The sequence below is a fragment of the Octopus sinensis genome, linkage group LG3 (genome assembly GCF_006345805.1).
Source record: "Octopus sinensis linkage group LG3, ASM634580v1, whole genome shotgun sequence".
Lineage (NCBI taxonomy): Eukaryota > Metazoa > Mollusca > Cephalopoda > Octopoda > Octopodidae > Octopus > Octopus sinensis.
In genome coordinates, this window is record NC_042999.1 from 139,853,335 (window position 1) to 139,925,423 (window position 72,089).

General features: G+C 36.1%; 1 protein-coding gene and 1 long non-coding RNA gene across 5 annotated transcripts; one reads left to right on the forward strand and one right to left on the reverse strand.

The window, feature by feature from the left end:
- Positions 1-13,990: 13,990 nt before the first annotated feature.
- On the reverse strand, positions 13,991-30,017 carry LOC118762599. 4 transcript variants are annotated; one of them, XM_036501417.1, is made up of 2 exons: positions 29,472-30,017; positions 13,991-14,294 (listed from the first exon to the last, which is right to left on the reverse strand). In XM_036501417.1, the coding sequence occupies exons 1-2, from the start codon at positions 29,710-29,712 to the stop codon at positions 14,203-14,205; spliced, it is 333 nt and encodes a 110-aa protein (XP_036357310.1). In that variant the 5' UTR covers positions 29,713-30,017; the 3' UTR covers positions 13,991-14,202. The 4 variants fall into 4 exon arrangements, 3 of the variants coding, with proteins under 3 accessions (XP_036357310.1, XP_036357309.1, XP_036357311.1); XM_036501416.1 differs by lacking the exon at positions 29,472-30,017 and adding an exon at positions 26,867-27,284; XM_036501418.1 differs by lacking the exon at positions 29,472-30,017 and adding an exon at positions 17,973-18,746.
- A 980-nt stretch (positions 30,018-30,997) lies between these two features.
- Positions 30,998-50,724, forward strand: LOC118762600. The gene is made up of 4 exons (XR_004998355.1): positions 30,998-31,119; positions 34,779-34,793; positions 38,049-38,058; positions 50,714-50,724. It is a non-coding gene; the product is annotated as an uncharacterized LOC118762600 (long non-coding RNA).
- Positions 50,725-72,089: the final 21,365 nt, after the last annotated feature.

Sequence of the window (72,089 nt, forward strand, 5' to 3'; positions counted from 1 at the left end):
ACTCTGTATTTGTAACAACTGAATTATAAAACTATTCAACAACAAAAAAGACTTGAAATCAATAACTAATCTCTTACACCATTTTACTTATGAGATACTTTAGAACCACTTGAAAAGATAACATTATGCACTCAAATAGATACATTTATTCTTACCTTGAGCTTTTCTAACTCGCTTGTCACTAATGCCATGAACAAATCGGAAAGCCTTTGAACAAACTCTAATAAACCTCCCATCAATATTTAAAAAATATTCCCATGTACAAGTTCGACGTGAAAAGTTAGGATCTTTTCTCTTATGCAAACACTGTCCTTTGCAAGCTTTCTTCTTCATTAAATTAGACAAATATAAATTTTGCAAGTTCCAACTAGCCAAGTTATGAAAGTTAGTAAATAATGTGTACTTCACATGATCTTCAATATCTTTATAAGAACAAAATATTTGAGGGCACTGACACTGGGTTACAATATCATAAACAGTGGTTTGTGTTCCAATATGTTTTTCCATCATCAATTCTTTTGTTTTTGTACAGCACAATTGAGAGGTAGAACAAAGGCAATTAAATTTTCTTTTAAATTATAAGAAAAAGAAATGCATGCTATTCAGTAGTCCATTTTGTCTATCATGACAAACCATGTGATATTTTAAAGGATTCTGATTGGCTATATTTGTCATATGCCTTAAAAAGTAACATGAAAAAGTGGTAAGTAAAAGGGAGATAACTAATAAGGACGACATAAGCCATACAAAGGAAAAAATTGATTTCTTGCACAAAGAAAAAAAAAACGCAATCAATTCCCTCATTTATAGAGTACAAAATAATGTATTGAAAATATATTATAGGGTAGAAAATAATAGAAAACTGGTAGAAGGAAGCAAAATGCAAAAGATCAAATCCCAAATCTTTTTCACCACATATATATATATATTTTTTTATTATTAATACTTGGCAGAGGTTACAGTGACTCAAAGCTGCAAGCTTTGCGCATCAGCCCTTGAGATACTCTAACTTTTGCTGATAATTAAGACACACACACACACATCTCTCTCTCTCTCTCTATATATATATATATATATACACACACACACATTTATATTTTGAGTTCTATTTTTCTGTTTGCACCACTAAGCCTATACAACGGGGACACACATGCCAAAACTCAAGATCTTTAGTGAGACACCACTTTATGTATGAATGTACCTGATGTAACCCAGACTGCAAGATTGATGCAACATAATATGATGTCCAGCATCCCATCCATAAAGGACAGTCGTAGAATGGGTCAAAACGGTTGTTATACAAAATAGTTATACCAATTCCATGTGTCGTTTCCATCAATTATTATACACACACACACTCACGCGTGTATGCTACATTAAATGAGCATGTAGTTAAGATCCTGTTACATTTAATTTTTGTAGGTGGTATAAATAGGAAGAGGTTTCCTTAGCTCAAATATACAACAATAACCTACTAATAAGTAATAATTTTTAAACTAGAAAGAACAAAAGATTTGAATGCATCAAAACAACGTGAATAATTTGATAAATGGGGTGGTATGACAGAAACTAATAAAATTTACTAAAATGAGTTCAAAACTTAGTTACATAATACAAATGAGGGCCACTTAACTACAAAGATGATAAACCACTACACAACCAAGATCAGGGCAGCTCATGGGCTTCAATAATCATCTGCAAAAATAGGCCTTTGAAATCCTTGCCTATCAGTACTTTCAAATTGGGAGAACAGTTAATTTTCCAATGTCCTGTGGAGAATAGATTATTAGCTGTATGGAGACTAGCTTACATTTTTGTACTTTGATATAAACTTATATAATCTCCTCCACAATTAACACATTATTCTCTTTGATCTCCTTTGGCTCACTCTGAATTTCGACCAATCTCACCACTAATTTGAACAACCATGAAGCACAGCCACTTCAGCTAGATAGGCATTTCTAGAGGAATTACTAACCTCCTACACCCTCTTAGTTCAGGCTCATTTTCTTCCTTCTTCCTTTTTATTATCCATCATGGTTTCTCATGTTTAAACTCCTCTCTAGGGTCATAAGATGAAAGGGTAGAACTGTGTTGTTCTTCACCCATAGATCCCTTAGATTGTGACCTAGCATGTTGGTGGTACTGAGAATGAGGCAACAAAGTTATTCTACTCTGGCTATCCTAACAGATTGTTGTCGTTGTCGTCATCATCATCCTCATATTTAATGCCTGCTTTTCATAATAGCATGGGTTGGACAGTTTGACAGGATCTAACAAGCTACAGGGCTTCATCAGTCTCCAATGTTGGTTTCTCAGCAGTGAGTTCTTTGGAAAACCCCTTCCAAAATGGCTAATGTTGCTTTAATATAGAAAATCCCCATATCACATGATAATTTTACTCTGACATGATGATGCCTCCTACAACCGCAGAGTGATATAATCTTGAGAAAGGTATTATCACAGGATGTAACATGTTAGTGATCCTTTACAGACTTTCTATTGGCATGATGGTAATGTCAGCTGAAGTTCAGCAGCAAGAGCTGTTCACCAATTCTGTTCTGGTGCTTGGTAGTCAGAAGAGCTTAGGGAAGTTAATGATTTGGGCTCACATGAATTTCAATACAGTCAAGAAATACCATCTATCAGCAAAAAATCAGAGTCTGCAAAAGGTGTTTGACAGCAGCTTGAAAAGCACATCCATTTGTGAGATCAGCTAAGAATTGGAAGCACAATTAGTCACAATGGACCAAATAACTGGAAAGATCAAGGCTTGGGTAAGGCACCCTCGCATGGGTTCTTTAGCCCCTTTTTGTATACAAGTTCTCAACAACCACAGTTGATGACTTTGAAAGTAGGGTCAGTATTCCCCTGCAGAAGTGGTTGAGACTACTGTAGAGCCTGAGCTGCAATACTTTGCAGGGACAAAATAATAAGTTCAGAATATGATATGTTAAACAATATTCAGAAATTTAAAGGCAAGTTGAAGATAAATCTTGCTATAAGTGAAAAGATGCTTTGAGTTCAACCTATATTAGATATTTTTTTGGAGGAAGCCATCATCTGTTTGTGTTCTTTCTCAAGAGTTCTTAAAGTCTGGTTCTAACATGCCTTTGACATGTTTTGCTGCTTTACACAACCATGATGGTCTGCCGTAACCCTATTCTTCCAAACTTTGTGTATGCGCATAGATACACACACTGACATCTATATCTATAGCTTACTTTACTATCAGTTATAACTGAATAAGATCTGGTAGTTTGTACTATGCATTTATTTATATTAGGTGCTTATGTCATCAAGAGCAGACATGACACTCACCTGGCCTGGCAGAACACTGTGGAAGAAGAGGATGCACCATCAGCCAACCAGTATTCGATTTCAGTTAAGAAAACATACATCATCATCACTTAACATTCACTTTCCTATGCTAGCATGTATCAGACAGAATTTGTGAGACAGATTTTCTATACCCAGATAACCTTCCTCCTGCCAACCATCACTTGTTTCCAAACAAGCCAACATTTCCTCATGGCCAGACATGTTTTTCACAGAAGACTGGAAATGAATATTGTTTGCATGAAGGCAATGTTTGTTTAGAACCATGATGCTTAGACAAAGGCACACACAAACACATATGTATGACGAGTTTCTTTCAATTTCATTCTACCAAATCTACTCACAAGATTTTGGTTGAGCTGGGGCTATAGCAGAAAACACAAGTTGAGAACACATGGTTGAGAAGCAAGGTTCTTCAACATGCAGCTATGCTACACCTTATGTACATATTGTCATTGCTTAATGTCATTTTTCCATGCTGGCATGAAGCATGAATTGGACTGTTTGACAGGAGCCAATAAGCCAGAGGACTGTAATAATCTCCAATACCTACTTAGGCCAGGTTTGTATGACTGCATGCCCTTCTTAATGCCAACTACTTCAAAGAATGTACAGGGTACATGGAGCTGGTACAAAGTGAGGTCACCAAGTAACTTGTAAGGCAAGATCTCTCAATTGAGGTGGGCATAGTACTGAAGGAGGTGGTTATATGATGATGAGATGTTAAAATATGATAGAGGGACAGAAACAGGTGTCTTGCAGTACAGGAGACACTAGACTATTTCAGTTAAAAAGGAGAGCAAATGGTGAAGAGGTGTCAGGATGTGCCTTCAATTTACAAAAAGGTGAACATAAGTGGTCCAGAGGATTGGACAGGATGAATGGGTAGGTAAGTTTGCAAGAGTGTTAAAAGAGAGTAGCAGATGGATAGAGATGGAGATAGAGGTGGATGCAGTGAATTATGATCAATGGTGAATATAAGTAGTAAGGAGGAGAAGGTGAAAACAATAGGAGGTGCACAGGTGATGTGAAGTGTAAGCAGTGTGCAAGAGATGTACAGTGTTAGGTACAAGGTCAGGAGCACATAAGAGTGGAAATAATAGGAAGCAAATATAAGTGAGTAGTGGGGAGGCTGTAAAGGAGAAAACAGTGTTCAGTGGAAAATAAGGTGGTCTGGAATGATACAGAGAATGCAAGAAACAAAAGTGGCTCCAGGGAGGGTGAGAGGAAGTGTAAAAAGGTGGGGGATGAAATATGTGCATGCGGTGCTGCACTCATATAATTACAGCAGTTAAATGAAAAGTGCCACTATAAAATGAGCCCAGAGGGTGAGGAATGTTAGGAAGATGAATTGTGGGGAAGACATAGGGACAGATTTGCTGTAGGGGCACAGTCATAATATGCTTTTAAGGTCTCCCTTTTGCTGAGATGCATGAGTCTTCTCAAGCATAGCAGATTGCCAATCAGTTTAGTACATTGTTATCACCAATGAGAATTCTAACAAGTCAATGAGAGCCATTGCCATGTGTCAAAATCAACAATTAGCTGTGCATGACGATATCAAGTACAAAATCTGTAATGAGAAGAGAACAGTTCATGCCCAAAAAGTGAACAGGAGGAATCACAAATGGCTCTGTGATAGATCTATTGAAATCCCCATCTTGGAAGTTATGAGCATGTCATGCCTCCTCACATATCCCCACAAGTCTTAAGGTCAATAGAGGTAGCCTCATCAAGACAATGGAAACAGTTGTCAAGTCCAAGATTGAGAGGGTAGTTTGGAAGAGGCAGTACATATACCACCAAGACTGATTCTCCTTACACAACCAGCATGAACCAGGAGTGGATGGCCAAAAATTTTCATAATCAAGTTATCTCTAACATTTGGTGTCCGAGCTCTCCTGATTTAAAACCCCTGGATTACAACATCTGGAGTGTCAATGAGCAGGAGACCAACAAGCATGCCCTTAATACTAAGGACTTGTGGAGGTTTGCTGTTAGGGACATAATGGCCAACATGAATAAGGATCACCTGTTCAACACAGTCATTTCAGAAGCAGTATTGAGGCACTAATCAAGGTTGGTGGCAGTTTTATCAATTAGCCTTTTGCTGTGTATGTCATTGTCATCATTTAGCATCCATGTTCCATGCTGGCATGGCTTGGATGGTTTGACAGAAACCAATGTGTCCAAGGACTGCATAAAGCGCCAATGTCTGCTTTGGCATGGTTTTTACAGCTGGCTGCTATTCCTAATGCCAACTACTTTACAGTGTGAACCAGGTGCTTTTTTTTGTGCCATCTGCACTAATGAAATAGATACCAGCAGGACTATGAGCCCTTGGGTAAGGGATCAGCTTCATGTTAGTGGACAAGGGGATTACAAATATGCATACCAAAAACTATATAAATACATTGTTTTTTTTTTTAATATTTTTGTCTTCTTTATATTAAAATTTTGTTCTCAAATAGTTAAGAAACCCTGTAGATACTTAAATATATAAACATACATGCACACAGACATATACAAATAGACACATGCACACACATGCATCTTTGCCATCATTTCTCTCATTCTTTTTCTCCTTGTATTACTCTCTAACATACTCTCCTTTCCTTTCCAACTGGGGTATCCATGTATGAACAACATGACACCTATCTCAGTCCTTCAATACCTTAAATCTCTCAATTGGCACAATACTATCAATACTCATCGATACTATTCCCTGATCCCAGTTGAGGGATTTTTCCTTTTTAGTCTCCTTTTTCTTGCAAGGTACTTGGTGACTCTGTTTGTATTGGTACCACATAAAATGCACCCAGTACACCCTGTAATGTGGTTGGTGTTAGGAAAGGCATCCATCTATAGAAACCATGCCAAAACAAAGGGGACTGGTATGGCTGAGCCTTGCCAGCTCCTGTCAAACAATCTAACCAATGCCAGCATGGAAAATGGATGTTAACTGATGATGATACATATTTTATACATATATACACACAGTTTTATATATCATCATCGTTTAGCGTCCGCTTTCCATGCTAGCGTGGGTTGGACGGTTCAACTGGGGTCTGGGAAGCCAGAAGGCTGCACCAGGCCCAGTTTGATCTGGCAATGTTTCTACAGCTGGATGCCCTCCCTAATGCCAACCACTCCATAAGTGTAGTGGGTGCTTTTTACGTGCCATACGAGTCTGGCAAATGGCCACGATCGGATGGTGCTTTTTATGTGCCACCAGTACGGGGGCCAGGCGAGGCTGGCAACGACCACGAACGGATGGTGCTTTTTTTTATATATATATCATCATCATCGTTTAATGCCCGTTTTCCATGCTAGCATGGATTTTATATATATATATATATATATATATATATATGCAGACAGACACACACACATACACATCATGGGCTTTCCTGTCATAGGTAACAGATGAGTTCTGCAATTTCTTGCTGAACAACCTGCACGGATGATTTGTTCATATTGATCAAATGTTTGTATTGTGCATTAGCTTACTTCCTCCATCAAACTGACACTGTCTGCACAGGTGTACAGTGTGTCACATTTCAGATGTCAATGTGATCAAAAAGGAATCTGAGATGAATTGTTTTGTTTACGAACACAATGTATTGTCGGGTCTGGGTTTTGATCCTGAGTGCAAGACCTTAACCACTAGGCCACATGCCCTCTCTGATAATGATTTCCAAAGTTAGCTTAAAAGTCAAATCATTTACAAAAATGTTAACTTCGTCAATTAACAATAAACGGTTTGGTGCCCAGGTTTGTATATACACATATATACCTATCTCAAACTACACACATGAAGCCATAAAGCAGTTACCTATTATTTATAGTTTTAGGATGCTCCAAGATATTCAGTTATCAGATGACATTCTCAAGAAAACTTATACAATTGTTATGAAGTCAATAACATACATATGTATGGTGATTGCGACATCTTCACAGATGACTTTTGTCTCCTTGTGCTTCCTCATTGTCAATGACATTTCTGACTTTCTGTCTATGACCTCTCAGATAACTATTCAGTTATGTTGCAGATCTCCATGGTTTGAAGCATCGGTGAAAAAGTTGTAACCTTCAGTACCTTTCCAACTGGTTAGCTCTGCACATGTCTCCACTCTTCCATAACCTTAGGGCTTTCAAAAGATGGAATGACAAAGGAAGTCACCATAAACGGACATCTGTACATCATTACATTATAGTGATAAATGCTTGTATATCATGAGTACCACTCTCTAAGTCTCCATGACCAGTGCCTAGTGACAGGCTGAAGCAAGATGTGCAGTAATCACATGAAACTGCAGGTTTTACATCAGTGTCCTTCTTTTAGAATAATGCTGTGGCAATACATAGGGATCCCTCATTCCTGATGGTTTTACTGTGTACCTTGATATCAACCAATGGTATTTCTGTGTCCTGCACTTAGAGCGATTGTCATCATATTTGCTAGTTAACGTACAGATGGGATCCTGACAAGTACTACTACTTCAGGTCAGAGTAGACCAGGAAATAATAGAGGTTAAGAAGTGGTTCCACACTCCTAGGAACCCTGAAACTCCCGAACCAGAGCCCCACTACTGGATGCAGTTTAAAGTCATACCCATACATACATACATACACAGATATATTGAACTCCTGTCAGCAGTCCAACACAAACCAGCATACAAAATGGGACATTAAAAGACAGAGATGATGATGAGACATACATGTATATATACACAATATATCTATATCAATTAATCATTATATGCACACGGCTTGCCCAATAGAAATTTTTTTGATTTTGTAACAAAATTCCAATGTTTAGATTGCTTAGATTTGTGCTTTGTTCATGCTAATAAAATATGCATAGTTGTGGTGTTTTCTTTTGCATTTTTCTGAGATGTACAATGTATATTGGACATAGAATTTCAATACAAAATTACAAAAATAGTTGCCAAATAGCACAGCAAAGAAATACAATTTTGTAAAATCACAATATCATATGAGCATACAAAATGAAATAATTTCAGGCACAAAATATATGTGACCTTTAGGACAAATACACTATAAATAATATCTATTTCTGGAGTGAGGTAAGAAGCAGTAGTAAAAGAAGCTATTATTGCAAGGGAAGAATAATAATCTCTTACTTTTGAAGATGTTTCTTCAGAAGGTAAGAATGTATAGTATATGAATGGAACTTCATATTTAAACATGACTCAAAAGCAAGTTAGCTATGAAGGGTTTCTTGCTCATGAACCACTTCATAAAAGATATTTATGAAAAATGAAGAAAAAGAGGCACTCACAAGAGTTTCTCTCATACGAATTAGTTGCAAGCAGCAATGGATTTTCAGGTTTAATATCATGACTTTGAGGTGCTTTGGGTACATTGTTGAATATTGTAGGAACAGCATATCTCTGAAGTAAAGCCCGCCCCCCTGGCTTGATCATTTGGAAGCAAGATTTTTCAAAATGTTGACTGCATATGTAGGTGTAATGGCTAGGAGTCCAGTTCTGACGGGCAAGAGCACGGACCCATTTTTTCCACAGACCTGGCTTTTTACGCACATCAGGAAATCTAAATGAAAAGGAAAGGAAAAAATAAAAGAGTTATTAAAACAGTGAAATCTACAAAGAAAAAGTAAAAGAAAAACGTTTATTATAGTAATATTTGAGGCAACCAGCTATTTAAAATGAACAATTTGAAATCACACCACTGGAACATGCTAAGTTTATTCAGCTGCAAAAGTCAAGTTAACTTTATATTTTGGGAATGACTAACTATTCATGTTAGAAATAAAATCTCATCTATATGAATTCAAGGTAGAATGACTGGATCAATGTTCTCTTTAAATTTTCTCTACCACTGAGCAAAATTATTTTCTATTCAAAGCCAGTGTGCAGCATACAAACTTTAATGTATCATATTAACTCTCTTGTAATATAAAGTTTTAAAGTGATCGAAATTAAAACCTTATATCAAAATTTCACATTAACCGAATTTCCAAATACCAGATTAATAATTACAAAGTTATTTGACTAAACTCCAAATTAATTGAAATAAAGGTAGTGTATTTCAACTGAAATATAGTAAGAAGAGAACTAAATGCACATTGATAAGTTAAAATGAACTGCAAGATTTTGATGTGTACAGGTGTACATTAGTGCAGTTGTAATATTGTTAAAGAGCAACTATGCAGCTGCACACTTAAGCAAATTAGCAGCAACATAGTTGGGATCACTTGAATGCTTACCTCTTGTTGTGGACAGAATCTTTTTATTAACGGATTGCACAAGAATTTTAAAGTTTAGTGAGTAATGCATATGAAAAGACTGTACACAACAGAGTAAATAGCATTTTGACATAGCTGTGTGATCATATTAAAAATGATAGAAGGGCAACATTTGGTTAGTATGAATTAATGCAGTAAAATCTAGTTACTATCAAACTTTCTCATAACAAAGGCCAGTTTCTGTAAACAAAATCTGAGCTAACAGTGTATACATATAATTCCTATAAATGACAATCCACCAGCAACTCAAAAGCTTTTTGATATCATAAAACAGGATATCCAGTGTGTGTACAATTGTCAAGCAACAGAACTTTTAAAATTATTCTGATATAAGTCAAATAGCTTTTGACAGAAATTTATTGAATATTTCATATAACTTATGTTAAGAGACAAAAATGTTGTTCTTTTAGAGATGTTAATGTTGATAAAATAACCAATGAACCATCCTATATCTTCTATCACATAGAAAAATCTGCAGAGCAATTAAATTTTATCAGAAACAAACACATCTAAATTTTCTTGAGTATGAGATACCTTATAAAAAAGCTATCAAACCTCAATAAATTACAAAAATTATTGAATGTTCAAAGTATATTGATAGCAGTGCTGTTATTGAATCTGCATAGATCACAGGAAATAATAGCGGTGTTGTGGCATCAAAGCGCTAATGAGTTTTGAAGAAAAAAACTAGAAATAATTTACATTGAATTCACCTCATCCACTTGAAACACTTTTCAAGAAAAAATTGTACATAGGTATATGGTAGAGAAGTAATATTTTAAAATACTAAATTGCATTAATGTTTACTTTGCCTTTCAGTTAGACTCCTCTTCTTCCAAAAAGGGTTTTATTAAACACTATAAGATATTAGATCTAGAAAAATAGAAAAATCTTTGCTCTGTTGTGCATGAAGAAAAGATGTACAATGAATTGAAGATTAAGCTGAATTTTGATAAGCTTAAGAAATATGAAGAGATTGAAGATGACAAATAATAATGAAAAGAAAATGAGTAAAGTATTTATAAGCTATTGGTCATTAAAACTGGAGATGATGTAAATCAAATAGGAAATACAGGTGCTAAGCATAAAAAACTAGATCTGATAAACAGATTGGCTAAGTCAAGGCAATGTAGAGAGATCACCCAGAACAATGAAGAGTTAGAACTACAATTAATATATTAACTCCAGTATTTCACACATGTCAGTAATCCAAATGCACACTATACATACAAATGTAGGCTTTATGATGCATGTCTTTTTAGAGGAAGTTACTTGTAGAAACATAAAATTAACCCTTTAGCATTTAAACTGGCCATATCCTGTCAAAATATTCTACTTGTTCTAGCCTTTCACACCTACCCTATAATGTCATTCCAAAAATAAATATTCACATCATCAAAAGTTACAAGATAATGCATGATTAATTCAAAACAATGTGAATAAATAAGCAAAACAAAAAGGTTAATTTGCTGTCAAGAGGTGAAAGAACTTCTGGATACACCATATCAAACCATACTATTACTTTTGTGTTGCCTCAGCTACCTATTAGACACATAGTGCTGTAGGGTTAATCAAACAGAGTGACTTATCAAGTCCAGCACAAAACATTCCAGTATTCAACCAGGTTGTCTGCTTTAATATCACACACAGTATGCTATTTCGCAGATGGTTTATATTTATGGTGCAGTAATCTAAAGTAGGTACATTTTGTTGGCATTCTGTCCTGCCTGTATCCATGTATCTAGAGGGTTAAACAGAATTTGAATAGTTTATAGTTTCATTTTAAGAAGTTTCTAACCACTGTTTTTGGATGTACAATCATATGCACATTGCTCTGATATGTTAATACAGATATAGACATGAGAAGTGGTCCACATAAAATATGACTCATAAGGATGGCTGCACTACTACAAAATTTCGAATTAATCTTTCATTAGATGTACCATTCAGAAAGTCTTCTTGGCTGCAAGTTACACATGACTGTGCTAATACATTCAGTCTGTAAGCTGAATCACTATAGTACATTTTGTCTAACTGACAACACCCATCTCTCTTTATGGTTGAATGATTAGCGAAATATTCCATCCATGCTAGTTTAGTAATGTAAAATGAATAACAAGGACTGATAAACAGAGTTTAAGAAGTGGATTTTATAGTATCAAGAAAATAAAAGATATATCTTTTCTTGGAGAATGTCAAACTTAGATAGCATTCATAGATGATCTGCTACCTATACTAAAGTGTGTAGAATTAAGTGAACACAATAAAATGCCTGCAGTTGATTTAAACTCAAGATACATGCAGTCATATGCCAACATCATATGCACTCACCCATTTTACTACTATAAAGGAGAAAGATTTTGCTTAAATTCAATGCTCTATTAGAGACCTCTTTCTAAATCATAAATACCTGTGGAACTTATCTCCAGTTTCCACAGGTTTGATCTATATTCTTGGTTACAATGCTTACAAACTAGTTTTTCCTAGAAGAGAATTAAACTATATCACAAGCCAATGAATCAGTCATCTGTTTCAAAGAATTGTTGTCTACAGTTGTGAATATACCAAATGATATCGGGTGCCCACTGAGAGCTAGGAACATAAGAACAAGTGAGAAAGGAAAACTGGACATGGCCAGTCAACATGCTACTAATAGCAGTCAGATCGTCTTCAAAGTATATTCAACTGTTTTAGAAAAATACACAATATTTAAGAGGAAGATGAATAGTTAGTCATGCCTAAAATTATCTTTGATCTGCTCAGTCAGGACTGATCTGTAGCCAAACAACGATTCAGTGGACCTAGCCGCTGAAAACCAAGTACCTTGACCATGAATGGTTTACATAGTGCTGGCTGTCTGGTATCATGTTGTGAGAGATATCCAGTGAACACTCATTATTTTGTTGCAAAGACAATAATTCTCAGGCAAACAAAGTGTATACAGTCGTCCCCTTAAAATGATGCACAAATATAGTATTCACTAGAGGGATACAGATAAGTAAACAATCTCTTAGCTTTAACTATCATTGATCAATGTTCAGAAAGGCAACATAAAATAATCATATATACGATCCATCGCCTACCAAGTACATACACCAACAATACAGATATATTCTATAACTCAGTACTGAACATTTTCACATTCTATTTATCACACGGTATTGTAAACACACAGGAAAAGAACATGTGCCTGTTAATCAAAGACTACAAAAGTTCAAGCCAGTAGTTCCTTTGCTAAAATCCACATCGTCAACATTTGACGCTGTCTGTCATCAATTATCACTCAGCGACTTCATTTCTCTAATTTTTCGAAAGAAAAGTGTCACTAACCATCATCCTGGCCAAAGACAAAAGAGTTTGTACACACGGAAAGGAGTTATAATGTTAGAATGTTGTATTAGACAATTTCTATTGAATAGCTCAACAGAAGTTCTATATTATAGCGAAAATTCTGCAAAAATGTTAATCTCGGTGGCTAAATCTATAAAATCCATGTGATAAAAAGTATAAAAACGTGGAAGGAGAGCTGACCGAATATCAAAGGAAAAGAGAATAATAGTGTGTATGTAATGAATGAGAGAGAAAAATAAAAACTCAGAGATAGTTATACTTGTAAAAGAGTAACGGAAACAGAATGGCAACAGATCGAGTGGACAGAGTGAGATAAGATCAAAGAGGAGGGGTAAATAGCAGAGCGATCGTATTTGAAAGATATTTAGTCTCCGCTACTTCACTAACTTAGCTAACTAGAGTCTGATCCCGTGTACTAGGTACTTAGTGACTTCTGGAATTGTCATACGGAAATGAGTTAAATTGAAACAAACATTAATGGGTATAAGAAAACGGGAAAAAATCAAACAACAATAACAGCACAGAAAATTTATCTTACCTGTGGAAGGAAATGCCGCTTCCAGTCTTGTGTTTACTGCTACAACCAAACACAGCACAGAAGTTCACCATCTTTCTACAGTGTTTTCATTCAAAGCAATATGGCTGCCCACATATACATCCAAGCATGTCGGCCGCTCACTCAGTTGGTCGGTGGGTTGGTCGGCTTAGTTCACTGCTGCTGCTGATCCTTAGGATTTTATTCTTCCTTTCATTTTTTTTGTTGTTCTTTCATTCCATCATTTCATTCTTTATTGGTTGGTTTATCTTCCATTCGTTTGGGTGTGTTCTTCAAATTCCATCGCTATTTAATTCAGATTGGTTTGCTTGCTTTCTTATGAGAAAATTCCAAAACGGAAGTGTAATCGATTAATGAATTATCTTGTATTTTAACCACTGGAATCGACAACTATCAATGAACCAGCGTAACATATTTATTGAATGGACCTGCTCGAGTTTATAAACTTTATAAATTGCTTCAAAAATTGCTGCAGAAAACATTTTGGTGAGATTCTTTCTCTCTTTTTTTTTTTTTTTAGGGGTTTTCAGAGAGACTAATAAAAAATGAAAACGTTCACATTATATACAGAAAAAGCAATTCTTGTCAATCATCAGAACCACGAACACCACATTAATTATATGTGTTCACATGAGAGCATCAGTTCATTTGCTGGCATAGTTTTTCATTTCTCGCAGTCAAAATACAAGATAACGAAATACACTTCCATTCGATCTTTGACTACGGATCGATTTTTTAATTTTTCAGGGTCATTTCCTTTACAACGAAGAAAATTAACTTTTATTAATTATGAATACACCTCATAACAAACACGTGTGGAGCAAAACATTAAAAAAATCTAAGCATCGAATAAGATCATACATAGTGATTCCAACGATCTTAAAATGCTGGAAGATAAAATTCAGCAAACATTTTCCAAGCACTGACATAAAAACGCAGATAGGTGGGTATTAAGCCAAAAACATCATTACACTTTAAATCAAATAAAAAAAACATTTCTTTCTCTAGAATGTCATATTTTAGAAAAAAATATCAACAATAAATATATGATATCTATATTTTCAATCTGATTCATGCTATCATCATCCAAAAGCAAACAATGTTCATATCCTCATGTTCTATTGAACAGAAATGTCTTAAACCTACATAAGTAGAGCTTTATAGAGGTTGTAAAAACAACTAGGATCCTTCGCAATTCTAACAGAACAGTTACGCAACTGCGACGACCTTTATACACAAGTGGAGGTGAGGTGAGGATGATTTTTATTAATTTCGAACAGATAAAACGAAAGTAAAGCGGTCAAGGATTTGTTGCAATTACGTCGCCATCCTGTTTATTCATTTCACAACACAATAACTACCTAAGAACATTACACGATTGTATAAACAAACAGTTGATTTTACATCAACAATAATTGTTGGATTTTATTTTGCTTTTCATAAATCAAAATTCATCCAAAAATCCAATACTTAAAAAAAAACAAAAAAAACATCTAGACTGCAACTACTCGTTATTGCCGAATCAATCGATTATATTCTCAACTTCAGCAATGTTAGAAATTATCATTATTAATTCGGAAGTGTAAACTCACCTGTAAAAAAATGAACACATGGCATATCGATTCTGTCAGTACTTTTCTTACCGCGATTAGAACATTTTGTCGGTGGCATATTCCGGAGTTCAGCTTCCTTTTTTCTCCAGTCCCGAACAAGTTTTTCATTAACACTAAATTGTCTCCCGGCTTCAGAATTATTGGTTTTCAGAGCCAGCATCACAACTTGTAGTTTAAATTTTGAAGTATATTTCATTCGTTTAAAACCCATTTTTATTCAGATTTGTTTCCGTTTTCGAAGTAGCGCAAATATTTCCCTAACCTGAGTTAATTGATTTCAGTTTGTTGAAAGTTCTATTTAGAAAAAAAGCTAACGATTTTTCATCCGTGCAAGGAGAAATCACTTCCTCCTTTCACTGCATCTTTCCGAATGATTTCTAACTTAAAAAAAAAACAATAACAAAAAAAAAAACACGAAGCTTGTTTTAACCGGAAGTTCGGATTGCGTCTTACATTCCTAAGTCTTTTATAATGTTTGAAAATATCGAAAAGAATGAGAAGATGAATGGTTATTATAAAAATGGCTGCGAAGTTCTCATAAACTATTTATCGATCACTTTCTGTCTATTACAATTGGTGTTTGAGATTAAGAGGAAATGTTTATTCATTGGATGAACAATGCCTAATATGAAATGGAAATTTGAATCTTGTAAGTCGATTGTTTAGAAGGGAATTTCGAGTTTTAATCTCTATTTCATGCAATACAATCAATTCTGAACATTATACATACAAACATATATATATATATATATATATATATATACAACAAGAGAGAGAGAGAGAGAGAGAGCGAAATGATCCCTCCCTTCCAATATACTGATAATAAATTTTCCTTTATTTCTACTCGAAGCTTGCAAAGAAATACATTTTCTCATTAAATAGTGTCTGCATTCCTTTTTTATTTGGGTTCCTTAGCCCGTATTTCCCCCTGTACCAGTTCACTATTCCGATCACATCTCCACCCCTATACACACAATAAGAAAAAAGAAGTCCAATACAATACAATTTATTGCATAGGATTGACAACCTTATATTAATTTAACATTAATGTCCTTTAAAAAAAAAATCAACATTAAGGAAAATAAACAGCAAAAAAGGTGTGAATAATGCTGAAGAATAAAAAAAAATCCACACTGGGAAAGAGAGATAGAAAGAGGGAAAGAGAAAGAGAGAGAGTTGTGAGGTTTTCAGCAAACCCAGGATCCGAACTAGATTCCCGATGGAAATAGCTGCACAATGTTATTAACACTTGGAAGGGGATAGTCGTAATATCTTTTTCTCATTTCACATAAAACAATTTTTCTAATCTCACCTCTACAGGACTACATTTCTCTGAAATTCAATTGCATTCTCTTTACCTATTTTATCGAATCTCCATTTAGAAATACTAAAAACTGTTCATTGTTCTCCAATAAGAAATGTATAATTTGAAAACAGAACCTCCTCAATTAAAAACCAATTAATAAAAGTATCTTCCACCTTATATAGAACATTTAATAACGTGTTAACTCAGCTCCACATTACTTAGTTTTGTAGGAGCAGGTAAGTGCCTACATCCCATTCTTTTGTTGAGGGTGAGTGTGGATATTGAAATCTTTCTACTTTGCGATATTCTGTATATTTTATTGTAATGTCTTCGTCAAAGAAGAACTGGGCCCAGAACACTTTTCAGAGCCTCAATAACTGCTTTCAGGAATTTTATCCTCAGATCGGGGTCCTGGTGAATATTCTCGCAATAGAATGGGCTCCGCTCACTCAAGGTGGGAGTTAAACCGTACAAGAGATTAAGTTTTCCACCCAAGAACAGGAACGGTCCTTCCAATGAACTTTCACTCAGTTTCTCTCTAACTTCATTCACAACACATTGAAACTGTCAGAAAACCTTTGCCGAAGGTATTGTGTAGAGGAACCTGAAACAACGCAGCCACGAAGCGATGCTTCCATTTGCACAGCTATACTCACGCCCACTATATGCTTTGATTGTGCGTCTGCATCGATCAAGAGCTAGACAACTGTTATTAATCATTCCAGTCCAGTAGATGAGTTAATGATTTTGTTTGGGCGGTATTAAAGAATTAAGTACTCAGAATGAAAGCTGCATCGGAAATGTATGCTCCTAACGCAAAGTTCCTAAGTCACCCTTTCAGTTCGTTTCTAAGTTTTCTGGGAAAAGACATAACGAATTTCTCCCACCCTCTTTAAGCAAAGTCTATGCAAAGATGAACAGTTATAAATCCGTATTTTGCGCGAACTAACCTGAAGTTTGTTTATAAATCCATATTATTGGAGAAAAAAGAAAACCGGAGGCAATTGTTTACTATTAACGGGCTTGTTTACATTTGAACATGCGTTGCCAAAATCATTAAGACGGGATTTTATGATCCAAAGTAGTCACCATTCTACATTTACTTTCAAGGAAATGTACTTAGGAATACAGTATCCAATGAGTTCTTCCTTTATTTAAGACCGTGCCGTGTTCATTTGAAGGAAATAAGGATATCTTTAGCAGGTTGGGGCCCTGCATCGGGTTGCGTCATTCCTTGAAGTAAGACATACTGCTATAACTTCTGTGACGTCATGATAACTCGAATCTTAATCTGACCAATCAGAATGAGGTAGAAGGTTCGAAAAATTAAGCATCATTATAGAGATGGTGTTGGCGACACAGTGCTGAGTGAGAGAAGAAAACAGCACGAATTGGATAACTATGAACAAACGAAACAAAGCAGAAAGGAAGAAACAATATAGATGGACTACGAATTATGCTCATGAACTGAAGAAAAAAAAAACATAAAGCAGGTTTCATAGATAGTTTCTTTACCAAGGTAAATCGTTGGGAGATCATAAGGACTTTCCTTACGGTTGTTCCAGAAATGCCTGCTGCACACCCGATGGTCACGACTTATGTGCTTTACTTCTTCGTAATTATTTGGGTCATAGCCAGCTCGTCGCATCCACTCATTTCTTAAATGGATATTTTTCCATGGCAGACGGTAGAAGCTAATCGGTCCACCTTTCTTCTGAAGGGACCGACAGCCTTTCACTATACATTTGGTTGGCATTTGTAGCAAACCGCAGAATAAAACCAGTTATGCAAATCAGTGAACCTACATGAATTTTTCTAAATTTCGAGATGACATCTGCAACAGCAAAAGGAAAAATACCCTAAAGATATGTCGTGTAAACCACCAATCTACCTGCTTCTGATTGGTTGGTTGATAGAACTATTTAAACAGCATAGAAACTCACTAACACCCGCATCTTTTCAAAATTCCACCTTAATTTAGAATATATTAAGAATAGCAATCACAAAAAATAATTCTTAAAATAGAGCGTATATTTTAATCTACAAGTAGAATTGATAAATTTCCGTTTGTCGCGATTAAATTTATAATGTTCAAATCACAAATTCTTACAGAGAGAAACAATGGAAGATATAACAAGTACTTAATGTAATTCTTTTCTTAAGATCACAGAAGGATTGATACATTATTCAGTCGTTAATACACACTAAACACCTTACGTAATAATTATGTAATTAAACTGACTGAAACAGATATACCTCACTGAAACTATATTTTTAGGATTGATAAAATTAATAACAAAAGTGCCGATGTTCATGCAAAATAATAATAAAAAAAACAATTTTTACAATCACTTCAGTAATCCACTTTTTCAATGCGGTCGTCGTCGGCATTAAATCATATCCAAGTAGTTAATCTGTAGCGAGTGATTAGGCCTCTTTATCCTGATGGCTAGGAAGGGTGCCGATGCCCGAGTACCTGTTCAGGTATAGAAGGGCAATTATCGCAGAGGATTGGTCGTCGGTGGGTGGGTGGGAGTCACTGTTTGCGTCTTCGACGTCTGATCTCTACCTCTTGATGCCTGTTATTTTCCATCTGGTTCGTTCCCTCGACGATGACATGCTGCCACTTGGGCGGTCCTTGGCGATTCTCTCCCAGGTATTTGGGTCAATGGAGCAGCGGAGGAGAGTAGCTTTAAGCTGGTTTCGGAAATGGTCTGGTGCTTGAGGCCAACTCCACAAAGAGGAATTGGCGGGTGAGGGGAATTTGAGGTATACGTATGAAGCGGAGGAGCAAATGTTTTTGTTTTGAAACGTATTGCATCATAGACTCTATAAAAGTCAGAACTACAATTTTAACTTCGGGCTCATATTTTTAAAAATTAACTCTAAGGACACCAAACCTATACAGAATACAAATATATGAGACCAAAACCTACAAATTACTTAATGGTATATATACAACAAAGATATATTCTCTCAGTCACCCACGTTTATAATTGTAGAAGATATCACTCAAATCCTGCCATTTCTAAACATCAGCTCCAACCACTTAGTTGTTTCCAAACAATTAAATGAAAAGAAGCACATACCAGTTCCACTGCTTCCCTTACCAGCAAAATCAAATAAAAATATCCATCATACTCAATATCATAGATACACAGAAACAAAAATATCAGTAATTGTATGTAATGCCTCGAAGATATTTATAGTACAAATAGTAGACAGTCAAGAAAGCAAAATGCTGTGCAAACATTACTCAGAAGTTCTCTGCAGTCAAAGACCAGTAGATGTTCAACATTAACATCAACTGCATTCATCTCACCAGTCTATGAGCACCTGCAAACCTTATGACCACTACCTATTTGATTAGCCCTTAAAAAATTGTTCAACACTAATCCTGCAAGTAATACATTAGATTAATCACAGATTTATAAAAATAGCAACATCAATAGCCTTATTATTGCGGAAGAGCATGCTGAGATGCACATCATGAATGGCAATGCAAAGGAACAGCAACTGTCATGAGTCAATTGAGTTTACCTTGACTGTAGTTACTAGAACAGCTCGATTATGTCCATAAACCAATAAATGTCAGAGTGCACAGTATAGACCTCAACTAGAGGCAGTAGAATGCACTTAGTGGCTTCAAAACAAAGAATATTTGTTATACACCGTTCTTAAGAGCCACAGACTGGTCATATAGTCTGTTTGAAATAACAAGAAAATCCCCCCAAATCACACAATATTATCTTACAAAATACTCAATAAATAATGCTGTTCTGAGCCTTCAGTTTAAAGGAAAACAACAGGTAGGTCATGTTTGGAATAACTCTGGTCATAGATCTGTCTTGATCAGGACTGACTTCGAGTTAAACAACAACAGTTACAGATATAAATCAAGTCCTCAATCTAATCTGACATTTAGTCATTATTATATTGATTTCTAATATGGCTACAAAATCACTAATTTTATGAGAGAATATAGTTAATTGTTATAACACTGAAAAGATAAAGTGCAAAGTTGATACTGGGGCGATTTGAACCTAGAATATAAGGAAACATAGCTTACATAACTCAAAGCATTTTGTCATAGGCTCTATTGATGAAACCATCAACTGTCCTTTAATAATGATGTTTTCTTAACTCATGTACATTAAAAATGTATACTCTGTAGTTCTGGGTTAAAAGGAAAGCTTACTCCTTCAGCACAGTACTGCATACTAAATAATTTACTCCATCAATAATATATTCAAAAGATCAATATTGATTGTAAAGTGTGACACATATATGATATACGATGGCTGCCTTTGGGACCTAGTAAACATCTGAATATACAGAACAAAATGTCAAGTTGGTCGCACAGGTTGATTTTTGCATGAAATTATTGACCATTGGTTCAAACACAACCATAGTTATATTTTGTGACATGTAGAGCATGACTTTTAATACAGGTAGCATCATAGCAACTATTTGACAAGACATGTGATAACAAGCACTTCAAACATGACTGCACATCAGTGAAAAGCAAGGCATGCTCAGGCAGGCCATCCACAAACTGAAATGAGGAGCTGATTCAGAAGGTCTGGCAAATAGTCTGAAAGACCATTGTGTAACAAGCCAGGAAATTGCTCACAAAGTGAGGAACAAGCACAAGTTCGAGGCATTCCATTTTAACAAGATTTGTACAAGCACACAGTGTCAGCGAAATTCATCCCCAAAATGCAGAAGCATGGAAATCATTCAGGACATGCTGGAGTGTGCAAACCATGAAAACCATCATCACTGGTGATGAGACATGGGTTTATGGCCTCTGCTCGATGTATATAGTCATCTTTTGTGAAAACGAAAATCTGATGAGAGGATACTACATGGCAGTATTCTAAGCGCAACAGCTGGGAAATGACATGGTCTGACAGTGTGAAAATTTTCATGTATGCACAGAAAATGTGGTGTTACCTCCCATCCAGATGATTTTGCCCACATGACATTAGTTTTGGCAGGAAAAAATAAAGTTGGATACTTTTGGAATACACTTCATATATATATATAAATATATATAGGCCTGCATTATCCACTGTGTAACTTTTTAATTATAAATTACTTGTTTATAAGACTGATCTGTATATTTTGAGTAGGGTTAAAGGATATGGCTGCTTTTTCAGACAGGTAGAGATCCCACCATTAATCTGTACTATGTCTCATGACAATAAATGAGATCAAGTAAATTATAATGAAAGAATCTATTCAGAATAGTTTGCAGCTAATTAATTGCTGCTGTCCTGTATGACAAAGGGTATCATATTCTACTCTTGTATAAATAATAATCTTCTATTGCAAGAGATGATTTTATATAGATCAATTAGATGACAATTTTGTTCAGGTTAGTTTTGATTCATTCAGAAGTGTAAAATAATGAAATGTGATGAAATGAGATAACATCTAAAATAGATTTAAGAGACACAATTTACATTCTATATAAGAAAGGTATAAAGGGAAAACAATTCATTTGTATAAAAAGAAGAAACAAACTTGTACTTATATAATTAAATCTGCACTTAGTAAGTATGTAGTTTTGAACAAATATTATAGATATGTCAGAGTTAAGATGCACTAAGCAAACTGTGTCAATAAGAATCGTTTCATTAATATTAATAATGCAATGGGGAAAACGTTAACCCTTTAGCATTCAGATTTCTCTGACAAATATAATGCTTATCTATGCATTGCCATACAGCTTTGAGATTTTAATGACATGATTATTTATGATTAGAATAATATTGTAGGTTACGTGTGAGACGACAGATCTGGCTAATTTGAAGATAAAGCAGGTAAATTATTTTAGCCAGATATGGCCAGTTTAAATACTAAAAGGTTAAACATACTTCCCACCAAACTCATAATGCTCCATGTATTTGGAAACATCATTTTTAATTCTACTGACAAAATCAACATAGGAAAAACATTAAAAGAATCACTACTATCACTGTAACACAATAGTGTAGTTTGTAGTCACCTTTATCAGTATGCTACAATTAAAGTCTTCATGTAACTATACCCTACGAAATATTCTCAAGTTCATTGAACACACTACTCTAACCAACTTTCAGAAGCTTTTCCTATACACACATCATCCACATATGTCATTAAATGTCTATGTGGTGAAATTTCTCTAAGGTAAAATTTATAGCCAAATTCACAACCCACTTATGATTCTATACTGGAACGGTTTTCTGGTGCCACTAATACTTTTGTAAAAGTCATGACCATTCCAACGCTACACACTCTTTGTTTTAGAGTGAATCGAAATTATATGTACATGTAAATGGACAGAGATTTAGGGACATATTACTTGAAGCCTCTGACGAAGTAGAAGGGGATAGAGCATCACAGGGGGTAGAAGACAGCTGGACGTTTCTAAGGGACAACCTGCTGAGAGCCACTGACCAGATCTGTGGCTGGTGCAAAGTCCCCTCTCGACCTAGAATAACGTGGTGGTGGAACAATATTGTAGACAGGGCTATTAGAGAAAAGAGACAGGCTTGGAAGGTCTGGAAAAATGGGGGTAGCAGGGAATTGTATCAGACTGCCAAAAGAGAAGCTAGGAGACAGGTTTATTTAGCCAGAGGGGAAGCAGATAAGAAAAAATTTGCCAATGTTCTGCGCCGTGAGGACCAAAGACTGGAGGTGTTTCGTGTTGCAAGACAGTGTTTGAGAGAGAATCGTGATGTGGTAGGAGAGAAGTGTGTTCGCATGGAAGATGGTTCACTTGCGCTAAATGAGGATGCGAAGAGAGAGGTTTGGAGATGCCACTATGAAAGGTTGCTGAATGAAGAAAATGAATGGGATAAAGAGAGTCTGCCGAATGTTGACCCAACAGAGGGACCAGCTATCCGAGTTGATAGTTCTGTGGTAGCTAAGGCAATTAGAAGCATGAAGACAGGGAAAGCCCCAGGCCCATCAGGAATCACTGCAGAGATGCTCAAAATGTCTGGTAGTGTCGGCTATAGCCTAGTCACCCATATAGTTAATCAGGTGATACACAAAGGGGTCATACCCAATGACTGGTGTAGCAGTATAATAGTCAACTGCTACAAAGGTAAAGGTGATGCCCTAGATACAAATAACTACAGAGGTATCAAGCTGTTGGACCAGGTGATGAAGGTTACGGAGAGGGTCATAGCCCAACTAATTAGAGAGAGAGTTAGTTTAGATGAGATGCAGTTTGGGTTTGTGCCAGGGAAAAGTACTACTGATGCTATATTCCTGGTAAGGCAGCTGCAGGAGAAATACCTAGCCAAAGATAAGCCCCTGTACCTGGCTTTTGTTGACATGGAGAAAGCCTTCGACAGGGTCCCCCGATCCCTTATCTGGTGGGCAATGAGAAAACTAGGGATAGATGAATGGTTAGTGAGAGCTGTGCGGGCCATGTATAGGGACGCCGCTAGTAGGGTGAGGGTTGGAAATGAGTACAGTGAAGAATTCCGGGTAGAGGTAGGGGTCCACCAAGGCTCAGTACTCAGCCCCCTCCTATTTATCATAGTCCTCCAGGCAATAACGGAGGAATTCAAGACAGGATGCCCTTGGGAGCTCCTCTATGCTGAGTCGCTATCAGAACTGGAGGAGAAGTTTCAGGTGTGGAAACAAGGATTAGAATCGAAGGGCCTCAGAGTCAATCTAGCTAAAACCAAAGTCGTAATCAGTAGGAAGGTAGACAAATCACAAACACCTTCAGGTAGATGGCCCTGCTCGATCTGTAGAAAAAGGTGTAGGTAGAAACTCTATAAGATGCACCAAGTGTAAGCTATGGACACATAAGAGATGCAGCAATGTCAAAGGAAGGCTAACTAGGAAGATGGTTTTTGTATGTGGCAGATGCTCAGGAACAATAAACACTGAAAATGCTCTGAGACCAACTTCCGTCACTTTCCAGGGAGAAAAACTAGAAATAGTTGATAGTTTCCGTTACCTAGGTGACCAAGTCAGCAGCGGGGGTGGGTGTGCTGAAAGTGTAACTGCTAGAGTAAGAATAGCTTGGGCAAAGTTCAGAGAGCTCTTACCTCTGCTGGTGACAAAAGGCCTCTCGCACAGAGTGAAAGGCAGACTGTATGATGCGTGTGTACGAACAGCCATGCTACATGGCAGTGAAACATGGGCCGTGACTGCTGAGGATATGCGTAAGCTCGCTAGAAATGAAGCCAGTATGCTCCGATGGATGTGTAATGCCGGTACTCACACTCGGCAGAGTGTAAGTACCTTGAGAGAAAAGCTGGACCTAAGAAGCATCAGTTGTGGTGTGCAAGAGAGACGTTTGCGCTGGTATGGTCATGTGGCGAGAATGGATGAAGATAGTTGTGTGAAAAAGTGCCACACCCTAGCGGTTGAGGGAACCTGTGGAAGAGGCAGACCCAGGAAAACCTGGGACGAGGTGGTGAAGCACGACCTTCGAACTTTAGGTCTCACTGAGGAAATGACTAGAGACCGAGACCTCTGGAAGTGTGCTGTGCGCGAGAAGACCCGGCAGGACAAGTGAGTCCACAACCCGTGGCCTTCTACATGGGATGGAGCCAGCCTACGTATGCATACCTTCCCTTCTTGGGACACAAAACTCTACTTGTGAAGACGTGTTGAGGCAAGTGAGGATCAGAATCGAAATCGATCAATGGAAATTGCGGATGTGCTACCAGTGCCGGTGGCATGTCGAAACTCTGCTTGTGAAGACCCATTGAGGCAAGTGAGGATCAGAATCGAAATCGATCAATGGAAATTGCAGATGTGTTACCAGTGCCGGTGGCATGTAAGAGAACTTTCCGTTTCGCGACCGTTGCCAGCACCGCCCCGTTTCGTGTCCGTTGCCAGCCTCGCCTGGCCCTCGTGCCGGTGGCACATAAAAAGCACCATCCGTTCGTGGCCGTTTGCCAGCTCTGTCTGGCACCAGTGCGGGTGGCACGTAAAAAGCACCCACTACACTCACGGAGTGGTTGGCGTTACGAAGGGCATCCAGCCGTAGAAACACTGCCAGATTTGACTGGGCCTGATGAAGCCTTCTGGCTTCACAGACCCCAGTAGAACCGTCCAACCCATGCTAGCATGGAAAACGGACGCTAAATGATGATGATGATGATGTAAAGTGCACATAAAACTGAGTGGTTCGCTATGCAGTTAAATGGAACAAGGGAGGTAAGTACGGATTTTAGTAAAATCCAGAAAAGGCTAATTTTAGGAATAACTAAAGAAAGTGGTAATAGCGAGATATTTTTTTATGCCAACGAAAATCATCGATGTGTTTTTTGTTTATTTATATAATTTTACACAGATATAAAGCTTCAGATTTAATAACGTTCAATAGTAGTCATTTGGCATTGCAAGCTTAGTTTCAAAGATTCCATGCCAGAAACACCTTCAACCAAGAACATATACTTTCAACTATTCAATGGCACTGATCTGTACAAAAAACATTTGGATGCAATTACCAATCTTCTGTGGGTTGTTTTTTTTTTTTGTGTTTAAGAAATCCCACCACTAACAAAGAATTTTGAAAGCTCGTTTAACGACTTTTTCAGTAAAACAAGCAAAACCCACAGGGACGTTGGAGAAAAACAATAAAACGTAGAATGTCAAATACAAACGTACTGATCGGGAAAGTAAAAACAAAAGGTCGATATTTCTAAGCAATCATCAGAACCTTAATTCACCAGCTTGTTCTCAAAATCTCTCTCGGAACAACTACTTTACTACAGTAGATCTAAATTTGTCGAATACAATCCCTAGCATCATACAGTAAAAAGGAAACAACTATAACAATACTAACATCAAGCAATTAATTTTAAAATATATTTTCTCAAGTGTAGATGTTAACTCCATACAAGATTGAAAATCTCCATTAAGATTTTTGGGAAGATACTAAGAAGCGCAAGTTTATTGGCCAACCTACTAGAAATGTGAATAATCATCTCGTTTTTCACTCAAAATTTGCGTTTAATCTCGGGAATATTCCCTTTATTTTTTCAATCTCATTTAGAATATTGTTGTTTAGCCTCTGTAGTCATACATGATATAATAAAGCTGATTGGGATGTTTAACTTTTATTTTTAATTCTCAATGCAACCCAAGAAGAGACTAACATTAATATATTATGATAAAACGAAATTCAGTAGCAGTGGAATATAAAGAACGAATATAGAACAATATAGTGAACAGCAAATAAACCTAATATATTCTTAAATTTCCCAGCTTACGCAAATCTGTAGGGCATGATCGGTAAAATTTTACTATAGAATAATTCTTACCAATTCTGGCACATAGTGAAAGAAGGGGGAAAAACAACAACCAATATACAAATAGATACATATACACTCATGCATATATGTGTACATAGAAGTTATGAAGTGAGAAGCAGAACTTATCAGTACCGTATTTCGGTATGTATAAACAGCATTTCTGCATAGCACTCAGCCATTCTTTCGCTTGCTTGTTATCATCAGCTGTATTTACTTTCGGCAGTTTCTCGAGCTTATCTTTCTGCTTTCGCCATTCTCTGACCGATTTCTCATCGACAGTGAATTGTCGACCAGCAGCTCGGTTCCCATGTATTTCGGCATAAGCTATCACTTTTAACTTCTGTTTAGCAGAGAACGATTTTCGCGCACGACCCATGATAAACACTAAAGTCTGCCTTTGTTGCTTACACAGTTATCCAAACAGTTTGCAGCGCCACCTTATGATGCTAAATGAATTAACGATAACTCTCGACTTCAGTTCACTTTTCCCCCCTAATGTAGCTGAACTTGCAATTATAACTTGATACATTTTTTTTTACGAACTCGAATGATATAAAATGTTCCTTTACATGGAAAGTACTTTCGAGGCCAATACTTAAATTTTGCCTTAAGTAGGTAAATTTTTTTGCACACAATCATGAAAACGAAAATTATTTCAACCAAATGTAAAATTCGTAAGGAAGTTGATTTACCGAAAATGTAAGAATTGTTCGTGCAACAGCGTGATGTTTTGGAAGGCAATTCAGTGAGAAAATAATAAGAGTTAGTTTCTCAATAAAATATAAAACATGAGAATTTCTTGAATATGTATGAGAAGTTGGGAATAATTGTCTCTATTCAACATTGTGTTCATTTCAAATGAGGCGTAAAACTCAGCTGAGAAAAGTTCTAAGGTTAAACCGAACAGAATAAACTTTTAAATATCTCATGTTATCCTCGTTATTACAAGCCTTTAATTCTTAATTTGGGGACATCTTGTGATTTATTTTCTAATGATGTAAGAGGAAATAATATCTATTTGGGACATGTTTATCAAGAAGCGATCAATAAGATAAGCCTTTAATTTAGAGACAGAAATACATATACAAACATTAAGAGTCCGGGATAAGAACAAGAAATGACAGGAGGAAAAAAATATCCGTGATGCAAAAAGCATCAGAAAATTTTTGCCAATGTATCAACTACGTGTTTAGGATGGGATCCCTTCAAAAGAGTGACATAACATGTTTTTAAGTTAATATTACATCCCGCAATTTCTTTTTGCTTTTATGTTTGTGTCAATCTTTACTTTTCAGTTCAAGAGCTTGTATTACTTTCTCCCTGCAAGCGGTGCATGATTATGTGCTTTTTTCTCTCGGATATCCAACCACCAAGTGCGTTAAAAAGTGGAACTCCACGAAGAGTTACAGAACCATTACAGCTTTTGTACTCGCACCTGAAGTAATGATTCTGGTCCCGAGATCGTTGGTGTCGGTAGGTGTGTTCCCTAAAGGATAGTTTGCCCTTACCTTTCTAGGATTTGACAAATTTGTATTCATCCATTATAGGCAAGACGATAATAAAAAACAAAACTTCGCTATTAACAAAAAAAAATAAACGGCCAAATCCTCCAGAGTCAACTAAAAACACTCTAACCCTTTATTTTAACGGTTACAGTTAAGTCAATAATTGTCAGCCGAATATCATTACAGGATTATGAAGTCAATTACCAATGAAAAAGTTCCAAGTTTGAACCCTTTCCGAACAGTTTTGTCACTTTTTCAATCCCTAAACTATTTCCTTCTGAACATCATGTATGATGAAAAGTACTGGTGCATCAAATTCTATCGCACATATTAGAGGTTTAAATTAAACATAATAGTTAACATATCTAAATTCGAAGCTGAGCTATGAATAAGATTATAGTTTTTCGGACTATTATCCTCATCTTAAGAAATTAAATATTTTAAAAATCTTAATGCAGGAGAGTTATTATATTTAAAATTCTCTGACAGAAAGGGGTGTATAGATGCTTAAAAGACAAAACGAGGGGAAATATCTGAGGTATGCATCAGTTTACTCTTTATCTCTATAAGACCGATATGAAAGGTAAACAATAAATTAGTTGACAGTCTCTCGGCGGTAAAGCCTCCAGCATGACATCGGTGTTATAGAGTTAAACTATAAACTAACCGAAACGTTCCATTGATCAATTACATTGCTATCATTAGAACACAACACATCTCTCGTTGAAATCAGTGTTGTTATTTGGGAACAATTACCTTCAACATCAACTCATACCGATAAATATGTATGTACTGAGTGCTTTCTCAATGTTTTAAACTCATAACGCATACATATATATGTGTGTGAATGTGCATTATAGTATGAGGTTAATCGCTGTTTACTGATGTTAGCTTATTAATATTTTATATTTGTAAACAAATGAAAGCGATCATACACAGTATAACTCTCATTTATTTCCACCACGTTTGAAATATAAACACTCTCTCCCCCACTCAAACTCGTGTGACGTCACGATAACTTAGCTTCATCGACCAATGAAATTGAGGTAGAAATTTCAGGACGCCGACGACATATACACAACATTCGTTTTTGTATGTGTGTTAAGCTACTTAGTCGTTTTCATTATCACAAAATAGATAGAGGAAAAGAGAAGAGAAACGAGAGGGGTAAAGAGTGAAAATTATATTAAAAAGAGGAAAAAAAACCAAGTTTTAATAGATAGTTTCTTTACCCAAATAAAACGTCGGTAGATCATAAGGACTTTCCTTGCGGTTGTTCCAAAAGTGCCTGCTGCATACTCGATGGTCACGACTAATGTGCTTCACTTCATCGTAATTATTCGGATCATAACCAGCGCGTCGTATCCACTCATTTCTTAAACGGACATTTTTCCATGGTAGTCGGTAGAAGCTAATCGGCCCGCCTTTCTTCTGAATGGAGCGACAGCCTTTCACTATACAGTTAGCCGGCATTGTGGCGAACAATAAAGAAAAGAACTAGCGAGCCTCAGAATTGAAAATGAAGGCCAATTTGGCGATCTAGCACGGATTATTGTCACGTATCAGACGCTATCAAATACTAGCAAAAAACATATAATAAAGACACAATCTCATGTAGACCACCGCCTTCTACCGTCTACCCGCTTCTCATTGGTCTGTTGATAAAAGCTATTTGAATGGTTTAAAAACTCGATAACTCTCGTACTTTCACATTGATGTTTTGCTGTCACGTTGTTTTATTCTAAAATTACTATTTGGAATAATTAATCCTAATCCAACTAATAGTTGGTATTACCAAAATGTTTTAGTACAATAAACGTCTGCATAAATTTTAACTGTTCAATCTAATGGACGGCACTTTTGTCTGAACACAATCTTAAAGGGAGTGGAATAAAATAAGAAACATTAAGCTTTATTTTTTTTTTACTGTTTTATTTGGATGCCCTTCCTATTGCCAATCTCTCAACAGTGAATAAGAAAGGAACAATAATAGTAAAATTTAAATAATTTCGTCAAAACTTGTGTTAGGTTATAAATTTGGATTTCTTATAAAAAGGAATGGCATAGTATGTGCAGTCTTAAAAATATATTTGTCTATTTCATATATTTATATTACTTTTGTTTTTCTTTTTTATATCTGCTTACTATGAAACAGAGATGTTGTAAGAGAATGAGAGCCTGCCCCCTCTTCCTGGATGCAAAATTTCCTCTGGCCTATCATACTTGTTAATTAAAAATTCCTCTGGTCTACCATACTTGTAAATTAAAAAATTTTCTGGCCTATCATACTTGTTAATTCAAGTGCTCTCCTGAACACTGAAAACCCTTGCTAAGCTACTACTATGAAAGCATTGAAGGGTTTTGCCTGAAATGTGAGACTTCTTCCTCAGAGCATAAAATTATTTCATTGTTTGACTTATTGATTTATAATTAGATATACCATTTAAATGATTTATTCTGGTGAGATCTAATCATATCAGGAGTTAAAACTTCTAATTTATCAGGGTTGATATGTATCCAATATATAACAATGATGATGCAATCAACTAATCAGCAAAAAATCAACATACACTATCATATATTACTGCAGCTAAAGATCTCATTTGAAGTGAATATGCTGACATAAAACAATTAGTCTTAGCTGACTCAGTCTGCCTCCACAATAATAACTACAACCATCACTACTGTCACTGTTAAATACAAACAGTTGTCTAACTCATTTACACACACACAAAGGACTGGATTTAAACCATGGGAGGCCTGAAGCACTGCATGTTTGGTGGCCCCTTATACACAAGAATTAAAATCTTAGGAAATTACCAAATTTAAATCTTAAAATCCATCTATTTCAAATAATTGAATTTGATGAATTAGCAGAGAGTTTAAACAAATGACTGAAAATGTCACTTTATATATACACTTTTTCAAATTTCATTTTTCACACATCCATTTGCAGTGTTTCACTTTTCTTTCATTATGAATGACAGAAAATTACGAAAAAGAAACAAATAATTATTGTGGTTGTTGCTGTTCTAACGACATAATGAGTGTGTGAAAGAGAAAGAGTGGGGAAATACCAACATTTAAAAGACATGGATTTTAAAATTTCTTTTTTTAAATGGCTTCCCTTCATTCTTTTGCTATGCATGAAAAAAACAGGGGTCACCCCAACAAAGATGGAAAAATTCAAACAGCTATTCCCAAATACCTGCTTTTCCAGTAACATTTACTGCATTTTTGACTTTCAAGAAAATATATTTTTAACAAATGTTCACTAATGTGTCAAAATTATATCAGCGAAGTAAAGACCTTCTCTAAACTCAGTAAAACTTATATTCAGAACACTATTTCAGAAAATGATCACTGTTCTCTTTGAGCATCATCATCATTTAATGCCTGTTTTCCATACTGGCATGGGTTGGATGGTTTGACTAGGCATTGGCAAGCCAGGAGGCTGCACCAGACTCCAGTCTGATCTGGCAATGTTTCTACAGCTGGATATCCTTCCTAACGCCAACCACTCTGAAAGTGTAGTGGGTGCTGTTTACAGGCCACCAGCTATGTTTGGATGGTGTTTTATACGTACTACTGGCACAGGAGCCAGTCCAGGTGGGGGGAGGGGTTGACATCGACCACATTTGGATGGTGCTTTTCATGTGCCATTGGCACAGGGAGCCAGTTGGGCGGCACTGACAATGACCCCGTATGAATGGTGCTTATTGCATGCCACCAGTATGGGAGCCAGTCAGGCGGCATGAGCATGGGCTAGAACTACAATTACCATTTTTGATATCGATTTGATTGAGATTCTGATAGTAATTTTACTTGACTCAATAGGTCTCCTCAAGCATGGCATGTCACCCAACAATTCAAAGGTACTTTTTAAATGGGCTGGTTATGCGACACTGGAAATAGGCTATGGCTGTGATCTCACTTTACTTGCCGGGTCTTCTCAATCACAGCATACCTCCAGAGGTCTCAGGCTCTTGTTGTTGCCTCTGTGAGGCCCAATGTTCGAAAGCCGTGCTTCACCACCTCATCCCATGTCTTCCTGGGTCTCCCTCTTCCACTGTTAAGGAGTGACACTTCTTCACACAGCTTTCCTCGTCCATACACAGCACAGCTGTCTCTCTTGCACACATCTGAGGCTTCTTATGTCCAACATTTCTCTCAGGGTGCTTACATTCTGTTGTGTGCACACACTGACATTACACATCCAGTGGATCATACTAGCTTTCTGCCGTGTAGTATGGGAATATACACACATGCATCATACAGTTTACCTTTTACTTTGAGTGAGAGGCCCTTTGTCACCAGTAGAGGTAGGAGCCTTCTGAACTTTGTCCAGGCTATTCTTATTCTAATGGCAACACTCTCTGAGCATCCCCCACCTTCCGCACAACAGACTAGGTCACCTAGGTAGCGGAAGCTATCAACTACTTCTAGTTTCTCCCCCTGGCATGTGATGGAATTTGTTTTCTTTGCATCTTCTGTGATTATTGCCCCTGTGCATCTGCTGCACACAAAAAGCTATCATCCCGGTTAACCTTCCTTTGATGTCGCTGCATCTCTTATGCATCCATAGCTTACACTGGGTACATCTTATGGGGTTTCTACCTACACTTTTTCTACAGTTCAAGCAGGGCCATCTACCTAAAGGGGTTTGTGATTTGTTTGCCTTCCTACTTACTAGGACCTTGGTTTTTGCAACATTGATTCTAAGGCCCCCACTCTTCCTGGCCTGTTTCTTTACTCTAATGGCCTTGTCAACTGTATTATTTCAGTACCACATTACTCTAAGTCTGGAAGGGACTTTGCACCAGCCATAGATTTGGTCTGTGGTGCTCAGTAAGCTGTCCCATAGGAATTTCCAGTTACCCTCTATATTCCAAGTCTCTAGCTCCTCCTCCCTCTTGTCAAATTTCTCAATGAGGATGTCCCTAAGTCTCTGACCATGCAAAAGGTTCTTTAGCTTCCAAATTCTTCTTTTCTGGATTGGTCTGCTTCTTTGTATCCGTCTGGCCTCGAGTGTAACGTCATTAATGACTAATCTATGCTGGGGGGGGGGTACATTCTTCATGAGGGAGGGTCTTTGTATTTAAGAGCAACTTTGCATGTAAAACACGAATTTAGGCAGGGCAAAATGGATAAGACAAGACAAGGTAAATTTGCCCTTCCAGTTCTCCAGAATTAAATTTGAAAAACAAAGAGTCATACACATAAACATTCATCCTTAGACATCAGAAATTTTAAATATCTTGGTCAATTGAAAGAGGATAAGGGGAAAATAACACATAATATGAAATTAATGAAACTCAGCTAAGTCTAAAAATTCAATATAAGATATTCTTTATAGCTTCTTGGGCAAAAATTATCCAGATATCTTATTAGCTACCTCAATTACAATTGAGTCAAATTTGAGGAAATATTTCTTGAAAATAATACCTGTCACCTATGTTTCAAACTCCCAACTTCAACAACTATGTAAACCAGGGATTCTCAACCATTTTTTTACCCTGATTCCTATTTCACTCCTGTGGACCCCCCACCACCACCACACCCATTCAGTGTTTAAAAAAATCATATTGTATTTTTATAATTAAATATTATTAGGACTTATATAAAAATTGTTAAAATATTTTGTGTGCACCAGTGCGGGTGGCACGTAAAAAGCACCCACTACACTCACGGAGTGGTTGGCGTTAGGAAGGGCATCCAGCCGTAGAAACACTGCCAGATTTGACTGGGCCTGATGAAGCCTTCTGGCTTCAAAGACCCCAGTAGAACCGTCCAACCCATGCTAGCATGGAAAACGGACGCTAAACGATGATGATGATGATGATGATGATAGACCTATAACAAATTTCTTAACTGAATTCTATGAAAAATGAACGTTCACAAGTAAAATGAGTTATAAATATACAAGTATATATTTATTAAAATAAGATAGTACTTTAGTGTTAATTTCTTTAATGCAAATCAGACAGTTGGTGCTGCTCTGCTAGTTTTAAAATATTCTACTCCAATGTTATCAATGATAATCAAAGATCACCTTTTTCTACAATGTAGATTTGAATGATGATGATGATGTAAATTCAATTACAAGCTTTTGACAGTAAGTTTGTAGCAGTGTTATTTCTTTTCCATACATTGTTCTCCATCTTTAAATGAGATTCTCCTGCAAACAAATATCTACATCAGCAACATCAAAAAGAAATGTCACCTAACATAGTATATTTAACTGCAGCAGGTCGTTAAACTGAGCTTGCATATCATTATGCAAGTTATTCAAATGTTATCATCATGCAAATTACTGTTACTTGATTCCAAACTAGGAAATTGTAATAATACACAACATACAAAATTTATTTTCTAGAGCTATACTTTCCTTAAAAATGCAGTAATAGCTCCTTTGGAGGATAGATAGCTTCTCCTTGAAGCTGTTTATTAATCAAATTAATTTTATCAAATATATCTGATAAATAAAATATATCACACTTAGCTGCAACCATTCGTTGGCTGAGATTGATGTTAGCCAGAAATGAGACAATAGTGTACCAAGGTGCAAAAAAAAAAAAATGACACAAACAATTACCTTTTGATAACCATTTCATTTCTGTGTGAATTCCAAAGCGGCAATGTGCACTTAATTGTTTTGCAAGTAAGTATTGCTGGTGTTATCACACGGTGTATACAAAATACAGAATTTATTAAATAAGCAATAAAACCTCTGTATCTGCCTATCATGGATGCACAGTCATTAGCACAAGCTATTATATTTCTGAGGGAATATTATGTTCCTTGAAATAAGTTATGGTTTTGAAAACTGCTTTGCCTTTAGTGTGTGTTATAAAATGTCTGAAAATAGCTTTACTATCTCTCAGGGTAGATTCATCAGGTTGAAAAGGAAATTTCTGTACTTGTAATTCGGCTACTAGCTGCTTTTCTACATCTTAACCATTTCATCAATGGCACCGTGACACTGATGAGTTACTTAAAGGAATCTTACAAGTAATTTCATTCACCTTGTTTCATAAGTGATGAAACTATGACAGATGCCACAGGCAAAATTAGTTTCATCGATATTATGGGGTTTCCCAACCTCTGCTATAATTTTAGAAATTTCATAAGACACCAGTCAACCATTATTATTTTTTCATAATTCATTACTAAATATCTGATTCACCATTTTCCTTGCTTGAAATTCATTGCGCAGCTTTTTAAAATATTTTACTAGATTGTTTTACTTGTCTTTGAACTTGGTCTCTAAATAGATTTTTAGCTTAGCTGGCTTCATACTATCATTTGACAGCATATCCATACATATGAGAGACATTAGTTTCACTTCATTCTGTGGCAAGAGAATACAGCCATAAGACAGATATTTAATGGAATACTGTCAGCATTTCTTAGTTAAAGGAGCAGAATTTTGGTTTAAGCACACCGTATAACCCCTCATAACTTTTCTATTTTTTGGAATTTTCAGAAAATTTCTGCAAATTTGTCTTCTACACATGAGAATTCAAATGATTATGCAAATAAAGTTTTTATGTGTGATTTAGGCAATTTAGCCATTGTTTTTAGCACATCAAAACCTTCCTTGTTTCTTTGTCACTATGATGTAGTGATATTGTTCAAGAGTGGTCCATTGCTGGAATCTAAGCAAAAAGTTCTGAGTGTCTGTATTTTAAACTCCAATTTTTTTTAAAAATTGAAAGAAGTAGGAAATTTTAGAATTGATGGGGTTTTAAATAAAAAATTTTTGGTTTTTTTTTTGCAATAAACACATGAATTCTAGTGCATAGAACACAAATTCACAAAAATTTTCTGAAAATTCCAAAAAATAAAAGCCACGACCACCTGCCACCTTTGTTTCTACTCTTTGTATTTCTTTTTTTAAATCACAGTTTGAAATATGGATAGTCCGAATTTTTGGCTCAAATCCCACCCTTGGGTGCATTAACATTCCATTAAATGTGTTTTGGGGAGAAAAACATTGAAAAATATTAATACATGCCGGTGGCAAAGAAATGAAGATGGGGTCAGGTAGTTGTGAGATGTTCTAAAAATAATGGGTCTGTTCAGTTTCGGTCACAGATTTTAAAAATTATTCTATTTTTTAACTGAACAGTTTGAAATTTCGTATACTGGTCTACTTTCAACATTTTTTACAAAATTTTGTATCTTAGAAGTTATCTCATGTTAAAGTTGTCGTATTTGGGTAATTTCAACCAATCAAGAAAGTTACTGCTGTTTGTGATAGTAATCAAAGAAGAACAACTTCCAGGTCATCTCTACTAAATGTCACCACTCTGTTCTATTTTGTTTGTTTATTGCCTGTGTTGCATAGTAGACACTTTTTTTCTTTTCGGTTCTCAGGTCAGAATAACCAGTAAACATTGAAAAATCAGCACCAAGAAGGAAGAAATATCATTTACATATATTTATTTGTTTGCCTGACATGTAGTTAGAGATACAGCAATAATTTTAGTGGCAGTGACAAGTTCACTCGTTGGTTTTTAGTGGACAGTGTAGAAGTGGCTGTCTGCCAGTAGAGAGAGAAGAGTAAGGAATGCATGGTGCTGACTAGAAAGGAATAAAGGATAAAGGTGGCATTGTCTTTCTTTCGGTGAAAAGCTTCTCTTTTGTGTCAGCTATGACCAAGGAGCAACACTTCCTTTTTGCCCTTCACTTGACATATGAACAGAACAGAGTAGTGACATTTAGTAGAGATGAATTGGAAATTGTTCCCTTTCGATATCTATCACAAACAGCAGTAGCTTTTTTAAACTAATACTTATCGTTGATTGGTTAAAATTACACAAATATGACTAACATGAAATGACTTCTAAAATAGGAAATTTCATCAAAAATGTTCAAAGTAAACCATGTTCTGCGTGAGAAATTACACCAGTATACAAAATTTTAAACTGTTTAGTTAAAAAAAAAAAAAATCTATGAGTGAAATTGAACAGATCCAAAATAACAGCTAAATCAACCTTAAATCACACACGATTTTTTTTCCATAATGAGTTGAATTGTCATGTGTAGAAGACAAATTCACAAAAATTTTCTGAAAATTCCAAAACATATAAAAAAAGTTCTATGTAATATTATATTTATCAGTAATGGATTAAAATAATTGTAAATTTTTTCTTGGAATACATGTTAAAATACCAGTATAGAAGATATGAAAACTTTCTTATCTTTATCCTAACAAAACTAACTTGGAGAAGTCTTTCAAAAATATGTTGAAATCAACTTGTTGATAAGAACTTTGGTATTTCTCCTGTGAATTTTCTGTCCTCCTCCTTTCTCTCTATACACACACACATATATACACACGCATGTATACTTATATATACATATAGCCACACTTATATACATACACACACGTGTATATGTATATACATGTGTGTGCACAGACAGCCAGACAATGCAAAGGTACATACAAAAGCACACACACATACATACATATATATATATATATATATATATATATATATATATATATATATATATACACACACACTTGTATATGTGTTTGTAGTACAAATAAACATTCTCTGGGGAGCAGTGAACTGGGTGGGGGGATTACTTTGAGTACCACTAACCTGCTATGCCAACCCTGTTCTTTGATACCAAAACTAAGAATGTATATATTCTTATAAATTTGTTGCTGCTGTTGTTGACATAGCCTTTTCTTGGTATTATTTCTTTCATCTTTCTAGGGAATTCCCAAAAGAATTTTATGACCAGCTTCATAGATATGTTTTCTTTTTATATTATATTTTTTCTTTATTCTTGAGTTGAAAAGTAGTAAAGAAATTAGTAAAGAAAGGATTTCTAGCAATGTATTTTAGGGTGTTTTAAAAACAAGTTTCTTAGTCTCAGTGCACCATTGTACAGGGTCCACATTAAAAACTACTGGTCTAAAGCACAATTTTTCATGACCCTGGACAACCAATTTACTGCATTCTATCTGTAGACCTCCAGAAATTTTGTATGGACCCCAGTTGAGAACCCCTGATATAAAGTATACTGACCAATTTTTATTCCCAACTACAAAACCTATATTGACCAAATTCTACTCCCAAAGATGATGGAATGGTACAAAATGAGAGGAAATCAGAAATTATTCATTTTGACAGAATGACAAAAAATATATGAAAAAAATAAGAAAGAAAAAGGTTCTATTTAATGAAACATTCAAATATATATGCAATAATTCTAAAGCTGAAAAACAATGCTTTTAGCTGTTGAGAGATTAATTTTATCATTAAAACTAAATTCAACATTTTTTTTTAGAAGTAGAAATGTATGTGTGTGTGTGCTTCTAACCACTATTGGTCAAGCCACGGTCAAGCTCAGTCATGTGTTGGAAGAATTTCTTGCCTAGAGACAATAACATTTTTCTATCAATCTCTTTATACATTAATACTTACATACACAAACAAACACACACAGGGATATACATAGTCAGGGTTGTTCTGTTGTTTCTCTTTTCTCTGTTGTCCCAAAAGCAGCTACAATTCCCTTGCAAATTGTAAGTGCTTTGGAACAAGGTATAAATTGTTTTTTAATTTGATTTGGTGTCTCAAGTGGCAAAGTCTTTATTTATCATAAAAAGAGGATCCATTACAGTTTTTAAGAAGTCAAGATACCTCTTGGAGGTGGTGGACAGCTCACTGTACTGAGTGCTACATACCCTTCTTAGCAGGGGTACCCAATATCTAGATGCCTAGGGCAATTACTCCCCTCCCCTCCCTGCAACCCTTTAAATCTGTCCCTGTACACATACACACACTATACATCTAACATCATAAAATTTTGCAAGAAATTGTAACTGATTTTAGTGATTAACTTCTTTCAAATCTATTGAAGAAAACCTTATTTCTTGGCATCACAAATGATCAAACATCCATGAGTGGCCAATACAATCCAAAATATCATTAGCTCATTGTTCTCTTTCCTAATTGATATATGTGATTTTACTTCAATTTTCTAATTTAAATTGGATTCAGTTTCTTATATTTTAACCAACATAACTATTATTATCATGCAATTCCCACTCCCACCCTATTTCTGCTAATAAATATACATCTTATAGTGATTCACTCTACTAACACTTCAACAGTGAAAATCCTAAACAAGAGTATAATATCTGGAGTTGTCTTTCATACTTACCAATTACAAAATTATAATAGTCACCAACTAATGTTATTTCTCTCTTTCATTAGGTTTTTTTATATTACTTTCTGGAATTTTGCTCCCACCCATGTAGTTTTTTCTGTTGTCAATGTAATTAATATCCTCAAAAAATGATAATGTTAACATCAACTACAGAGAACAAAACAGTAATTATTACAATAGAAGAAAATCTATGAATGTTGAAAGAAATATTCTGGAGGAAGTAGCTGTCTTTTAAAAAAAAAATCTTGACTCAGATAGCAGACAGCAAAGAATGAAAACAGAAATTGGAGGATGAGACTGTAATATAATTACTGTTTCTAACATAAATGCAAGGCCTGAAATTTTGGAGTATAGGCGGTTTAACTGATTAAATCAATACCAGTCAGTACCTGACTGGCACATTATTTTAATTACACCAAAAGGATGAAAGGCAAAATTGGGCTTGGTGGGATTTAAAATTAGAATGAAAAAAGTACTAGAAAAATATTGCAAGGCATTTATTCCAACACACATGATTAATGCATACTTCATAAACTCTAAAACGAGGGAATGCAAAATTGACACCATAAGTACTTCAACTAAGAATAAAAGTAAATATGCTAATTCTGTTGAGGTCAACTTTGCCTTTCAACCTTTGGTGGTAGTGGGGGTGGGTTGGTCAATAAAATAAGTACTAGTTGAACCCTAGGGTTGTTGTAATCAATTTATTCTCTCCTTTGAAATTGCTGGCCTTGTGCCAAAATTTAAAGCCAGTATAAGTCAATGTCACAAAGCACTATTTCTATAACCACCTACTTCCCTTAATAATAATATTAAGGCGAATGATCAGGGTTGTAGGGGTTTTCAGTACCCTTGAACACTTAAAACCATCACAAAAACACTTATTTGGGCCTCCACCTTAATAATTTTGTTTTTTCTTATTACAATAAAAAAAAACTGAAAAAGTCTCAGCCAACTGCCTGGAGTAGTTAAACAGCCAGCTGAAAACAAGAATCAACAACATTCCAGTTGACAATTTTCATAGATCTGTAACTGTCAGAATTATATATATATAAACACACACACACACATATATATATAAGAACTTCAAACTTACCAACATCATATTCTTCATTTATCTGATTTTGAGATTTCAACTGGAGAAAAAATAAACATATTCTATATTAGATAATATATAATGCATTTTAATTTCGTTAGACACTAAAATAAACAAGCAAGCAAAATAGACAGTATGATGGGACTCCTGAAAGTTGTGTGAGGAGCGAGTGTATATAGCTGCCATTTCAAACTATTAAAATAAGTAGCTAAGTCACTACAAACCACACATAAAATGGGCATGAATATTATAATCCTAAATATAACATTTGAAGTGATGGTCATGTTTGTCAAATTTCTACTCAATGTTGCTACTAGGATAGATGGAAGGGAAGATGAATTTCACATCATTGCTTTGAACAAGATACTATATAAATACATCAAAGAATAGCGAGATGTGGTATCATATTTCATAATATTTGTTCGATTCTTTTCTACATTATATGATACTCATAATTTCACTCTGATATGATTCATATGAACAAGAGCATTATCAGGGAAGGGATTTAGTGACTCTGCAAAAGCTCTAAGTAAATTAATTCTTCTATCTTAGCAGAACAGCTCAAGGGAGATTACTAGTTATGGTCTCTATAACCTTTCAGTGTGATACAATAGTTAAATGTGGCTAACCTTTAAGGGTGGATGCTACTGTAGCATCCACCCTTAAGGGTTAGCCACATTTAAGTGGCAAATGCTTCACGATGTCGTGCAGCTACTGTTTATAACTCGCTCAGAGATTTATTATTGCGTCTTAATAGAGTTTTCGGTTATAAAACTTTTACTCAATGGTGGGTTATTTAACAGTTAACGATAACAAAAGATATTGCTGTATTTAAAATAATTCGTAGTGTTGACTTTGCAGCAACACTTCTATAAATCTGTATGTGGACACACTCATATAAATTTGTTTATAGTTTTATATTTGATAATGTTCAACAGACACACGCAAGGATTCACAGTGTGATCTATCTATCCTTCTCTCTCTCTCTCTATATATATATATGTATATATACAGTATCTCACAAAAATATGTACACCCCTAAACAAATTTCAGTAAAATTGCCATTACTCTGATAATATCGAAGGAAATCAAACGAAATTTATACAGAATAAAGTATATTATACATGCAAATATACAAATTTGGAATACAAAACAATAAGCATTTTCAAACGATACAAAAATATGTACACCCCAAAGAATTATTTGCCATATTCAATATTTGGTGTGACCGTCCTTGCTTTCAATGACAGTTTTCTGGGCATAGAGTCAACTAAATTTCAGCAGTTAACCGATTAAATCAACCTCCATTCATCCTGAATGATGGCTTTCAACTGTGTTACACTGCGGGGCTTTTTTCTCCTCAACCTTACTTTTCAAAACACCCCACAGATGTTCTATTGGGTTGAAATCAGGGGACATGGTAGGTCAAGGCAATGCCTTTTCCTTTTTATATGTTAAAAACTAAGTCGTCATCTTCCTAGTTCTTTGAGGCTTTTCAACATTGCTTTCTGCAATAAGTCACAATAAAGCCTCGAACCCATTGTTCTCTCAATAAATGTGAGTCCTCCCACACCAGCCGCACGCATGCATCCCCAAAGCCTAACACTTCCACCGCCATGTTTCAGGGCAGGCACGGTGCATTTGTCACTATCTTCACCTGGTGGTCGCAATACTCATTTAATACCATCTGACACAAACAGGTTGATTTTAGGCTCGTCAGAAAAAAAAAAAACCATTCAAAAACTCCTTCCCCTTACTTACGTAGGCTTCGGCAAAAGAAAGACGACTTGATTTATGCCTGGTAGTGAGGAGAGGCTTCCTACGAGGAATACGTCCATGAAGACCACACTGGTTCAAACTTCGGCGAACTGTTTGAGCGGATACACTCTTTTCACTTACAGAAGACACTTCTTGGGCCAAAGATGAAGCGGTACGACGCCTGTCGTCCATCACGCAACGTTGGATGTGTCGAATATCACGCGCAGTTAAAATAGAAGGGCGACCTGGACGATGTTTATTGCTTAGCCGTCCAGTAGCTTTGTACTTCTGAATTACTTTGGCAATTGTGTTTACGCTAATATCTGTTCGTTCGCTAATTAACTTGTATCCTAAACCATTCTTGTGCAAATTAAAAATAATTTTCTTCAAATCTTCAGACAATTCTTTTCCTTTTGGTGCCATTTTAATCACAATGAAGATTTTCACCACGGTACACAAATAAGAATTCCTGTAGATGCAATAACAGTAACCGGTGCAAAAATGCCAGGAGAAATAATTTATTAGAATTGAAATTATCAGCAATATTTTGATTTAGTGAAAAAAGTGGATAAAATATTGAATGTAGCAAATTTCCTCTATTGTGTACATATTTTTGTAACGTTTGAAAATTAATATTTCGTTCCTATCTTTGAAAATGTTTATTATTTCATTCAGTATAAATTTCGTTTGATTTTCTTCGATATTATTAGTGTAATGGCAATTTTACTGAAATTTGTTTAGGGGTGTACATACTTCTGTGAGATGCCCTCTCTCTATATATAGATATATAGGTTATGTTTAAAATTAAAGTTTAGATAATATACTTTAAATTGTAGTATCGAAAACTTGTTTTGGGCTAATGTCCTTAATAGTGTGCCTTGAGAGCATGTTTACCACATTCGGTTGCCAGGCGTCATCTGCGGTGCTACACTTTAGTCGCAGGATCTACATAAGGAATTCCTCAGTGGACATTTAGTATATTTTTTAATAATTGATAGGGAAGACAATGTGTACTACAAGCTTTAATTAGCATGACAATCATTTCGGCTTACGTTTGAACTACTCCCTAGTGGGTGGAGGACGATATAATGGAAACTTCTAAATCACTATGCCGTGCTTGCACTTATATTAAACATATATATACACACATGTACATATATATATATATGTATGTATACACACATATATTTACATATATATATACATACATATATATACACACATATATACACATATATATATATGCATACATATACACGCACACACACGTATGCACACATATAGAAATACATATGTGTACATATCTCTTTTACTCGTTTCAGCCATGCAGCTGTGATCATGCTGGAGCACCACCATGATCATTCTGACTTCCTCAGTCTGGGTGTTTCACATTACCACTCCTGTATGTGCCTTTGTCCCAGCTGTTGGTACATTTGGTGTATAAGGGAGTTTGATTCTGCTGCCCTCATGTCGGGCTGTTAGTTCATCCGGTATTGTGGAGAGGAGGATGTCTAGTTCCTTTTTGAAGACATCTATTTCTACCTTATGCAAATTTCTTAATTTTTGTGGCAGTGCATTGAAGAGCTGTGGGCCTTTGAGCCCTAGACTACTGCAGTACCTGGTCCTGAATTTAGATGGAGTGGATGGCACTTTTGGTACAATACAATGGTGGCCAGTTCTGGCATTTGTATAACACTCAATGCCAAAGTTAGGTACTAGCCCTTCTAGGATTTTCAATATGTATATTATTGCACATCTCTCATGCCTTTGCTCCAGGGAGTAAAGCAGTAGTTTTCTCAGCTTATCCCTGTAGTTCATCTGCTGCACTGTTTCAATCTTTTTAGTGTAGTGGCGTTGAACTGCTTCAAACTACTTAACATCTGTTTTTAAGGAAGTCATGCAGCCACTCTCCAAGATTATCAGCAATGCCCTCTGCGAAGTCAAAGTGTATCACACTGACACCTGAATGGTCAAACAGCTGCTTCAAAGCCCAGTCATAGTGCTGTAAAAGCTGTGAGAAGCAGCTTCTTCCTGGACAGAGGCTATGCTGTGTATTGTTCAGTAGATCATTTTCTTCCAGGAACATTATCAACTTTCTGATGATTTGCTCCATAACTTTACTGATATGCGAAGTCAGAGAGATTGGTCTATATATATATATATATATATATATATATACACGTACATCTATATACATGCAACAGGCAACAACAAAATATCCAGACAAATGATACAAAAAGGTAAAAGAAAAAACTAGGATGGGTCATTTCGAGTTTGCTTTGCCCAGTCTTGAGTTAAACCAGCCAAAACTGCAAGCTTTGGCTGGTTTTACTCAAGACTGCTCCAATCTGGCCAGCAGATGTATGTATATATATATATATATATATATATACATATATGTGCATATATATATATATATACATATATATACACACACACATATATATATACACATACATATACATACATATATACACACACACACATATATATATATATATACATATATATATATATACACACACACATACACGTATTTTTACATCTATCTATATATATATATATGTATGTATATATACATATACATTTTATTTTTTAATCTTTTATTTTTTAACTCCTATCTTACTTTAAGGATCTCAATATCATTTAATACTACATATATGGATATGCAAGTGGATACATGTGTGTGGATATGATTGTGTATGTATATGCATATGGGTATATGTATATATGTATACTTATGTACCTGTATGCGTGTGCGTGACTGTAAGCGTGTGTGCGTCTGTCCATATCTGCGTGTGCATGCATGTATATAGATATATGTGTATGTATATGTGTATATATATATGTGTTGTGTGTATATGTATGTATGTCATTATACTTAATTCCTTCCTCTCTGATTACTACCTATTACACTAACCTATGCAATCATATATGTCTATTTATAGAAATTTGACATCCTTGTATTCTTCCCTCCACTTTAAAATTACTTCACACTTTGATAACACCCCACCCATCCCTTAATGCAGTTCTATCATATCACCCCTACTCATCTCTTCATATCCTTCCCCCATTCCTCCCCTCACATTATATTAACCACCAATTACCACTCCTTTTCTCACTTCTTTCACCCTTCACTTTTTTCTTTTTCACTCTTTTTCTTACTGTCATTTTCTCTTCTTGTTTTCATTTTGACCTATCTCCTCATTCTAAACATACACATACCCCCCATCTATCCACAAATACTGCCAATACATTCTGAAATTTTCATTCATACCACAAGACCCTTTTGAATGAGCAAGACAGAATCCACTGCTCCATACTTTGAAATGAACTACTATCGGAACTCACATACCATGTATAGGAAACTTTTTTTTACCACTTCTATACACCACTTTCTTCAAATAATGGAACTGCAACTACAATATCTTTATATTTTGTATTTTTATTTATACTTTCATTCTCTTATTTCCCTCTATATTCCCTATCTCCTCCTTTTCCACAATAATTCCTTATTTCGAACTCAAATATTACCTGTGCTGATGGGACATTAAAAGCACCCAGTAGTCTTTCTTGTGGGGTAAGATTTCCTCAAAAGCCCAAGATCCTTAGTAGTAGTAGATAGTTTCCATTACCTAAGGGACCAAATTAGCAGTGGAGTAAGGTGCTCTGAAAGTGTAATTGCTAGAATAAGAACTGCTGCGTAATGTTCAGAGAGCTTTTATCTTTGTTGATAATAAAAACCTCTCTCATAGAATAAAAGGTAGATAGTATGATACCTATATATGAACAGCTGTGCTTTATGGTAGTGAAACATGGGCTGTGAATGCAGAGGACACGTGAAGTTTGAAAGAAATGAAGCAAGTATACTCAGCTGGATGTGTGATGTTAGTGTGTATGTATGACAAAGTGTGAATGTGTTAAGAGAAATGTTGGATATAAGAGTCATCAGATGCTGTGTGCAAGAGAGAAGACTGCACTGGTTTGGTCATGTGATGCATATGAAGACAGCTGCATAAAGAAGTGCCAATCTTTAAATGTGGAAGAGACCCAGAAAAATGGGGACAAAGTGGTGCAAAATGCTCTTCAGATGTTGAGCTTCATAGATGAAATGACAAAGGACCGAGACAATTGATGATTTGCTGTGCTTGAGAATACCTGACCAGCTAAGAAAAACCAAGGCCAAAGAGGCATGTCTTTTATGTCCATGCTCTGTCTCTGACAATCTCTCCTTGTCCAGTTTTCCCCAATACCTCCCTTTCTGCCCATCAGTGTCTACCACTCACTGTATTCTCCTCCCCTCTATCTCCCACTCTCCCTTGCAAATCCACCAGAACACTGTCTTTGTCAAATCTTTTCCCATCAAAATACCTGCCTAACACCCTTCCCTCTACCTGTGGCCATTCACTACATCCCTCTCCCCTCCATCTTCCACTCTCCTTTCACAACATTGCAAACATACCCTCCCTTCACTCTCCCCTATACCAGGTCTACTTCACTATGTACCCCTCCCTGTAACTTTGATGTATACTCTTTCACATCTTCACTATCTAATCTCTCCCCTCTCCTCTCTCTCTGAATGAGGTAGCCATGCATCTCATCTACTGTCCCTCTATTCTTCTTATTCTAACATATCACCTGGCACGAAGCCCTCCCTCAGTACTATTCCATTCTCAGTTAAGGGGTTTTGTTTTGCAAATTACTAGATAACCTTACTGCTGCTGGTGGCACGAAAAAGGTCCCAGTACACTCTGTAAAGTGGTTGGCATTATGAAGGGAGCCCAGCTGTAGAAACCATGCCAGCAAGGAAAGAGCATGTTAAATGATGATGATGATGATATACATTATGTAATACACACATACACATACATATAGCATACCATCATCATTTAACATCCATCTTCCATTCTGGCATATATATTATATAAAACAGGGAAAAGATATTTACTTGCATCCAAGTATGAATGTAGGCAAATTGATTTTGGAGTTAAAAATGTAATCAGGGCTTAAAATGGATTGTAGGTTTTTTTTTCAATTCAATTTTTTAAAGTCTATTGAAATACTATATTAGTTTCAGCATTTAAAAAACTTTTCAATGGTAAATGAAAAGAAAAAAAGAGCAAACAAGATAAAAGAAAATGAACAAGAAAAGTTCCATAGCAACAAAATCTGTTCAAAAATCAATAGGTTTCAATACAAAATTACATTATGAAAATTTAAGTTTTCGATAAGTTTCATAGCATTAAGAAATGATGAGAGTTCAAATATTCATAGTAATAATAATAATTGCAAGAATAGGTTTCAAAGTAATAAGTTATGATAGCAATTTGATATGATGATGATTTTAAGGAATAAAAAAATAATTTTTTACAAGTCCAATCATGCTGTGTTCATCATTTACTTTATTTGTGGAACTTGAACTAGGTTTTCAGCTGATATTGCTGTGTATAATTTCAGCTGATATTGTTGTGTTTTAAGACAGTTTCAAGTCCTGATTTGTTTTTCACTCAATGACATAATTTGTTTTTGACAACCAGTGGTCCAGCTTTCTGGTTGGCTGACTGCCGAAGTGCACTGTTTGTTTATCATATTTTCTGATGATACATTAATGCTCAACAGTAGTCTGAACATGTCTGTGTCCAATGGTGTGGTTGGTTGACTATTTAAGAACATTATATGTTTAGCAAATATCCTGGTCAGTTGTTTTTTTCTGACAGTTAGTTGGCTGATTCACTTATGATGTCACGGTTGGTTGTATGTATATGAGCATAACCTATTTTTCCCCCGAATAGACTCAGTTTTAAACAAAAACAAAAATCCCACATAGTGTAATTAAACAGTAATTTGAAGTTAAGTTTTCAAATCCCAGAGCAAGACAATTTTATAATATATACATATGATACTAATAATAATAATCTCTTATTATAAAAGGCAGATTTTATCTGCCTCCCTTTGTCAGTTATAGAAATCTACAATATAGGATTTCTTCAATTACAATTTACTTAGCATTTTTAAGAGTAGAATGCATCGGGTTTTGCCAGGTCCACTTTTTAAAATTTAAACTCCAATTAAGCAAAATTTACAGAAAACTCACATTCTGGTGTGTATGTCAAATGCTTTTCTTAATGTGTTTTACACCACACGCACACACACACAGTGTGCAACGAATAAAATGAAAGTAATTCACCTTTTGTAGTGAGTGACTCTTTCAGTCTGCCACTTCCTCTTTACACACATAGACACGCAAATATATAAATAAAATTGTAAGCTAACGTGCGTGTGTGTGAGGGTGCGTGCGTGTGTGTGTGCGTGCATGTGTGTGAGTGTGTGACAGGAAAGTATTTTAGGACGAATATAAGACTTATATCGGCGATGTTTCGCTTGTCGTAGCACAGGTTTCCATCGATTTCCGTAAAAAACTTTTATTTTTTTACATAAGTAATGAGAGCGAAAGAGACTAAGAGAAAGCGATTGTATGACGAGGGAAGTTCTTTTGAAGTTACCGTGCATGGGACGCATTGATGTACATGTGTGTGTGTGTGTGTGTTTGATGGAGTGTGGGAGACAGACAGTATGTTGTGTAAGTGAAGTGCTTCTGTTAGTGTGTGTGAAAGAGAGAGATAACTGAAATTTTTTACTCGGTTTATGTTATATGTATGTATGCATGTATGTGTGTGTGTGTGTGTGTGTATGTATGTGTGTGTGTGTGTATGTATGTATGTATGTATGGCCGATTCAGTGTTTACATTTTTTACGGAAATCGACGGAAACGTGTGCTACGACAAGCGAAACATCGCCCCTATATCCAAGTAGCAGAAAGATCGCCCAAAAGTGTATATAGATATTTAAATGTATTTATATATTCATCTATACACAGATGTATGTATAATGTGTGTGTATATATTTCCATACACGTAACCATTCACTCCGCACAAAGTTTTTTAGGACGAAAATAAGATCTAAAGTTATCTCTAAGTAGCACAGAGATCGCCCAAAAGTGTATATAGATATATAAATGTATTTATATATTCATCTATGCACACATGTATGTATAACGTGTGTGTATATATTTCCATAGAGGTAACCATTCACTCCATACAAAGTTTTTTAGCACGAAAATAAGATCTAAAGTTATCTCTAAGAAACAGAAAGATTGCCCAAAAGTGTATATAGATATTTAAATGTATTTATATATTCATCTATACACACATGTATGTATAATGTGCGTGTATATATTTCCATAGAGGTAACCATTCAATCCATACAAAGTTTTTTAAGGACGAAAATATTTATATATAAAAGAAAGGTTGTGTGTCTGTCTACTCCGATTTAGATTCCTAACTACTCCCACATTTTGCGATGCAGTTTAACCAAAACCGGGTATCTTATAGTCGTGATTCATATCGAGCCCTTCTGGGTATTAGCGCGCGTCTACGATGAGACTATGATTTTACAAATAATTTACCATCATTTTTTTCCATTTTAATGCATATTTTAAAAAATAAACGGAAGTAACTCTCAAACTTCACACCAATATGCGTGCTCATATGCGACGTAATATCACATCAGCAGCATTTCCTCACACCCTCCTTGCACTTGGCGAAGGCAAAATACCAGGGGATGAAAATGGTAATATTGCCATCGATTCCATTTGTACCATTGTTAAGACGCCTTCTGATCTCAGAGATGCAGTGTTCCCAGATCTACAAGCTAATTATCAGAATATGGATTGGATTGGCAAAAAGGCTATACTGGCCCCGAGGAATAAAACTGTTCACCATATTAATGATGAAATGCTAAAACTCATTCCTGGGGAAGTCTATGTATATCAGTCTATCGATACAACTCCTGACCCAGAGGACGTCATCAACTATCCAATAGAGGTACTCAATTCCTTTGAGCACCCCGGACTACCACCACACTTTCTCAAACTTAAAGTTGGTGCCCCTATAATGCTCATCAGAAATTTGGTTCCCCCAAAACAATGCAATGGCACACGTTTGATCGTTAAGTCCTTATCTCCCACCGTAAGCTTATATCAATATTTGCCTGAATAATCATCATAATTCAGTGCAATCATTAACAGTACTTTCAAGCAATTCAGCCCCGAGCAACGCCGGGCAATTCTGCTAGTAATAATAATAAATGCAAAATTCTGTCTGTTTGGGACCCCTGTATCTCAGTCTACATTTGCTCTACATAGACGTATTATAACTTTTTGGAATTAGGATGATTCTGAGATTGAAAAGCTGCCCTTCATTTGGTTCTTGAACATCCAGTGTTGTGATCTGATTTTAAAACATTTGGGTTACTATTTCTAGCAGGTAAAGCTTGGCTGATTCATGCCATCTTGGCTGGTGTTTGTCAGATGAAATCAGAAATCAAGGGGGATATAAATGACATTTGCTTTGTTAATTTTATATCAAGAAAAAAACTTTGGAACAAATTGGCCAACAGTTGGGATTCAAATTAGGACTGGAACAAAAGAATGATTGCAGTACAAAATTAATTCTCACCTGTCCTTAAAATATGATCAAACACCACTGGGGCATATAGTCATTATAGACATATTATAGTCATGCTTTTTAGCTGTCTTTAGTTTTGAACCACAGGCCTAATTAGCCCTTTGCAGGAGATAGCTTAAAAGTCTGCATAGAGTGTGGATTTTAAGCTAATATATATATATATATATATATATTAGTATCTTAACTTTAAATTCAGTTTCATTAGTAGGCCAGGACCTATAGAAGGCACGTGCCTAAGATGCAGTGGGACTGAACCCAGAACTATACTACACTTCCACTACTTAAAACCTCCTCTGATATGTGGCATTTAGTGAACAGTTGCTACCTCATCTGTATTTTCAGCCACAAGGCGGGTTCATCTGGAATTCTTCACAAGAGTAGAGCCAGCTCTGTTTTGAAGACACCTACATCCACCTCATGTAGGTCTCTCAGGCTTTTTGGGAGAATACTGAAGAGCTATGGCACCATGAAACCCAAGTTGTTGCAGTATCTGGTTCTGTGTCCAGATGGCAATGCTGGGATCTTTGTGAATATACAACAGTAATGTATAATAATATGTATTAATGTAAACATGTATGCATAATTTCTTCAATACTGAAATCATACTCCATAAAGAAGGTTGTGAAATGGAGGTCATACCTCCTCTTTATGGTTTTATACATGTGTGTGTGTATGTATGTAGGCATGCATATACATGCCATGTTAAAAGCACCCAGTACACTCTATGGAGTGGTTGTCATTAGGAAGGGCATCCAACCATAGAAACCATGCCAGAACAGACAATGGAGCCTAGTGTGACCCTTGGCCTTACCAGCTCCAGGCAAACTGACCAACCCATGCAAGCATGGAAAATGGACATTAAATGACAATGATGATGATATACAAATATGTATGTATATACATCAAAGCAAGGCTCAGCAACAGGAAGAACATCTCATCACAAAACTTTGCCTCAATTTCCTCCTAGTTAAACCATGCTAGCATGGAAAAACAAATGTTAAATGGTGCTAATAATATACAAGGCCTGATCAATAAGTATCTGGACTGTTGCCTGAGTAACAAAGCTAAAGCATGAAGAGTGAAGCCGCTTGGCAAAGATTGACTTTGAACTCTGCTGTGCATTGACCATGACATAGAAAGTTGTCATGGCGATACCTGCTCAGAGGCCAATGTGAAGTTGTAGAAAGTGTATGAGCCACACACAAGTGTACGAGTGGTTCAGACGTTTCTAAGATGGCCAAGAAAATGTTGATAGGGACAAACGTTCTGGGTGACCCACAACCAGCAGAACTGAGAAAAACATTGCAGATGTGTGTGTAGCTAAGAGAAATTGTCGAATCACCATCCATGAGGATGTGCAGATTAGTTATGGCTCAGTTCAGTCCATTATCACTGAAGATTTAGGTATGAGATGCATGTCTGCCAAGTTTGTGCCATAACTGCTTTCAGCTGACCAAAAAGCACTTGGGTTTCAGTTGTAAAAAATCTCCTTGATTGAACTGAGAACAATGAAAACTTTGCATAGGCCTCTGAGCAGGTATCACCAAGCTTTCAGCAAAATTTGATTCAGATTCTCTGCTCAACTTTCTCTGTCCTCGTCAATGCAATGATGACATGCTACACACATTCCTTCCAAGCACTGCTTGGAAGGAAGCAGAAGTGAGCTAGAACTAGGTAAAACTTAGTGCATATGCATAGCAGTGTTCAAGGTCAATCTGTGCTAAGCGGCTTCATTACTATGGCAACAGTCAGGTCACTTATTGATCAGATCACATATTTATATTGTTTATCTTTTACTTTTTACAGTCATTAGACTGTGGCCATTTTGGAGCATTGCCTTGAAGAGTTTTTAGTCAAATGAATCGACCTCAGCACTTTTTTAAAGCCTTGTACTTATTCCATCAGTCTTTTGTCGAACTGCTAAGTTATGGGAACATAAACTAACCAACAATAATTGTGAAGCAGTAGTGGGACAAGCACAAAGACACACACACACATATGATGGTCTGTCTGTTTCCTTCCATAAAATCCATTCACAAGGCTTTAGTTTGCCCAAGGCTGTAGTAGAAGACACTTGGTCAAGGTGTCATGCAGTGAGACTGAACCTGGAATGGTGCAGTTGGGAGCAAACTTCTTACTACATAGTCATGCCTGGTAGAAGACCCCAATTTGGTGGTGGTGATGTGTAAAACAGCTGATAAAATATACGATTCTTGACTAGTACTTATTATGTCAAATCTAGAAGGCAAGGCTAAGTCAAGTCTCAGAGAGATTTGAAGTTAGAACATGAAGAAATATAAATACTGTAAGGTATTTTGTCCATGATCCATCAATTCTGCTCTTCACAAATCAGCAAAAATAAACTGCAAATTATATTACTGGTTCATTCATATATTAATATTTAGTCATTCACTGGTGTATTTTGAACTCACACAATGATTAAAATAGCTTTCATTTTTTACTCTACAGATGGTCCATTAGTTTTCATAATACATTTAAACATTTGAATAAAAATACTTGGCTCAAGTGTCACAAGAAAAAAATGTTGGTTTCTAGGAAAAATTGTTTCGCTTTTACTGTCATAGATTTGCTTTGATTGCTTGACAGGAATATTCATTTCTTTTATTGTTCATTTTGTTCTCTGAGATTGCCTGAAACGGTGAATATGTAATTTCTCATTGTTTGAAAGCAGCTGCTTGTTCTGGTTGTCAGCCAACTTGTCTGCTGCTTTTCAGCAGTGCCTTTAGGTCATCTGATGACTACTGCTTCATCAAGTGTTTCTGTGGGTTTGTAGCTGCTTCTTTAGCTTGATTTCAGCATATTGTCTGTTTCTGGTAACTTCTTTTGCTTCTTTCTGTGTTTTACTAGCATGTTTCTGTTGTCTTGTAGTAGCAGACAGAGTTTGTAAAACTGGTTTACATGCAATAAGACCCCCAGATGAGTCTTTGTTAATGACAAAGATTGGGTTCAAATTTCCTCTTTCCATATCTTCCTCCCAATCGAAATCTCTCCCTTCAAACACTAACTTACTAATGAAGCTACTTTGCTCTCATATATCTCCTTTCTCTACTTTTCTTAAAATGATCTCTTTTCTTTAATTTAGATGACAGTAGTTGGATGCTTGTAAATGTGGAGATTAGAAAAGTTAGATATTTATTCAATAAAATATTCTGAAAAGGTTTAAATTGCCTTTTTTATACCTCTATATTATAGATTAAATATATCTCAAATACGATACACCTATTTCTCTTGCTTGAGGTAAACACCTTTGTGCAAGGTGTAAGCTTAAAATGTTAATTATGTTAATTTCTATCACATTTGCTCCTTATCAGTTTGGTTCACTTCTATTACTCTCTTTCATCTACCACTTTGTCTTATGACTACTGAGAATGAGACACCATCTGGCTGGTGCCAATGAATGAATGAAGACTCTTATGTGTTGTGAGAACAAGACAGCTTTTCTACTAGTGATGGTGTTAAGATAAAATATACTCAGTATTTTCTTGGCAAACAAATGGAGACAACATAAAGGAAGTCTCTAATCTTTTCAAGAACATGATAATCTTTTTAGCAGTGGTGCCTAGATAAAATGGATTCAGTGAACTGTGTAAAGTGGTAAACAATAGGAAGGGCATTCGACTATAGAAACCATATCAGACTAAGATGTGGTCCCCATCTCACCTAGCAGGGCAGTTATTCTAAATAAAAACCAAATTGGCACATAACCCAAACAACTCATGCCAGCATGTAAAAGTAGACATAAAAGATGAGTGCTCTTAGCAATTCAAGACTGTGATTTGATTTTGATTCCTAATACCCTAGGGTAAAACAAACATAATTCTACATTTCTCCTTCCTCAATCTGGTGCTTTGTTCTCAGCAAAAGAAAATATATTATTTATCCTAAGCAAATGATATTGGGTCAGTTAGCAGGCACAACAGCACTCAGTGTTGAATTAAATTTCTCCTGAAGAAGGCAATGATAACCACATCTGCTTGTCATTAACATGATAACAAATTTCATTACATCGACTCTTAATGTTCAACAAGTACTTATTTTATTGACACTGAAAGGATGAAAAGCAAAGTCGACCTTGGCTGAATTTGAACTCAGAACAGAGCAATGGGCAAAATACTACTTAGTATTTCGTCCAGCATGCTAACAATTCTGTAAGCTTGCCACTTTAATAATGATAATAATAATCTTATTTAATATAGACACAAGGCCTGAAATTGTGGGGAGAGGACTAGTTAATTACATCAACTCCAGTGTTTCACTGGTACTTAATTCATCAATCCCGTAAGGATGAAAGGCAAAGTCAACCTCGGCAGAATTTGAACTCAAAACATAGCGATGGGTGAAATAACGCTAAGCATTTCCTAGTGTGTTAACAACTCTTTCAGCTCGCAGCCTTAATAATAATAATAATAATAATAATGGTTTCAAATTTTGCCACAAGGGCAGCAGTTTGGGGGGAAGGGATGAGTTGATTACACTGACTCCAGTGTTCAACTGGTACTTATTTTATTCACCCTGAAAAGATGAAAAGCAAAGTTGACCTCAGTAGAATTTGAACTCAGAACAGAGCAAAGAGTGAAATATCAAAAAGCATTTCATTCAGCATGCTAATGATTCTGCCAACTCACCACCTTAATAATAATAATAATAATAATAATAATAATAATAATAATAATGTTCTCATGGCTACAACTTACATCCCCCCCCCCAAAAAAAAACAGTTGACCTGAAAATATTACAAAAAACCTTTACAAGTATCTCAATTCTCAGCATTTGGTCTCCTTTCCCTAAAAGATATCATTGCTACTCATAAATAACATACACAATAAAAAGTCCAACTAGCAGTTTACGGAGATCTTTGGCTGAGACTTGGAATAGCTTATCTAAATCAAAGCAACAACAACAATGCAAACATAAAGACGTTTTCTAATTTTGGCATAAGGCCAGCAATTTTGATAGGAGTGGGCAAGTTGATTAATTGACTCTAGTACTTAAATTTTATTTAACAACCCTTGAGCTAAGCAGGATTTGAACTGAGGATGTAAAGTGCCAGTAAAAATGCTGCATAACATTTTTTCAGCATGTCATGATTATGTCACATTAATAATAATAATAATCCTTTCTACTATTGGTACAAGGCCTGAAATTTGGGGGAGGAGGCTAGTTGATTATATTGACCCCATTTCTCATTGATCCTGTTTGGATAAAAAGAAAAGTCGACCTTGGCAGAATTTGAACTCAGAATGTAGAGAGGAATGAAGTGCCACTAAGTATTTTGTCTGTGTTAACAATTCTGCCAGTTTGCTGCCTTACTAATAATAATATCTTTTATCAACAATGGGGGCATAGATGAGGAAGACATTACAAGAACAGACAACAATTTGCGTGGGGATTTGCATAAAGGACGAGGAGAAATAAATGGAAAAGACAGTGAAATGTTTATAAGGTATGTGAAAACATGAAAGGTGCAGTCCTCCTGATAGAGAAGAAACTCAAACTAGGGCCAATCAAGTCACCCCCACAGATACAAAATTACTCTGACCACCAAAGGTATGAGCTGTCTCTCCTGTTCTCCAGGCACATACTTAGAGTAGGGCCATTCACTCTAACCATTTTTGCCAATAATAATGGTTTCTAATTTAGGCACAAGGTCAGCAATTTTTGAGGGGAGGGAGTCACTTAATTACATTGACCCTAAGTACTTGACTGGTACTTTATTTGATTGTTCTGGAGAGATAAAAGATAAAGTTACCTTTGATGGGATATGAACTCAGAAAGGAATGCTGCACAACATTTCTTCTTTTGCATTAGCTAAAAGGCTAGAAATTTGGGGAAAAGGAAGACATGGTCAACTGTATCAACTTCAGTATTTGATTTTTCTTTTTGTTTACCTTGGAAGGATGAATGCAAGTTAACTTGAGCAGATTTGAACCCTGAATGTAAAGAGCCAGAGCAAATATCACAAGGCATTTTGTTAATGCTCTAATGATTCTGCCATTTCAAATAATTAATATAATAAAATAAATCATTTTTGTTATATTGATGTAAAATATTGCAATCCTAAGTATAAGGATTTCTTATATTGATAAAACTCACAAAGAAATTACTGGTATGTGGTCACTTTCTAGGACCAATAGAATAAGAAAATATGAAAGGCTAAGCCAGTCCCTTACGTATAACTTAAAGAAGCTATAATATATCGATTTATTCTGAATAAAGTCCCATTATTATGGGAGAGAGAAATATTGATACTTATTTTTATCAAAATGTGACAAATAAAGATAAAACAATTTTGGCAGAACAATTCAGAACTTAGGGATCAATCTGAAAACTTTACTGTATATAGACCAATATTTAGTCAGCTCATTTCGATTGTCTGTCTTGAGTTACGAAATTTATATTTCGAAAGTACAAAATATTTATGAAATATTAATTTATGTATGCGAAGAGAAGGTTCGATTGAACAAATCTCAGTAGCTGGAACTGGCACATATTCTAACAACTCAAAAAGGATTAATGACAAAGTTGATCCCAGCAAATTTGAACTCTCTATGACGTAATTAAATACAGGCCAACCTACTTCCTTGCCTGTCGTCTTAAATATAAACGCTAATATTAACAACGGTAACCACTTACCAGAGAATTTCCTTCAGATAATTTTGGATCTGATGGATTTCTGCCGGACAGGACTATATTATCGTTTTTCGCTTTACGACTTACTAAATCCTGCCATTGCTCTGTAGGCTTTTCTGTGCTCAAAACAAATTGTGTGGTGGGTGAATTTTGAAAAGTTTGCAATGTCATTTTAGGGCACTGTATTGTGGGTATCGCTCCTGGCTTCAAGAACACGCGTGTGCGGCATCCGAATTTCTTCATTAAAACCCCTAGAGAATCATCGCTGGTGAAATGAAGAGAACATATGGCAGATGAAACACATGGTGCCCAGTTTTTACGCCCAGTCTGAACGAAATTGATCCATTTGGACCTTAAAACGGGATCCTTCGGAAAGCGATGTAAACTGGTCCCGGATCCTGCACTCGAAGACTGAATGGTATCACAAAATCTAACCACGCAATGTTGGGGCATTATTTCGATCGATCTGCTTATCTTCACGATAGATCCAAAACTATCTCTTTTCAAAAATATTTCAGTGAAAATTGCCACCTACATAAACAGAAAAGAAGGTAAAGTTCCAGCCTGTCTCATTTATTATTTATTCACTGGGTGTTCACTTTTATTAGCTATTTTACTCTCCGGAAAACAAAAAAAAATCAAATTCTCGTAGAACATTTTCACTTTTCTATCAGTATGGATATTTTCTAACGATACCATCCAGATTTAACATTGACGTATGTATACGAATAAATGAGAGAGGGAGTGAGAGATAATATTTATGTCTGTGTAGGCGTCTGATAGAAATTGTGTTGGTGTGAGAGAATACGCGGATGTATAAGAAGAAAAGCGTGGACCAAGAGATTGCACGCCTAAGTGCGAGCATGTGTGTATATATATATATATATATATATATATATATATATATGGGGAAAATACGAAGGAAGAGTATTTTGTGTATGTAGTCGGCTATCTGTTAGTGTGAAAGTAAATATAAGAAATAAAAAGGCGTTGTTAACCAATTCATTTCGTTTCAAGTCAACCTACATTACGAGTAACGATGCATAACAGGTTACTCCTTCTCTATCCCCCTCATACTTTTTCTATCAAACACATGTCACTGACAAATAGCAGTTTTTCATTGAATGAAAACTGATAGAAATGTGACAACAGCAGAAACTACTTTACTAATTTTCAATAGCTTTTAAGGATAAACTATGTCAAAAATAAATGATCTACCTTGTTTTTATTGAGTAACAAATCATCTTCATTTATTACATTTTTCATAATTTCATTCAGTTTAACGATAACATTTTGCAAATCGCCTGCCATTTTCTTCTTTTTGTTTTGGTAACACGTGCTGCCACCTGATGAGTGTTACCATGTGATAACAATCATTCCGTAGCAACAATACAGTTATCTCCCTTTATTTATGCTTCCGAGGCTTCGGAATTCCCGATGACCAATTTTCGATTGTCTAACTTATGATATCACTATGGTGAACTACCTTCTTGTGGCTCTGTCACGAATTAAACTGACGTCATGGCAACAGTATAATGATATTTTTTCTCACACAGCGACAAGGTCACATACATTTTGAGAGACGAGGAAGGCGAAGTTCGATCTCGGAGGGATTTCAAATAACTGTCTGTGATATTTCGTTTTATAATCAGAAAATGAAAGTGGAAATACTGACACTAATCGGCAATGACTAGGCGGGTGTTTTGAACAGCAGAGCACACTTTCCCTCCCCACCATTTTTTAAATCAAAAATTTCTTCGGATTCTGTTTTCAACAATTTTTTTAAAAAAGAATTCTTAAAAATCCTGAAACCGCTTTCCCGTTTAAAAAATCCAAAATAATACGGTTAATATAGGGCGTTACGATTATCAGAAAATCAAAAAAAAAATGTGTGTAATAGGTGTAAAACAACTTCCTATGAACGAATATGAAAAAAAAAATGCGCTCTCGCGAAAGAGGGGTGGGGGAGAGGCCTTTATATCGGGAATTTCCGAAAGCGTCTGAACCGGGCACAAAAACAAAAACAAAAACAGCGTAATAGGTGTAAAACAACTTGCTCTAAACGACTATGATGAAAAAAATGCGCGCTCGCGAAAGGGGGGTGGGGGAGAGGCTTCGGAAATTTCACATCTTCAGTCCACGGCCTTTAAACTAAGAAAAAATAGTGTAATTGGTGTAAAACTACTTGTTCTAAACGAGTATCAAGAACACACACTCACACATGAATCATAAACTCCGTATTTTTGTACATATTTCGCAAAAAAAAAATAAAATAAAGAGAAGAAATTCTGGAAAAAGTGAAGAAATGTTGGATCTCATTCCTTAGTTAAAGCTATTTTAAACATTAAATTTATGCTTTTCTTTGAAATAGTTCAGATATATGCAATTCTTCTCACTTATTAAGATGCATTTATCAGAAAAAATTATTATTTTGTGTCAATCCTTCCCTAATTATCCTTTATTAATTAGTTTTGGCGTGTATTTTTTTCCCAAATTTATTTTTTCACCTTTACAACACTGTTTAGTAAAGCAATTAATTATCTTTATAATTTGCATATTTGACTTATTAATCAAAATTCTCTCGATGTAATATATACTAAGTAATGCATCCTTCATTTATGTGTTGCGTTCTGTATTATGCATGCGTGACTGTTTGTATGTAAGTGTGTTTAACTGTGCACATGAATGTGAATATTAAAGAACATATTTATTTACTATGATTGTTATTTTCAGAACATATTTATTTACTATGATTGTTATTTTCAGAACAAATAAGTCTTTTGGCTGTTATGTTATTGATGTTATTATTATTGCTAGTTAAAGGGTGGTGACTTGGCTGAATATTTTGAGTCTTGTAGTATGTAGTTGTGTTAGTCAATATTCTGAGTTCAAATCCAACTCATTTCTTTATCATCATTATCGATGGACCACTCAAAGAGGTATGTATACATTATCATTTTCGTAACATAATTTCTGTAGTATTTCAAGATGTTTCTGACACGTATTTTGATTCACATGGCGGAGATCCAACATTTCTTCACTTTTTCCAGAATTTCTTCTCTTTATTTATTTTTTTTGCGAAATATGATTTTATGATTCATGTGTGAGTGTGTGTTCTTGATACTCGTTGAGAACAAGTAGTTTTACACCAATTACACTATTTTTTCTTAGTTTAAAGGCCGTGGACTGAAGATGTGAAATTTCCGAAGCCTCTCCCCCACCCCCCTTTCGCGAGCGCGCATTTTTTTCATCATAGTCGTTTAGAGCAAGTTGTTTTACACCTATTACGCTGTTTTTGTTTTTGTTTTTGTGCCCGGTTCAGACGCTTTCGGAAATTCCCGATATAAATTTTCCGAGGCCTCTCCCCCACCCCTCTTTCGCGAGAGCGCATTTTTTTTTTCATATTCGTTTAGAGCAAGTTGTTTTACACATATTACACTTTTTTTTTTTTGTTTTGGTGCCCGAGGCCTCTCCCCCACCCCCCTTTCGCGTGCGCGAATTTTTTTTTTCATATTCGTTCATAGGAAGTTGTTTTACACCTATTACACACATTTTTTTTTTGATTTTCTGATAATCGTAACGCCCTATATTAACCAATAATACTTTGTCTTGGTTTTAAAAATACAAAGATTATGATTCTGCAAAAAAAAAAAAAAAAAACTTTTTTTGTAAAATCTGAATTTCTTAAGGACGATTGCTTACGATAATTTTCCACTTTCATTACGTTATAAAACGAAAGAATACAAAGGCTGTATATAGGGAGAGTCATTATGCCAATATTATTAACACACACACACACACTGGTTTAATTCCACTCCTTTATAATTCATCAGTTAAATATCCAACTAATTGATTGTTTGTTTAATTTGGCTAAACAGTAAGTCATTTGTTTTGTTTTCGTTTGTCAAAGTTCTTTCGTTGCTGCTTGCAGTAACTTTTGACTTAGTTTGTTACAGAGGCAGCATTTGTCGGTGGAGGTAAAGAATACGTACACCACCGGTTTTCGGCGTAACGAAAACCCTAAACCTAACCACCGTGTGTACGTATTCTTTACCTTCGCTGCATTTGTCTGCTTGAGATCTTGTTGCATGTGTGTGCGTATGTGTGTATGTATGTGTTTGTGCGCGTGCGTGCATGCTTCAGTGTGTCTATGCATGGTCATGTCTCTGTCTCCTAGTGTACTTCTGTGTGTGTGTATGTACGACTCTGTCCGTACTACCTATGAATGTGAATATGGTTACCATAATCTTCTCTGAATGCAACAGCATAATTAACAAAGTGTGATTTAAAAGAGCCTCAACACTTCTTATGAACCACTCCAACTCTATTCAGCCTATATTTCCACAATGATCACTGGAAATCAGTTAAAGATAATTTGGTTCAAAATTCTCTGTATTTTTTATCTTTTACTTCAGTCATTAGAATGTGGCCATGCTTAGACACCACCCTGGAGAATTTTTAGTCAAATGAATCGACCTCAAGACTTATTTTAAGTCTGGTACTTATTCTATCAATCTCTTTTTGTCAAACCGCTAAACTACGGGGATGTAAACATTAGCACTGGTTGTCAAGCAGAGGGAGGGACAAACACAGACACAAAGATACACACACACACACACACACCCGATGGGCTTCTTTCAGTTTCCCTTTACCAAATCCACTTACAAGGCTTTGGTCAGCCTGAGGCTATAGTAGAAGACACCTGCCCAAGGTGCCATGCAGTGAGACTGAACCTGGAACCATGTGGTTGGGAAGTAAGCTTCTTAATACATAGCCACACCTGCATGACATTGATATGAAAATATATTAAATCATGTCAAGTTATAACTTAAATATTTTCCAAAAAGGAAGATCCACATTACAGGAAAAAAACAAAATCAGTGACAGGACTATTCTCATCAGTTGAAGAACAAAGATTTCTAATTAATTAAATGTACAAACCACTCACACTTAGAAATGTCACTCACAGGCTTTGAACATGAAATAAAATGCCAGCTCTCAAAGCAGGCAGAAACAATTGTTAAACAATCATTCCCTTGGATATCATACCTTCCCCAGTGACCACCAGTATGGCATCCATAAAGCAATCTATTAGACACTCTCATATGCCATTCACTAGTGGCTCTTCATTTTCAACGAAAGTAATGTTATTACATTTTAGATCAGTAAACCTTTGGCTCACTAAGTTAAGTTGCTTGCCTATGGTCTACGACGAGCTGGCAGAAACGTTAGCACACGGGCGAAATGCTTAGCAGTATTTCGTCTGTCGTTACGTTCTGAGTTCAAATTCCGCCAAGGTCGACTTTGCCTTTCATCCTCTCGGGGTCGATAAATAAAGTACCAGTTTCACACTGGGTCGATGTAATTGACTTAATCCCTTTGTCTGTCCTTGTTTGTCCCCTCTATGTTTAGCCCCTTGTGGGTAGTAAAGAAATACATGGTCTACATTCATATATCATTTCTCAAAACAGAAGGTTCTTGTTAGACTGTACCATTGGAGCATGTATCAAAAGGCTCTCTCTCTCTCTCTCTGTTCCCCACTCTAATGACCCTGGCATACCTCAAGATTTGATAATATCTTCTATAAAAATCTGTCTGTACATTAATTTGAGGACAATACAGACTGTCCCATTGACCAATATATGCTCCTCACAGATGATAGCTTTCACACATAGACGTCATCCATAGAAACTAAACACATGCTAGAAACACACTAACTCCAAGGATAGGAAACACCAAGAACATTTTTCAATGGGCATTTTCCAAAAATGTTTACAGGGACTATATTTATACAGTCTCTGTAAATATATAAAAACACAATCACTACATATAACACAGAGAGAGACTTACATTACTCTCTATCGTCGAAGGTGTGACCTTAATGGTCACAACAAATACTAAGGATCAAAATCTCTAATAGTTTATCATGACAAGCTAAAATATAGTTGCCTAAACAGTATCAGAAAGACCAAGATTTCATTTCAGATGAGGAAATACTTCAATATTGTTCAGTTGCTGACCTTACTAAGTGGAAGAAAGACTCATCATAATCATTGTTGTCATTGTCACCATCATCATCGTTTTGATGTCTACTTTTCCATACTTGCATGGTTCAGATGAAGTAGATTTTCTATGGCTGGATACACTTTCTGTCACCAACATGCACTTGTTTTAAAAAGCAAAGTAATATTTTCCCATGGTCAGACATGTTTTCACACAAGACAGGAAACAAACAACACTGCTTATATTGACAAAGATGCTCATTTACAGGGACACACACATATAAAACCTACTTAATCTATAAGCATTTATCTGACAAAATATATAGCAGCAGAGAAGGATGTACTGAATGTTTAATTCTTGTGAGAGATGCAGCACTGAGGATGAATGAAGCCAGCTCAACCCACCCCGGGTGAATGCTGTCTCAAGACAAGACAAAAGGATGGAGAAAGATCAGAGAGCTTTTACCTCTGTTAGATGATTCCAATTAGGCACATATACTGTATACTTTTAATCATTTCAGAAATATATGGTTAGTTTAATTTCAACTAGAGGAATTGGAAGCAAAAGTTTTGTATACTGCTTACTCTTTCACTGTATAATGCTTCAGCCTTTATTAATTCATAATTTAAATGAATATTTTGTCGAGCATTTTAGTGGAAGTTATCATTCATCTTCATTTACTGTCCATTGTCCATGTTGGCATGGGTTGGATGGTTTGACCAGGTCTGGTAAACCGAGGGGCTGCATCTGACACAAGTCTGATTTGGCATGGTTTCTATAGCTGGATGCTCATCCTAATGCCAACCACTACAAGAGTGTAGTGGGTGATTTTACATGACATCAGCACGGGTGCTAGTTGCGTGGCACCAGTATCATCCAGTAGAGTATATGTGAGTTTTATTAACAAGTATGTGTGTGTGTTACTTGCTCATTGAATTAACATGTCAGTGGCTGAGTATTCCACAGATACAAGTACCCTTAACTTAATTTGGAGGCAGAATCAGCATGACACTGTATGTGACAATATTATTTCTATATTCTGAATTGATCCACTCAATGGGTTCTATATAATTTTTGTCTACCCAATTTTATTCACAAAGTGTGGGTCAACATATGTCTCAGATTCCATGCAATGGGATTGAACTAAGGATCTTATGACTGAGAAACAAACTTCTTAACCAATTAGACATCTCTCTCTCTCTTATATATATATTCAAATAAGTAAAACACAATATCATGAATAGCGATAGCGAAACCAGTCGATATATTAAAATTATATTAAAACTATGTAAGTGTGCGTATTTTCCTTTTTTAATTTCTTATATATATATAGGAAAATTTTATTAGAAATATCCATTTTTCAGGAATTTATGAGGAAACAAAGTGGGTGGGGGCTACACTTCTGTAGATATGTCGGAAAAGCCCCTCCCCTTTTTTAAAGCATATTGAAGAAGCAGAGATCAAGTTTTAAAAATTCACGCTTAATCAAACAAACAAATGCCAAGAAATCTGAGACTATTCTATGGAATTTGTCCAAATTCTATAACAAAAGTAAAGACAACAGTATAGACCAGGGCTCCCAAACTACGGTCCACGGGGTCAGTTCATCCATGCTTGGAACATCTTATATCTGTGAGCAAACATTTTCAAAAATGAAGTATGTGAAGTCAGCACATGGAACGAGGTTGACTGATGAAAATTTGAAAGCAATTCTCTTGGTTGGATGCAGCAATTCCAAAGCAAATATTGATATCTTAAAAGCTAAATACCATTTTCACAAATCTTATTAACGTTTTTTGCTGCTTAGTTTGTGAGATTCGGATATGTGCGCACTGGGTGTGATAAACTATCTCATTGCTAACGCCACCTTCTTTGATAACTTTTTGGTAAATATGTTGGTTGTCTTTATTTGTTGGGTATTCAATGTATTGTATTAAACAAAACGGTTGTTCGGCTCGCTCTCATCATTCTCTTAGTTATCTGGCCAGCTTTGAAAGAACTTTCATGACCCCTTCCTGGTATAGACGAATGGGGAAGGCGCAAGAAATGAAGAGAACCAAATACACGGTGAAGGACTGCAGCAATATTGGGGTGTTTGCCAGTGGTGGTTGGCAGTCAAGGATACCTATGGAATTCTGTGCATTTAATAATTACAGGAGTGAACAGAAGAGCTATCAAGAACAACTGGTCCACTGATCGGTGGGGTTTGTAGGAGGTCGCTTGGATACTGGGCTGGGCTTGATCAACCTCGATAGGGTTGCCTGGATGAGGATGTATGCTGTATGAAACCCAAAACACCCAATGACTCCAGCAAACAACACTGACGATGTGTCCATGCATTGCATCTATAAATGTATGTTGAACAGAATTTGTCAAAATATAACTTAGGTTTCGGCCAGTTTAGGCTCAGGCTATGTCTAACTTAAAAGCACCGCCAATAGAAGACAACACATGTAGAATTTATTTGTGTGTGTGTATGAAAGAGAGAGGGAAAGATTAAATACATTTTTTTAATTATTTATATTCTTACACACATGGATAAATTATCAATGCAGCGAATCTTTGAAAAGTAAAACTGTCTAAACTTTTTCCACGTCTTTGTTGTTATTCGAAGAGACCTATGATCAAAAACGTTCCAGCTACGACCATCCCGTATTTTATTCAGATTTAATGTATCTAGAACCATGTTATCTGTCCTTCTTTTAGGACAGTAGAATTGGGGTTTAATGAGGGAGATGTGGTTGCGCCTTCTAGCTAGTCTAGTAAACAAAAAACTTTCTCGTTGGATCTTTGTTTACTATCATACCAAACTTGAGGAGCTCTTGATTTAATCCTGTACTCGTTTGATTGTTCTGGGTTTTGTTAGCGCGAGGGGCTCTCTGCAGTTGCTCGAACTGCTATGAATAACAGCCAAATCTCTCTTAAATCATCCTACAGTCTTAACAAAGGAAAGGTATTAGATTGCATAGCTTAGCTTACGTACTCATAAAAAGATACGGTGGTGGCGAGTAGAAAAATATTAGTTACAGACCTATTCAATCAAAGACGATTTGGGGCTGAACAACTACTTTCGGTTACTTTTTTCACGGCCCTTAAGTTGTTAATATCGAAATAAGCGCAGTTTTCATAACATTTCGCTTTTTTCCCCAGTGACTAGTAGCATGTTATCAGTTTCTTTTTATTTTTCATTTTCACATCTTTCCTCTTATCAAGGTACATGTATTGCACAATTAATGCAATAAAATAATGAATGTCGATTGCGCAGTGTTCTAGGTAAAATGCATGAAAAAAAACTATTCACTGCTTATTGTCAACTACTAATTAGAATTTTTGAAAGCAACTTCCGTATCCTACACCGTCCCGGTTATTAGCAGACAGTCAGCAGTAAGATCGTTTTTACGTGTACTTTTAATCGAGAGCAGTCTATCAATACTTGACAAAAATAACTGTCACTAGTTACAATGCGGAGATGCGCGAACAAAAATTTCTTCATAATATTTAAAAAAAATCTTTTGAAACAGAATTTATGTCCGCGAAATCGGTGTCGAGAAAAAGAGTAATTGATGAATTATGGGCCGCCAGATTTAAATCGAGTTATTCAGTTGACGAGATTCATTCACTAAACACATGTAAACAAACGCTTTCACATACACACGTGAATATACTTACTTTGTTCGTGTTTCTTTGTCTTATACATCCAGGAGTATTTGTGATAGCCAGTATTTCTGGAACAGATATTGTTGAAATGGGACTGTTTATTGCGACAGATAATCTTGTTGCATGTGATTCCATCGCTCGTATCATCTCTCCTTCCGCTCTAAACTTATTACTTTTCTCAATGTTCGTCGAATCTTCAGTGTGGTTGTGAGTCTTGTGCAATTTTGTTATTGTGTTGTTACAGATGTGCAACCTTGCTTTGCAACGCAACGATTTTTTTCTGTAACATGAGTAAAAGCGTGTGTCTTCATCTGTTTTACTCATTTTTTCATAATTGAAAATATATCCTTCGTACATCACTTTGTCGTGACCGTCTGTTACAGGAATCCATATACCGTTATATGGGTTTTGCTCCATTCTGGAAGCCCTGTTTATTTCCTAGGCCGCTTGTAACCAAACGAAGTAACCGAATCTTTAAAATGACAGCTTGAAATTAAGAGTAAATTTTAAAGTTCTAAAAAAATTAAATACATTATTCTGATGAAATGGATAAAATTGATACTGAAATCAATCGTATCCTGTTTGAAAAAAATTCCGTTCTTTCTGTGCAAGTCGTGAATACAGTTACAGAGTGTAAAATTATGATGACTTAATCCAAAAAATGGCGCCGGAAATTTATTTCATCGACTGAAATATGGCGACAGAGAAATAGCATCAAATTCGTGTACGTGTATGTATTAACATATATTTTGACATTCCAAACTGATGATTCACTCTAAGACTACTCCGAGTTTCCGCGTGCATGCGTTCATTCAGTCTTAACAACATACCCCTTTAAGAAACGAACACTGATACTTCTAAATCTAACCCTAAATGTCTCATCTGAACGAACGCATACAAATGAGAAATGCTGAGTAGCAACTAAATGAATAAACAGCTTTGAATGAATGAAAAAAATAAACATATATTAAAAGTTGAAGGGTGTCTTGTATATACAGTGCCTCCTCATTGAAGCAAACTAAGGTGGGGGGAGGATGTCCGTTTTAGTCAACTGTCCGAATTAACCGATGGTAGAATTTAATATTGTATACGTACATGATATTGGAAGTATATGCAACATTTGAGTACATACTGTAAAAATATATAACTATGCAAGTATAAATTCTGTTTTTAAAATTATTTAACATTAATACATAAAATTAAAAAAAAAGTTCATACCGTAAGTTCCCCGGTTGATGGGCTACCTGCTTCTCCAGTGGTAATTTTATTACACATTCCATGGCGATTTCTAAATCGCCATAACCACCCATCACTAGCTACAAAATTGTCGATGCCCATGTCCCTAGCTAACTTGACAGCAGCACTTTGAATTTCCACACCACGGATGTTATTACCACAAGATCGTTGATGGATAAACCACTTCGTTACAGCTTCCTCAAGATTTGTATCTTTTGCAACTCTCATACGCTTCCTTGCACCAACAGATAGTTTAGAATTTGCAGCAACATTATATTTCAAAGAAAATGTAGTAAGTTTGTCCTTAGCTTTGCGTATACCTGAAACTGTCTGTTTTTTAATACCATATTGAGCACAAATACTCGTCACCGAAGCACCAGCCTCTAACTTCTTTATAAGTTCCAGTTTCTGGATCACAGATAGAGTAACATGCTTTTTCTTTGGCTTCTTACTTTCTCTTGTAGCCATCGTGTATATTACGAGTCTGAAAGTTATCTAATTCCAGAAATGCGAAAGGAAATTGCAAAGAGAAACATTACCAGTGAAATGGCAGTGAAAATCAACATTGTCAGTCTCTCGCTTAAATCAGATTTCGACCGGTTTATCCGATATCTGATTTTAACGAATGCATGTATATACGTGTGTGTGTGTGTGTGTCTCTAAATATGCATCTTTAAGATTTACGTTAATATATATAAATATATATCATCACCTTCATTTAACGTCCGTTTTCCATGCTGGCATGGGTTGAATGGTTTGACTGGTAAGCTGGGGAGCTGCACCAGGTTCCAGTCTGATTTGGCACGGTTTCTGTGGCTGGATGCCCTTCCTAACGCCAACCACTCCAAGAGTGTAGTCGGTACTTGTTATGCGACACTGGCATTGGCCACACTTATGATTTCACTTGGCTTGATGGTCTCCTCATATCGCCAAAGGTCTTGGTCACTTGTCATTGCCTCTGTGAGGCCCAATGTTTGATGGTCATGCTTCACCACCTTGTCCCATGTCTTCCTGGGTCTATCTCCTCCACACATTCCCTCCACTGTTAGAGTTTGGTACATTTTCACACAGCTGGCCTCATCCGTGCACGTCACATGACCATACCAATGCAGTCGTCTCTCTTGCACACCACATCTGATGCATCTTATGCCCAACTTTTCTCTCAAGACACTGTTGTGCATTCACACTGACATTACACATCCAGCTTCATTTCTTTCAAATCTGCAATCAATTTTACATCTGACACGTGACACACTGTACACCAGTACAGGTAAATACTCTTTTGAAAGAGAGAGTGTGCATTGTGCATCGTCCAGGAATGATGGCATATCAGCTGAGGTATATGAATATGGTAGCAGTCACCTGCAGAACAAGTTACGTGAACTCTTAATCTGGGAATTAAGATCAGTCCCACAGGAGTTTAAAGATACCTTTATTGTCCATCTTTATACGCATAAAGGCAACAAATGTGAAAGTGACAACCATAGAGGTATCTCCCTTTTGTGTGTTGCTGGGAAGATCCTTAGAAAGTTTATCTTAAACAGACTAAATGATGCCCTTGCCAGCTTAGTGTTGCCTGAATCTCAGCATAGATTTTGGGCTGGTAGAGGCACAGTAGATATGATTTTTAGCCTAAGGCAGCTGCAGGAAAAGGTTTGTGAGCAGAACCAAGAACATTTTGTTACTTTTGTAGATCTAACTGAAGCTTTTGACACTATATCTAGGGATGTTCTTTTGGTTGTCCTTAGAAAGCTAGGTGTTCCCAAAAAGATGCCCAATGTCATCATTTCTTTCCATCAAGGGATGATGGCTTCTGTCAGATCTAGCGGGTAAGTGTCCGATTCATTCACAGTTTCAAATGAGATGAAACAAGGCTGTGTTCTTGCACTGCTCTTATTTGCTTTGTATTTCTCCATCATGTTGGAAACAATGTTTGTGGGTGTTAAAAAAGGAGAAAAGTTTGAGTACAGAACTGGTGGTGGCTTGTTCAACCAACTGCACTTCAAAGCAAAAACTAAGATTTTGGTACAAGCAGTTCAAGATTTGCTCTTTGCAGATGATTGTGCACTTGTAGCATACACTCTTGAGGACATACAATGGATTCTAAACAACTTTTCATGTGCATTGAAGGCTTTTGATCTGACCATCAGCATCAAAAGAACTAATCTTGTCCATCTGCTCATTCTTGACCATCTTCCCACTGTTGCCCCTATTGTATATGTTGATGGGAAAGCATTAAAAACTGTTCTTGGTTCCATTGTGTCCAATGATGCTAAGATGGATAAAGTAATTGTGTCCAGAATCAGGAAGGCTAATTCCACTTTTGGTAAGCTTTATCATAGGCTTTGGAACAGCCACAACGTATTGTTGAAGGTGAAAGTCAATGTAAAGAAGTCAGAGGTCTTGACAACATTGCTTTATGGTGCTGAATCTTATGAACTTTTCAGCTGATCCTCACATATATATATACATAGGTTTGGTGATGATAAGTGTTAATGCACAAAACTCTTGGCCTTTGAATTAACAACCTCAGAATGCTGAACCATTCAGACGAGATGACAAAAGACTGAGATACCTAGCACTTTGCTATACTGAAGAAGACTTGTACTCTACAGCAGAAGTATTAAGGCTGCATCTCTTGGTGAAGAGGCCCAGCTTGTAAGAGTCCTGTGCTGGTTCTATGTAAAAAGCACTTGTGCCAGTGCCATGTAAAAGCACTCAGCACACACTGTAAAGTGGTTGGCATTAGGAAGGGTATTCAACCATAGAAACCAAACTAAATCAGACTGGAACCTGGTGCAGCTCTCTGGTTAAATCATCCAACCCTTGCCAGCATGGAAAACAGTCATTAAAGGATGATGATGGTGATAATGAAATATACACTCACACACACACTCGCATGCGCACACACACACACTCGCATGCGCGCACACACACACACACGTCATCATCATCATTTAATGTCCATGTTCCATGCTGGCATAGGTCGAACAGTTTGACAGGATCTGATGAGTCAAGGACTGCATCATGCTCCAGTGTCAGCTTTAGCATGGTCTCTACAGTTGCATCTTCATAAAACCAACCACTTCACTGTGTGTACTAGATGCTTCTTTTCAATGAGCACTAGTGAGGTTACCATGCAGCTTGCAAGGCTACATACCTTGAGTGAGAAGGAGGAACCTTATGTTAGGAGAATAAAGAATAGAGAGGAATAAAGTATGAGGGAAAAGGGCTGGAGCTGAACAGGTTTCTTGCTATATGATCACTCATGTTTTAGATGAGAGGTGGAAATTGGAGATAAAGTGTCAGAGTGGACCTTGATGGTACAAGGTGGGTAGGAATGAGTGAGACAGAGGTGCTAGGAGTGAATGAGAAGAGTAAGAGAACCAGCATGGCCACAGCTCTGAGCTGAAACTACAAAGAAAATATTTTATCAAACTCAGATGGATGGAAAACAAGTGCAACTTCAGCTGGATTTGGACTCAGGATGTACCTTAGCTCACTCCTTCCATCAAATCGACACTGCCTGAAGAGGTGAATGGTGTACCATATGTCAGGTGTTAAAGTGATCACAGAGCAATGCGAGATGAAGTGTTTTGCTCAAGAACACAACGCACCATTTGGTCTAGGTATTGAAACCATAATTTCGCAATTATGAATACAACACAATCATAAGGTCATGATTTAATAGTAATGATGATGATGATGATAATAATAATAATAATAATAAT

Coding starts and splice junctions, on each gene's coding strand:
- LOC118762599 (XM_036501416.1), bottom strand. CDS start 27,110: ATGGGTCGTGCGCGAAAATCGTTCTCTGCTAAACAGAAGTTAAAAGTG. Junction 14,295..26,866: donor TTTATACATACCGAAATACG/GTACTGATAAGT, acceptor TTCGTTGTAAAG/GAAATGACCCTGAAAAATTA.